Source organism: Stegastes partitus, unplaced genomic scaffold (assembly GCF_000690725.1).
Source record: "Stegastes partitus isolate 25-593 unplaced genomic scaffold, Stegastes_partitus-1.0.2 Scaffold46, whole genome shotgun sequence".
Classification (NCBI taxonomy): domain Eukaryota; kingdom Metazoa; phylum Chordata; class Actinopteri; family Pomacentridae; genus Stegastes; species Stegastes partitus.
This window is the reverse complement of record NW_007577777.1, coordinates 1,087,266-1,149,676: the sequence shown is the minus strand read 5'-3', so window position 1 is coordinate 1,149,676 and position 62,411 is coordinate 1,087,266. Positions and strand designations below refer to the sequence as shown.

Below are 62,411 nucleotides of genomic sequence, written 5' to 3'. Positions count from 1 at the left end.
TTTTTCATGGGTTCCATTTTCCTAAAAACCTGTCGGATAGCAAGGTTTCCAGATTGTTAAGGGTCGGATTATCAAGTCACGACTGCATCTTCAACCTCACGCTGGAATGTGGTCAAAATCCCTTAATACTGTCTATATGTAGTGTCACTGTTCTGCCACTAGACTATGTGCGTACGCATGGTCAGAGTTGTGCTTAGATTCATGCACATTTCTAAGTATAAGTGCAAGTTGATAAATTCCATACTTAGTGTGGGAATGTTCGTACGCACTCATTATGCATATATCTGTGATGATGGTAAATAAGACTGGGACCTGGTTTACATGAGAAGGGATTCGAAATTGAAACTGACCTGAACGTGAGGATTTTAAAGAGAAGGTGAGCGAGTGTGGCTGTATCGCTTATTTCACATATTCAAGCTGTGTGAGTTATTTAATTTGAGTCATGTAGCTTCCGAACTAAAGTACTCTCAAAAACAATACTGTCATAGCTTCAGCTGCAGAAAAGGAGAACAAACAGTACGATGAAATTCTGATCGTCTCCCAAAAATCTGTGCTTCTCCTTAACGCTAACTCGTGGGTGTTTTTCCATACACCTGCAGCCATCCGCCTCAGAAACAGCTAGAAAGACGTTGACTCACTCCGCGCTCCACGTGTGTGCTGCCAACACGCCCATCCTTGTTTACTATCAGGCACACACGGCCTGCATGTTCCTGGAAGAGGAAATGCTCCGGAGAGATGGATATATGGACGTATCCACTCCTCCATGGGGTCAGCAGAGCAGACCTCCACCCTGACACAGTGCAGCTGGGATTCCCGAGCCTCGCTGCGCAGCATCATGGGAGGATTGTGATGCAACACTGAGGAAAAAGAGAGGGATTGTTCCTCAGGATGAGTATGTGTGCATGTGTTTGTGGCTGGCCCACGCCATGCGCCTGTCAGCTCCAGTGTCAGTTTCTTTTTCCGGAAGATTTCCTATTTTGAACATTTAAAGAGCATTTAAATAAATCCGCACACATCTGTAGGTGCACACACTTCTATTCTTGTTTGAATGTGTGTGTTGCTTTCCCCCAGAGTGCACCCTCTGATGCTTCTTTGTGTATGTATGGGCTCTATTGTTACCATGTGTGTCCTCAGCCTCCACAGTTTCAGTCTATTTTCAGGAAATTACCTCAGAAACAGAAGCGCTGCTGATGTGATATCTGGTTCCCTTTTTTTTCTTCTTCTGCTCTGAAGAATCGAGGGTCACGTTTAAACATCTGGAGGGCTTGTTAAGGCCTGAGTCACTGAAGTCTGGGTCAAGCCTACATATCGAATGTACACATGAGTCTTACAACATACCGCCTGCGGATCTTGTGAAATGTATTTCTAACAACTGTTCAAGATGACTCACTGCCCTTGTCTTTACTGATGAATTAGGGGTGAATCACACACACTCCCTCATCTGCTGACTTCTGTCCTCTGATTCAGGGGTCTGCCTTCTCCTGCAGATGGCTACAATCAAGTTCTTGTGCATTTACGGTCAATAAAGCGTCACAGCTATACGGCCTGATAAGTGACTCATGTTCTGCCAGTAGTGGTGTGAACCAGCATTCTTTACGTGTTACCACAACTGAATCAATCATCGCTGAAAGGTAAACAAGGTGTACAGTAAAAGGTATAATAATGATTGAGGAGGTGGTGACTATAAAACACAGTAAACACAGCTTAGAGCGCCTTTCTTCAGGGGGAATGAGGTTGTGTAAGAGGGTTAAAGCCATAATTGCAGTGCTGGGTGAAAAGCGAACCTGTTACCCAGGACTGTCTCATCCTCGCTCACATTACTGAGTGAAACCGTCTGCGAGCTTTTCATACCTGTTGGGTAATTTAGAGACGCGGTTTCAAATCTTGCAGATGATTGATGGAGGCTGGACGAAGGACTGGTGGCGGTGCGTTCACGGTGAGAGATGCAAATCGCTGAAGTAAAATGTTTTTCACAAAAAGCACAAGCACTGGTATTTAACCTTTTTTCAACCAGGTCGGTCCGGTGGAGATACTTATTCAAGGGAAGCCTGGCCAAGACAGCAGCCTGAGAGACATTAAACTTACAGCAAATAAAAACAAATAACAACATGAGTAAAATACATGCTAGATATTAGCAACAAGGTTAAGAATTTACATTGAAACAACAACAACAAGTGTGATATGTAGTTGCTACAAAATCTCTGAAATGGTTTTTTAAAGATCGGAGGCTGATGAATTCCTTTAGATTCACCGTGTAATGAACCTTTGGCACATTTAATAAGCACAAATCATTGGAACATAGACAGAAATTGCTGTGAGCTTTAGAAATTAAATCACATACATAGTGGGGGAGTAGACCTAGGATGGCTTTAGAAATAAAAGTATACCAGTGCGTTGCCAAAGAGGGCCGCTCAACTCCAGCATGTAAAGTGCAGCGGTGAGTTAGGGCTCCACAACCCGTGACAAACCTTAAAGCACCATGATACACAGAATCGTAGAGGCATTCACGTATAAAAGGTCGCCGAAGTCAAGCACAGGTAGGAAGGTGGCAGTAACCAACTTTTCCTGACAAATTTGACTCACATGTGAGTGTACTCCATGTTACAGGCTGGAGTTCCTTTTTCAAGATGCAGCACATAATAACAAACATGTATTCCTTTATTTTAGTGATCACCTCTTCTTGTATTTTACATGATGTTACATTCCTCCAACAGAATTACCTACCTACTAGGGCCGCTGTGGCTCAGGTGGTAGAGCGTTTGTCTACCATGCGGTTCGATTCCCCGTCCCTCCACAGTCAAAGTGTCCTTGGGCAAGACCCTGAACCCGAAATTGTTCCTATTGCACCTTGCATGGCAGCTCTGTCACCATTGGTGTGAATGTGTGAATGAGAAACACATTGTCAAGGGCTTTGGATAAAAGTGCAGACCATTGTGACCTTTACAGCTGTAAACAAGCCAGTTTGCCTCCTTCGACAGCTTTAAATAGTCTCAATATTAACATTTAATATGATGAATTGGCATTAAAACATCCCCTGACTTTTTCTGTCCCTTTGTGTGTGCCTACAATTGAAGATCATCATCAGTTCATATATCACTTATTTTTAGCTCGTTTTTAACTTACTTTGCTTTTTGTTTGGTCCATAACATGTTAGACAATTGTTAAAAAAGTATCTCTCCAACAAGAATCCATATGACTGTCCAACCAAAACCTAACGATAATACTAAAAAACCTAGAAAATCAGCAAACATTCACATTAGAAGGGACATATACACATATTTTTGATTAAAACAATTAAAAAGTAATCAGACTTGATGCTGTTTTAATCAACTATTTAGTTAACTAATATTTGCAGTTCAAGAGTTAACTTTTTTTTTTTTTTAAATTTGGGAAACAAAAACTACTTTTATAATTATGAAGGATTGTTTTCTTTGGTTAATCCAAAGTTTTGGATGCGACCATAAGACGCCAACATACTAGAATCTAAATTTAAATCAGTGTTTCATCCATTTTTTGTTGTTGCAGAGTTAAACAAGACTTAGGATCCAACAAGTCGTCTTAAGCCTAATGTTTGGTAAAGCTTAGATAGACTGAAAAATGTCTGACATTTATTTATTTGGCTTACCTGTTTTATAATTGCTTGTTTTTTTGTTTTTTTTAAATCTGGAAAATTGGAAAGCACTGATCAGCTACTGAGTATATGCCAAAACCGATCAATAATAAATGAGCCTGGCAGATCTGTTGCCTGTTTTGTTGTTGTTGTAAATATTGTACACAAATTCAAATTCAGCACACTGTGAGTTTTAAGTACCTTTGTGTGGTCACTGTTCCTTTCTTTGTCGCTACCCTTCTGTCTGACACCCTGCTGTGTCGCAGTTATTGATTCAGCCTTTAGCTTATTGATCAACTCAGAGGGGGGTCGATGGCACAGCTGTGTCTTTCTGGACCACCATGTAACTCTCCTAAATACCTATTAAGCTTTATTGTCCAAAATAAACACAAGATGGCTGAGGCTAATTTGTAATTTGTGGATTATTGGGATTTTTGTGCAGCCATCTGGTTCACGTATAGAGTTAATTCATGTGTGGAGTCGCTTAAAAAAAAAAAGCTTTAGGTGTGTGAACGACTGTGTGTATCTTGTTCCTACTTGTTTGCCCTTATTGTGTATATGTTGTAATTGCCAACAGATACAAAAAAATAAAATCTCTTGACGGAAAAATGCCCACTTACAATCAGAATAAATAAATCTCTGATAGATATCAATTTCACTGTTTTAGTAAATCAAACTCCTGGACAGAATTTATTGAGGTTGGAAAGGAGGAGATGTTACAAAACTGAGACTGACAGTGTAAACAGATAACTGATATGTGAATCATGCCAAAAGAAAACAGTATTTCGCACAAACTCTCGCCAGAACGTCACCTCTAGAGGCTGGCTTGTCAGTTTCTAGAAGCTGGGAGGGTTTCCACATGCTATCCCATAATTCCCTGGCTGATCGAGGTGAAGTTATGCAACCTGTTACCACTAGATGGTAGGCAGGAGGTCAGCAGTCCTCACCACTGTGTCCAACCTCAAGTAGATTTGACCCTGCATGGGAAAAGAAACAGATAGTGGTGGAAAAGGAAAAGAAAAAAAAAAAAGAAAAGCAGTGAAAGTGACAGTGGAAAGTTAGAGCCGAGCGAATATAGATGTGTCTGAGTGCATTTCACTCTGCAGGTTCCAGTCCGATAAGAAGAGGAAAAGCATGAAGAGATAGCCGACCTGTGGGAGTCACATTGAGAGAAGCGAGCGAGAGGAAGGCAGTGAAGCAGGGGACAGAGAGTGAAGGGGGGTCGGGGGAGTGGTTAGCCTGCTGGCTGCCTCTATATAGAGAAGACAGAGTCTGACAGAGCAGATCCTGTGAGAGAGTGAGGAGCAGAAGGAAAAAGGGACAGACTGACCTTTTACCCAAACTCCCTCTACCTGTGAATGACGTCCTGCGCTACAAAGCTTGACAGTTTTCTATTGGATTACAAACCCAGGATTTCTCTCTCAAACCAAGGTAACAACCATTTTCTTCCCTCTTTAGCAGTAGCCTCTTTTTTTTTTATTTTTTTTATAGCAGATTCCAGGCAGGTGCAGCCTGAGCGTCACAGCCTGACTTACACTATTCTCAAGTTACTTTTCTGAATTACAGTAAACTTTCAAGGTCTCCTTTGTGTCTGTTGATCATCACTTTTTTTTCTTTCTGCTGTTCTCTGTCTCGGCTCAACTTTAATGCAGATCACATGTTAGGTTTTTTTGCTGCTATTTACCTTGTGGGTGTGGGATTGTAGCGCACAATATTCTAGATGTAGATTCAAGAATATGAGTGGGAGATTTTTTTTATTTTTCTCAAAAAGGTTGTTGGGTCCAGTGAGTGTGTGCCTGCTCCTCTTGTGTAATTCACAATGAGACTGATAATACACCCAGACCAGTAATCCCTTCACTCACCTGTTGTGCTCATTCGACACCTGTGTGCTATTATAAATGCTCTGCACTGCCTTGACCCGATGGCTGTTTTACAAATAGATCCAAACAGAGAAAAGTCAAGGACTGTGTGACACAGAGGCAAATGGAGCTGAAAGGGCTTTTATACAGATATCCTGAGCCAAGAATGAATTATCTGGTGGGTGGTGCAGCAGTATCTCAAACTTCAGCTGCGAGAAGGAAAGTGAAAGAGAGATATGTGTGAGCAAGGAAGTTAAAGTTTCTTTGTTGTCAAGGTTTTGAAATATCTGGAATACTGCTTTCACTGTAATTGGGGAAATATTTTAATTTCTAGTCTCCAAGGCACTAAAAAATTAAATCAATATGCTGTTAAAGGCTTTGATATGGGCACTTTTTTCACCATTGAGGGCTGTTTGCTAAAAAAGTTTGCTGCCAGAATAAAAATAAATACTGGAAACTAAATATCTGAGTAGTTACATTTTGCTCAGTTTATTAAGATCATGCAACATAATGTGGCGGTTGTGGTCCTGAAGCTGTGAAAACCAAAAAGTCCAGATGTGACACTGACTGAGCAGATCTGAGCTGTGTGTGTGTGATGTGTGTGTGTCTGATACTGAGTGGGTGCTGAGGGTTCATCTGCCCTGTGGCCTGCAGTGTGGGATCAGTAGCTTGGTTACAGCTGTCAGGAGCACCAATGGGCCATATGGCAGCTTCTGTGACACTCAAGACTAAAAGGAGCTGCAGCACCAGCGTACTATGTTGTGAAAGCTCTATTGCTCAGCATCATCGGCTCGCTGCTATTGACCCTTTTTGTTCTTATCTTAGAATTATTGACTTTCACAGTGTGTTTTGGCTCCGAATATGCACTTTAATAATCAATACTGTCTGAGCCGAACACAATCAGACGTTTTACAATATGTTAAAGTCAACATCAGAACTGTGGTGTAAATGTCTTCACAAGAGCAAAGTGGCTCCGTTTATGATAAAGATGAAGGTGCCCTCAGCGGGCCTCATTATGATCATCGCTGCTGGTGTTTTGTCACTGGCAGCTTGACCCGAAGGTCTCGGCAGCTCATTGAGCAGACTGGTGGGTGTTTTATTGCGCTGCTGCTGCTCACAGTCTGCCACAACAAAGCACTTGTGTTAAGGAGGAGACCTGCCCATCCCAGTGCTGCCATATGCTTGTGTGCGTCCCTGTGTGTGTGCGTTCCAACTAAAGGCGCAGTCATGCAGAAAACAACGCAGCAAAGATGGGTTCCGGAGCTTTGCTTTATGTGCAGAGTGACCATTGTGTCCGGAGATCTGATTGGATAATTAATGATGCTATTTATGTAAGCGGCAGGCCGACCCCTCCTCTTCTGTCAGGAGTCAATGACCTGAGACCGACACCACAAACAAACAGTGCATATGGTTGATTATCTGACCTTTGCTAAGGTCAAACATAAACATAAATATACATAACTGAAATAAAAATACCAGCATAGACAGTAGAGAGAAGTAGTTTAGGCTAGCTAGAGGTCTGAACCTGAGGCCTCACATTTATAATGACCCTATCATACCCCATTCAGCCCCCTGTCAGTTAAAATTCAGTTTCCATATGGCGTTTTTTATATGCTAGAAGACATATCATGAGCTAAATAAGTGCTCATGGCTTAGAATTTCACCTCGAAACTGCAACGGCTGTCTCAAAAACACAGATTCAGACTCAGAACCAATCCTGTCAACTTGCAGGGAGGAACTTCCTGCATAAATATTCATCTTCAGATTAAATATTTCCAGATTGAACGTGTACCACATTCTGTGCGTCTAGTAGCTGATTAGTTTTCCAGCGTTTGAGCAGGTGAGCTGGTGTGCTTGAGCTGCAGTAAGTGGCAAATTCATAGATCTGTGCATACGCCTACTCGATGTTAAGGCAGGACATTTTCATGGAAACTAATCTTAAATCAAAGACGGGAGTTAGGCTTTAAAGCAGTGTGTGTTTCTGTCATTGCGTGGTTGTTTTCCATCACCATCTCGCTGAGTGTATTTTCATATTTAGCTGCTGTTTGTGTTGGCTGCTCGAAAGGAAAATTGGAAAAATAAGTAGAAGATCTCCAAGGATCACATGGGCTTCTATTTGGACCATTTGCTGCCGGCTCTGTTTAAACTTATCTTCCGAGTGTGCGTGTGTTTTACCGAGTGTGTCTCTCAGTGTGTATGTGCAGCACGCAGCAGGAGGCGGATGGTGTGTTGGCAGCAGTCATACCCCAATTACGCCGCTCACCCTGTAACCTCTTCCCCTCTCGTCCTGTGAACCATTTAAAGTGTGTCTTCTTGAGGGAAGCAGGCCAAAAGCATGACTCATATAATATTATCTTTGTCTTGACCTCTGATATTGTATTTTCTGCCCCCTGCTTTCACAGACTCACCATGAGGCTCGTCCTGTTGACTGTGCTGGTGCTGGTCCTGGTGGTGGCAGAAGGCACTGCGGACAGAATCCTGTCCAGGAGGACCAAGAGGGAGCTCGCCAGCCCGCTCCACGTTGGAGGAATCAGGGACCCTTTTGGTTCGTACTGCCAGAGGAGAGGAGGCTGCTGCCCCGGCAGAGACGACCTGTGCACGGTGCCGTACCTGGACACAATCTGCTACTGCGACCTGTTCTGCAACCGCACCGTGTCCGACTGCTGCCCTGACTTCTGGGGCCACTGTCTCGGCGTGGAGCCACCTTTCATTGGTATGTAAGGGTGCAAATGTGTGTGCATCGTTTGCAGGAGTTTGCATGTGTGTGTGTGGGCCTGTCGTAGTTAGTTAAGCTCAGTCAGGAATCCTGCTGACAAGCTCCGTGCTGGACCACAATGCAAAGCAGCGTGACACCTGAACACGAATTACAATTACATGCCTCTCTCTTTTAAAGCTTCAGATATAATCCAGGTCTGTTACATAGTTCATATCAGTTTTTTTCGCATTTCGAAAGCTGAGATTGATAAATATTTCTTCATCTTTTATTATACTTGTGTCCTTTTGGATACAGACTGTGTAGAAATAATTTAGGATCCAATGAAATTCTTTTAATTTAACTCATCCCTCAGTGTCCTAAAATCATATCTCAGTGAAATAGTGAAAGTACAACCACTCTCAGACCAGCTGTGTTGCTGTTTGTACTAATTTAATGCAGAAAAAGGAGTACAATCTAGTGAGGCACTCAGTGGTTGGGAAAAAAAATCACTTATTAAGCAGCTCCACATGGATTGTGTTTCTCTAAATTTACACATACTGGCTTCTTGTTTCATGAGATATAAAAGAAGAAAAGTAAAGCAGTGATACAGCGTCCCATTTATGACCAATGGTGCATATGCATACCATCTTTTTTTAGATCTCTTTTGTGGGATAACTCTCAGAAGGGAAGACAAAAAAGTAGTAATATATGGTAAAATATGAATAAAGGACACTCTGGAGCTCTGAGTGTCAGTGTAAATGTAATTCTCCTATCCCCTGCCCCTTTAATAATGTCCATGCATTCATTAAATACACAAGATTTAACACAATTTCCCCCCATTCTATGCAACAGTTCAGTTGACTATATTTGGATTCCCCGTGCAGTTATAGCACCATTCTCTCAGTGCAGAGGTGTAAAATGTGCCAGCGAGAGCAAAGGCCTACAGTACCTGAGAACAGTGCAGGGAACAGTAGGCTTCTTATTAACCCAGACGGAGAGAGGAGGGGCGGGCGGAGGGATGAATGGAGGTTAGGAGAAAGAATGTGGGCTATGTGGAGGGTGGGAGAGGCAGACAATGGGTACAGGACGGGGGGCAGAGGGGTCGCTGCAGGTATGTGGTCCCTGGTGGACAAGGTGGGGGACTCGAGAGGTGTGAACCACAAGCGCACTCATCTGACCACACATTCAGCCTGGAGGGGAGCTGTGTCACTGCTCCTGTCACGACACACATTGTTATTGTCTTATCTGGGAAGTCTCACCAATAATCATTTCAGCAGATTACATACATTCCTCCCGTAGTAATGTGTAACTTGTCACACGCTGGAGCTCTGCACTAACAGGGGAGAGTCACAATACGCAGGGTGAGACAGCTGCGAGAGGGGAAGATAGTTTTTAAGGCTCTCGGTCATAAATCACGCTATCAGCTCAGGGCCTCGCACCAGAGGGCCAAGAAACATGCTCACACTGTAAATTCTCAGCCAGCTCATGCCTGAAATTCCACATGAAATTCACACTGACGGCACCTTCCACTGTAAATCAGGATGTAGATAAACCTCACTCTAAGTCTGTCACCATGTCAGTATACTTTTCACCATGTGTAAGCAGGCAGGGCTTAAACTTCAAGTGTGCTGGATCAAATTAATTCTAAAGGGAGTGCTGTGTCACTGCTGGATCATTTTTTGCACTTTGTCACGATGCTGAGCACCTCACCGGTGCAGCTCGCAAGCTATTATTGATTATTTATGTGATGGGGGTGAGGTGGGGCTTTCCCCGCATTTCACTCGAGGTGGCGAAGTGGAGTGTAAGCTGGTTAAAGCATGACGAGAGCCCAGGAAGCCTGGGAAGGCAGGAAAGAAGCTAACGCCACATTCCTACACTGGATTACTGGAGCTCAGGGCTCCTTAGACCTCACATATTCACTGTGTGTATATTCTGCATGTGCACACACACACACTAGTTGTTAACATTTTTTTTTTTATTGTGGTTGCAAGTGCAGGAATATGGCCAGTGTGTTTGTGTTACATTAAGTGTGAGTTTGGTGGCTCTGGATTGGAGGCTGTGCGTAGCTTTCTTTGAGATTAGTGGTGGGATCTTTGCTGTTTAGCCACATCAAACCCATGTATATTAAATTGCACCTCTTTGTCTCTTCTCAGGCATCTGTGAAAGAAATGGAAACAGGTTCTTTACAGGGCAAACATACAAAGAGAACTGCAATTTATGGTATGTAAACCCCTGTCTTCGTCTATTTCTCTTTCAACCTCTTAAATCCTGGGCTTCCCCCTTAAAACGCCCCTTAAGTAGCTTAAAGTTCGGAGCTTTTTTCCTTCACCTTCCGATTGTTTGGTCTGCATGCGCTCTATATCTACCTGTGCAAACACTTCACAAGATAAGAAATATATTTTTCTGCTCATGGAGAAAAAGATGCATTTTTAGGGTTATGCCACAACAATAACAAAACTGTGCATGTCTTGAGCATCACATTTCTCTGAATTCCTCGCTGATGTGCACAACTTGGTATTCTTAAAACCTGTGGGATTTGCACAGTTTAGCGTTAAGTTGTGTGGGTTGCAAAATGTGTGTTTACAGCATGTGTTTCTAATAATAAAATCACTGGCAGCTTTATGGAGTAATATTCACTCGTCTATCCACGTATTGAGTGAAAATCTTTCGCTGATCACATGATCCTTAGACACACACACGACGTTCATACGCTTACAACCAGTCACTCTTTCTACCTGTGCAACCCTTTATCCGTAATTTGTTGCCTGAACTCCTTTCGTTTCACGGCTCTGCTGGCTCAGTCACAGTTGTTGCATAATGACATAGAAAGGAGACAATAAAATAATAAATCACTTAAACTTTATGACACACTTGGGCTTCAGATGAATGACAATTATATAGAATAAATAACACACAAAACACAGGAAAAACACATGCTTCAAAAGGAATGTGACAACCAGTGTCTCCACAGCTGGGATGGGAGTGTGTAGTGTTTAGCGTTCTGCTTGTTAAGCCCCATATGATTCTGTTTTCTGAGCCAATAAGTCAGCAATTTAAACATGAGGTGATGACTTCTGGAGCCTCAAACATTCATTAACACTGAACCATCTGCCACAGTTCTTCTTATATTCCCATGACGTTGAAATAATCTACTTGAAGCCTCTGAAAGCTTTCAGCGTTGACGTGGAAAACAAACAAAAAAAATAGTCTGACAATGTTTTTAGCACTTTAAAAATGTCCGCTGACCCACATGACCTCCACTGAAACCTGGAGGACAGTGATCTAATGGAGTCTCTTGGCATTTTTGAGGTTTGATAAAGAAAAATATTGACGTTGATAGAGAGCATCATGGAGAAGATTCTTTTTAACCATGTTGGTGACATAGCTCAGTCAGTCAGTTGGTTTGTTGGTCCTCCACTTTGGTCCAGACTGAAATATCTCAACATCTGCTGGATGACTTTTTATGGCAGTTTGCACAGACCTTCACGTCCCCCTCAGGATTCCTTTTAATAACTGTGGTGATCCTCCAACTGTCAGTCAGGTCATTAATTTAATTTATGACCATATACCTGTAAAATCTGTGGCATCCCCATCAGCCTCAGTCTTGTTCAACACTAAGGGCACATGTTGACATGCTCACACACTTAAACCAAGATACTGAATTTATCTGCTAAATACTTAGGTGGATCTAACTACTGAGCAGTGCTCAGGTTTTCCCCGCTTGCTCGATCATCAGGCTCTGGCTGGATTTCACTCAAACACACTTTTGGAATTCTTTCAGTTTGTTTATTTCCATGTGCTCAAATTGAGGTGAAAAACCTTTAACAAAACAAACCATATTCAATGCACATAATCAAACTGCAGCAATTAAACTAAAGTATACATGTACAAGCTACAATACTAAACAAATTACATAATCAATACGTGTATATCTTAGCGGTGCATCTGTGAGGGGAAGAAATACTGAGATTTCAAAAAGTAGTGGAAGTTTTCTCCCAGAGCAGAGTGTCGAGCTGATTTCTGCTGGAGTGTCTGCATGTAAAGGCCCAGATGTAGCTGGTCTGTTAACTAGCTGATCACTCTAACCTGCTGCACTGGCTGAAGTCTCTGGCAGGAAGGGGAGAACATGCAGTTTGCTGCATCAATGACTGCAGACCAGTAATGCTCCCTAGTTAACAGTGAAAAAACAAGACTCACACTGGTAATTATTTTTTTGTTTTTCTAAATACTAAATGTTCTATAATTTTCCTCAGCTGATAGTTACTTCAAAAATACAAAGAAGGAAGAGTTATGGCCATTTTGCAGATCATGTTGAGTCTCCTTGCTGGAGTCTGCTGCAGACAAAATATTTTATCGTCTATTCTGAAGCGTTTTCTGTTTCGATCAAACACAGCTTAGCGTAGCAGCAGAAATAGTAAAATGAGAATAAATCAAAACAAGCTCCATGCTAAATTCTCCCTGATCTCGTTTCAGAGTTTTGTGCGCCAACAGTTGTCTCCCATGTCTCCTCCTGAGTGATATCGTAAATTTAATCACAGTTGAAGCAGTTTTTCTGTTGAGCTTCTGAGCCGCCCCAGTTCCACTTTGATGCAGATAAAGATCCACTCTCCTTCAACGCACTAAAACGAGCCTGGATCTTTTAATATCAAGCTGCTGTCTTCTTGTTTTGACTCCTTAAGTAAATCCTCTTGCATTACATTTTCAGCTGAGCTCAGATTTCCAAACAGTTCTTCACTTTCTGACCCTTGACGAAAGTGACGAGTTTCTAAAGAAAACAATATTTTTGCTTTAGTTCAAGGTGTCTTTTATCTCAACGGCCTTCTACTGAGGACGTCAGTGCAGCTATTGTCATTTTTCTGAATGATACGGAGGCCAGTCAAGGAGACATTTGTCCAGAGACGGGAGGGAGGAGAGGTTAAGTGAGCCAAGGCAGGAAGAGCAGCGACCGAATTCCTCACCTGTCCTCCACTGTGGTTTCTCACATCTGTGCCATTTGATGTTCCTCAAAGTCTCTCTGTTTGTGTGCGTATAGTACATGTGAGGACACGTTCGCTTGCAGACAAATGTTGATTTAACATCCACTTGTGTGTCTGTATCTTATTTTAATACACCAAGAATAGACTGCGGCAGTTTGTCACGACGTGTCTGACACAAACCTCGCTGACCCCTCTGATCTGCACATCACCGGCTGTGCTCCGTCAGTCTAAAAGGCCCGAAGTCTTATCAAGGCCGCTCAATTAGGGATGACCTGCAGGGTCTTATGGGAGCACAGACAGCCAAAGATGGAAGTTGTTAACTGGCAGGACTAACCTTTCTCCTTGAGGAAACACTTGTGGAGGTTGAGCAAACACACTAGCTGCATGGTGAAAATAGCCTCTCGCGTTCCAGGTCACCAGAAAACAGTGTTTACATGCTCACCCCCCCCTTCCTCCTTCTTTCACCGTCAAACAAAAGAGTCTTATGCACATACGCTCTCACACGTGCTTGTTAAGGCAACACACATGGGCGCTCGAAAAATTGCGCCACAACTTTGGCACAGAGGGACACACACACACACTTACACTCCCTTTTCCTACTCCCACTCTCTGCACTTATTAATTTCCCAAGTGTGCGTCCTCCCGGCTCTTTGAGAAGCAGGAGTGCAGGGTGGAGAGCAGGGCTTCCGCTTTCCCCCCTCCAAATTCTCTCATTAGCGGCTCTTATCTGGGCGCCTTGTGAGATTTAACCAAATATAGCAATTACTCTTAATAAACCTATGTGCTTTGACATCAGTGTTAGAATCAGTAATCGCTGGTTTGAGCCTCAGTGGACACTAGACACAGCCCAATCTGACCGAGGCGCTGAAGCAGTGCTGATGTTTACTGTTGTGAAGATATGCCGCGATACTTGTCGCAGCCTTTTGTTGTGTTAATGGGATTTCCAGCCGCGGCCTTCTCCTCCCTGATCTGCTGGCATACCGATAACTCTTTGTCTGCCCCAAGTGATCTTAAACGTGGCGCCTCGACAGCCCCAAGGAGCAGCTATCTCTGCTTTGATTTGGCAGCAGCTCTTCTCTTTCGTCTGATTGGACAGCAGCCAGTAGTGCCTGCTTGGACTTTCTAAGCTGTTGTGTTGTTTTTCTCAGATGCGTCTTATCACAGCACAAACATGGCTCTGCTCCCACAAGATCGGTGCTCAGATATAGCCACACCTCACGTCACCCAGTTCTGTGTATACGGTCTCTCAGGTGGAGGAGGTGTCTGTCTTTAATAGAGAATGTGACGGGAATTGAAAAATACGGTCCTCACAGCCCTCATATTTTGCTTTTCGGACGCGTTCTGTCTCCATAAATCTGCTGCTATGCCGATCCCTGTAAGGACACAACTATTAATATGTAAAGACTCCCTTTTTAAACTTACTGCTACTGTGCTGCGCGCCTGCTGAAGGGAGGAACATGCAAAAGGTCACTGTCACCTTCCTCAAATCAAAAACCCTCCGATGGGTCCTGTAAGATGCTGAGCAGCCACTCACAGGTATCGGTTTTGTTTTTGTGAGTTTGTAGGTGCAGTTTGAGAAATGATACTGTCTGTAGGTTCCTGTGTGACTAAAGGGCGATTCATCATTGAGTGTGTTTAATGATTGTCTGGGGCAGGTCCCCTCTCTGTAAATATGACGTGTGGTGTGCATTCAGCTCTATAGCTAGATGTCCTTACATGCCTGTGTGGGAAACACCCCTCCCACTAATGCACAGCCTTTATAACATTCCCCAAACGGCAGCTGGCCGTAACACACAGAACTTTATAGTCAATTTATAGTCTGAGTAACTTAATTTAACTGGGAAGTTTTCAGGAGATCAAGAGAGACATGAGAACAAAAACATTCACTGTCAGACAGCCAAGAAACGTGAGCAGGTTTATGGAGATTTTCTAGTAATAGGGAATAATAGAAAGTTAAAGCCAGACAGAAATCAGGTTCAGGGAAAGTAGTAAAAAATTAATCAGCAAAATTAAAAGATTTTAATAACACAGTTTCTGTTTAAGCACACAATAAACAAGCTGATGTGTGTGTCAGTGTGTGCAGTCTACAATTCCTATCAAGTGCAATTTTCAAATGCCCTTGTCTTGCTTTACTGAAGCATTTCCATTTTACTGTTTCCATTTAATGTTTTCCCAGGATCTATCTAACAACGTTGGTCACTTACAAATTATAATACATTATTACTGATTATAGAATATCCTATAGACGATACTGATGCACTACGGTGGCACTGAAAGGAGCACTGTGCATAAAGAGTATAAAGAATATTTGCTGATTTAATTTATTTTAAAAAGTAAGAACTTTTACTTTTATGTGTTCACTTTCCATTCTATATTGCTGCATGGTGACCAATTAAGCATAGTATTTTTTTTTTGCTAAGGTAGAAAAGCGCTATATAAGTGCAGACCGTGTACCATTACTTTTTCCACACACACACCCTTCACACTCCCTCACAGTGAGTCATCGCAAAGTAAATTCTCTATTTTTGAGCATCCCCAAAGCAAACATCTGTGCGTCATCATTAATGTCCTGCTCTCTTATCTTTCTATCTTCTGTCTAAAAATGGATCCATGTCTGCGTCCTTAAAAGGCTGAATGTTCCCTTTAACCGTTCTTTGTTTTTTTTCCTCACTCCCTCGTTCGTTCTTTTTCACGTCTGTACCAGTTCGCAATGTTCTTCTCTCAACTCGTTTCTTATTTGGGAATTCCACCAAGCCTCCGCATGCTGATCTATGTCTGATGTGTTCTTTCTATTTAAGCTGTTGACGTCGCATAAATATGGAAATTGAAGCTATTTTCGAGCAATTCCAGCTGCTGATGCCTTCTAATGGCCCTCGCTCTCTGTTTCATGTCTCTTGCAGCACATGTGGGACTTCAGGACGCTGGGAGTGCGAGCAGAACGCCTGTCTGATGGAGCCTGACATTATCCATGCTGTCAACAGAGGAAACTATGGGTAAAAATCTAACACACACACACACACACACACACATTTGTGATGTCATTTGAAGGTCTACAAGAAGATATTCATGCTTACAAACACGACTTTGTTCTCTCTTTTTCTCCTGATTCTCTCTGTTTTCAGCTGGCAGGCAGCTAACTACAGTCAGCTCTACGGCATGACTTTGGATGAAGGCATCCGCTACCGTCTGGGCACACAGAGACCCTCGAGAACTATTATGAACATGAACGAGATCCAGGTACGCAAATCTTTTTTTAGGAGAAGAAAGACCAGCTCACTAAAAATATCAGTCACAAAAGAAATATGTGGGTGGTCGAGTTCCTCGATGGTTTTATTCTTTGCTGAGGTGCCCTTGAGCAGGTCCCGAAACAATTGCCATCCCCAGTGCTACTGTTCAGCCGACCTCTGACTTTTAACCCTCTTGAGGAAAATTATCCACACAGGAACTACAAGAATATCACATTACTTGTTGCTGCTGGGTGTAGCCTCTTCAGCTCCGGGTTTCCCCTTAAAATATAACTTAAATTAGAAAAAGCAAACAGAAAACACAACATATAGTAACATATAAGGTGTACAGTTGCAAAAACAGATAACTCAATTTTTGTAGATTTTCAGAAAACTTATTTTTCTGTTGTCTGCTTGAGAAAATATCAATCAAACTGAAGTTGAGTAGATCTGACTCAGTAGAAATGACACGACAAAAATAGAGATAACTTAAGTTTGATTGATGTTGTCTCAGGTACATGATGGAAAAGTGGGTTTTCTGAAGGTTTATGAAGATGGAGTTATCTGTTTTTGTAAATGAACAAAAAAATCATGTTTCAAAATCAACAATAGCTGAACCGCTACAGCAAGAGTAAAGATATAAATGAGGTTTTCCAAATTTATGTTAATTCATAGGATGTCTTGAGAAATTTTTGTATGTTTTCCAGTTTTAGAGTAAAGGTTAGTGTTATTCTAATTTATGTAAAAGTGTATTTGCAATGTTTGACCCATCAGTTGGTCAGTTAAGCTGATTTGATAGCAGAATATTTTTACATTTTTACTTTCACGTCTTTTTGTATTTATATATGAAGAGTTCATTTGCAAAAACAGATATCTCCATTTTTGTAGATTTTCAGAAAACATTTTTTTTTTTTTGTTTACTTGAGATAATATCAATCAAACTGAAGTTGAGTGGATTTGACTCACTGATATTGTCTCAGGTAGACGATGGAAAAGTGGGTTTTCTGAAGGTTTGTGAAGATGGATCCGTTGTTGCAAATGAACACTTCATATATTGAAAACAACATATTTTTGGTAAGGTCCATTCTAAGACAATATATTACAAAGAAAAAATCATTTTCAAAATGGAATGTGTAAAGTTTGATCAACCATTTATCAATATATTGAGTTTATCAGTTAAAAACCATCAGTTTCCATCACAGAGTGTGTTACACATGTAGGTGAGGTGTGTGTGTGTGTGTCTTAAGGGGAACGTGGGGGGTTTCATGGATGAGGGAAGCAGGAAGTTTTCCCGACAGGTGAGAATGTAGAGGAGGAAAAAAAAAAAAGTGACTTGTTACAGTTGTGTTGTAACTTTTCATTTCAAGACAAGCTCCCACATATTCCCCCTGTATTTATGGCTTATTAAATGCATGTTTAAAAACCTTTTACAACAACTGAGCGCCGATCACAAAACATCGTTTCACTTAATTACGGTGGCCGGCTGCTGCGTGGTGGCGTCTCCGTCTGGAACCTGGGCAGACTCCGGTACGCTGGAGCTTTGTTTACATTTCATCCAGACAGATTACATAAGACGGAACCAAAACATCAGAGGGAGAAGATGGAGGGGATGGTGGTGGCCCGGAGAATAATGAGCAACCTCCTCCTCAGTCTGCACCTCCCCACCTCCATCCGTCCATCCATCCACCTCCCACCCTAAAAACCTCCCCCTTCTCCTCCTCCTCCTTCCGCTATCAGCTTGTCTCTACCTGTGTTATGAACCAGCTCACAGCCCATTCATAAATCTCCTCTCTCTTGAATCCTCTGTACAAGGTGGGAAAACTGTGAATTTATGAATGAACTTATCCCACATGACGCCATGTTCCTGCTGCAGTTTGACTCTTTCATTCCACCTTGAGGTCAGGTGCTTCACATGTCTGAGCTGTTGGACTTTGACCGTTCGCAGCTACAAATCTCTGCATTCCTTAGTTATGCATCAGGTGCTCTGAATACCTCCCCATTAATCAGAGGAATGCAGTGCAGCCTTTGTGTGAGAAAAAGAGAGAGAGAGTCGGTTGTACAGAAGTGTGAGCTCTGTTATCACACATCACTGGGAGATTATGAGAGCATCCAACCTCGAGAGGAGATTAATAGACGGAGCGTGTTTGGCATCTGAGAATCACCTGCGAGTGCGCAATGAGGAAAATATTTGCTCTTTATCGCAGACTCGTCATCACCATAATTAGGATTTATCACCATGGCGATATTGATGTTTAAAATAGAGATGAATGCCTCCCTGAATGCTGTGAGCTCACACTGATGTAACCAACGGAGAGATCTGGGATCAAAGGTTGTTGTCTGCTTCGACAGCATCAGACATTTGACTCCGGGCCAAAAGGTCCTTAATCGCCCGTGAAGACGTCCCTTCTAATGCAGGGTTGATTAGCAGACTTATGTAATCAAGCCTGTGACCAAAACATATCATACAAAGCTGTGCACAAGTATTTTAATTGCAGCCTTTGGTTTGTGCTCTGTCGTGGACAAACAGTTACATCACATTGAGGCGAGCTGCACTGCTCGGCGGTTCTAACTACTGTTTTCACAGTTTCCCTAGAAATCCCCTTTTACTGGTTGGAGTTCCAGCTGTTTTCACTGGCAAATATATATGTTTCGATAATGATGGGTGCTGTACTGTGAGAGCATACAAGTTGTTGAGCTTTATACAAATAAGTGAAGTGAATTAACTGTCTTTTTCTGTCCTTTTGTCAGATGAACATGGATCCTCAGAGCGACCGCCTGCCGCTTTACTTCAATTCAGCAGAGAAATGGCCGGGAAAGATTCACGAGCCGCTGGATCAGGGCAACTGTGCTGCATCCTGGGCCTTTTCAACTGCAGGTGGGTCGCAGAGGGAATTCACTATGTGGGGAAAATGCAGGGAAATGTCCTGTAAATAATAAAAGTAATAGTAAACTTTCTTTTTACAGCTCCTTTCAAAACTGCTGTTACAAGGTGCTTTAAAAGCATTACAATATCCAAAATAAGACAATAAAACATCAGTAAAGATAGTGAAACATAGAAAAGGGCAATAATAAAACATTAGAAAAGACAATTGTGACGTTACTATGACGTTAGACATTATACAATATAGACGCTTGTTGGGAGATAAAACAATAAAAGCATCGTCGCCCTTTTGTTTTAAGCCTGAAACAAGCGTTTAACAGCAGCGGATTCTCTAACCTGAGGGGTTATGTGTGGAATAAGAGGGTCTGAGATGTATAGCGAAGTGAAATCATGCAGAGATTTCAAAGTAATGAGGAGAATATTAAATCTAACAAATGAAGAGTCTGTGTAATTCAGCCGGGACTGCAGGATTAGTGAGCGTTCTTGCTGCCGATTATTAAATCGACAGCTGGGAAAACACATCATAATGACACATACAGAGGTGGAAAAACCTTGTTGTCTTGTTCTTAAGTCTTCTTTTGTTCAACCTCAAAGGTTCATCTTCAGGCTTATTTTATGATTTAGAGGGGATTTTACATGTTTCGCTGTTTCGGTGAAGTCTTCTGATGAGTCATTGATTTCGGTCATCCCGTTGTTGAGTTTGCAGAAGAGCTTTGGAAACAAAAATGGATTTAATCAGTTAAAGAACAGCTTCTGATGAAAATCAAGTTTATTTTTTAACCTTGTTAAAGTGCCCTTGTGGTGTTTTTGTTATGACTGAACATTTCTGCCTTGAGACTGCAGTGTACAGATTTAGACTGACAGTTTTCATATGTAACTAACAAGCCAACTTGTGAACTTGCAGGCTTTCTGTGTTCTTTACAGAATCGGTTTATAGTTAGATGGCTGCATTACTCCAGTGTTATAACTTGCAATTGTATAGTGTAGCGAAAGGCAGAATCGAAGGGGAGCTGGTGTGCTCTAGTGGCAGCAACAGAAAGCAGTTATGTAGAGTTGCTTCTAAGGCATTTTAAGGCAGAAAGTGGTCCAAAAAAAGCTAAATATATTATTTCGCTACACAGAGATGAGTTTTTAGGGGTTCAGTCGACAACCTGATAGGGACTTTGAAGGATAAAAATAAACTCATTTTTAAGGTTTCATATCTCAAGGTTTCTATCAGTGGTGCCATTTCATCTATTGTCAATATTAATATTGTTTATCTTGTTCATCAGCTGTGGCGTCAGACAGAATCTCCATCCAGTCAATGGGTCACATGACCCCTCAGCTGTCCCCCCAAAACCTCATCTCCTGTGACACCCGCAACCAGGGAGGCTGCGCCGGAGGACGCGTGGACGGAGCCTGGTGGTATCTCCGGCGTAGAGGGTAAGCAAACACCAAACGAGCATTACTGTATGAAAATAAGCTGCAGTGATCACTTGTGTAGTGATTTGCATCTTCCCCGTCCCCCTGACAGAGTGGTGACCGAGGACTGCTACCCGTACCGACCCCCACAGCAAACACCAGCCGAGGTGGGTCGCTGCATGATGCAGAGCCGCTCCATCGGCCGGGGGAAGAGGCAGGCGACGCAGCACTGCCCCAACGCACACAACTACCACAACGACATCTACCAGTCCACGCCGCCCTACAGGCTCTCAACCAACGTAAGCCGTGCAGAGAAACACACGCAAAGCCAGATACCTGAAGATGCAAACATCTGCTCGCAGCCGTGAAAACACACCTCTCCTACATCCGCTTCACATTAGAGCAGCGCAACGTGTAATTTAACTGGCAGCAAACACTCAGCCAACATAATCTCCCTGTACGTTTATGCTGCAGTAGACATACACTGTCTCACGGGTTTTGTGTGTTTGTGCACTCTTTCTTCATGCATACTTGACTCGCCTGTGAAAGAACTCGTACAGGATTAAGTCCTGAGCAGCACTCTTCACAGGGATCTATTTTTACCTGTGTGTCAGGAGATTCACGATTCACAAGTTTGCTCTCAGTGTAGCACAGGATGATTAAGTAATCTCTCATGAACAGTTTGTCTTGACGTATGCTGGATAAATAATGCGAAGAGTGAATTATACTAATTTACAGGCTGCACTTTGGATGTCATCATCTGTAATCATTATCTGCTATTATTTCAAGTCCCAAAAGGGCAGCTGGAATTAGATTTGTTAATCAGATGACTCTACATGTCATCTATTCTAACTTTCGTAATCCAGCATCAAGCAGCCGATATGAGGGTTTATCATGTTGTGAAAGAAGAGCAGCTATTTCTGATAAATGAGAAGCACATAATAAAAAGACTTCAGTGTCCCTATTTGATAACCTTCTGAACCCCAAGCAGCTTATTGACATTTTTATTTTTTTGCTCCTGTCACATTTTTATTCAATTTAAAGTCCTGTACCTCTATGGAAACGATACGGCCAGGGCAAGGAATACAGAGAGCGCAAGAAGTGCCTTGTGGCTATAAAGTTATACCATAAATAATAATTTTAAAAATGCAAAATGTCTTTGATTATTAATTTTGCAAAAGATGAAGAAATCGGTAATGGAAATGTACGACATTTTTCCAAGTGTATAGTGATGTTATCATGACATCACTGTTGTGCCCTGGAGAGATTTTTTATTTTTGCAGGATCTAGTTAAAGTAAATGTTTTATTTTTGGCATTTTTTTTAAAACAATAACACATGTAGAAGAAAATTAATTTGATCAAATATCACGATTTTAAGCTTAGATTTGGAAAATTTTCCTGACCAAACTTCACATCCATTCAAAAACCATCAGAAAGATGAATATCTGATGGTTTTCTTGTATGAAAGGGAGGTTTAGGGGTTCAGAGGGTGAAAGGCACAAATTAATTTTTTAAAAAAAATTTTATTGAGTGTGTAAAGTTTAATTTATTGATGATTTGGTTGGCTTTTTTGAAAGACAAGATGCTTTTTAAAACCAATCATGTCGGTTTAAAAGGTGGCTTTTGGGGTTCAGAGGGTCGAAAACATGTTCAAAGCATGTGTAAAGCTTATTGCAAAGTTAAAACGATGGGTTTTGGATGATTTATAAACTGCCTCCTTGTTATGTACCTCATGGAGACAGCACCTCCTTCATACCAGAAAGGATGGTGTAACTAGCGCTGCTTCCCGAAGCCGTCTCTGCGTGCAGCTATACGCATCTTGTCCAGTGCAAAGTTAGCCACTGAGCTGCATCCATCAGCGCTAAATGACGGCCGATGCCTCTCAAACTCATTACAGCCTGTTGTTTCTGTCTCTTGATAGCCTGTGAAGTCAATAAGCCAGGCATTAAGAGCAGGAGGCCCTGCTGAACTCAATCTTGTTATCTGACTTCTAACATCCAGGGGGATTGTTTTCATCCTCTCCATTTCACTGACATGTAATGATCTTTGTCTGTCTGTCTCTCCTTTGCCTATAAATCGTTGCCTCTATCTTCTCTCTCAGGAAAAGGAGATTATGAAGGAGATTATGGATAATGGCCCCGTGCAAGGTAAGGTGATGCCTTTTTGTGTGTGTGTGTGTGTTTCCCCTTAAACGCTCTTGTAAATAATATTTCAGCGTCTGCTCCCAAGTGAGTGCAACTTTTATTTTTGAAAAACGCTGCGCTCCCGAGGGACGCACAAATTCAAACACAAGCACCTTGAAGCTGCGTGTTGGGTGTCTGACCCCGGGTGAAGTCATGTTCGACCTTGTCATCCTGACGGTTCTGTCCCGGGCTTCAACTCTGACCTCGGTCACCTGGTCAGAAGTGATGGGCCTTTATGTCAGCGGGGTTGAACTGACTTTCCTTTAGTCGACCGCCTCGCTGTCTGGTGCCCATCTGGACCATTGTCAAGTCCGCTTGAATAGAGGAGTCACGTGTAGGTGTGTGTGTGTGTGTGTTTTCTGTGAGGCTGTGCCAGCTTCTTGTTGTATTGTTCAGCAGCCCAGGCAGGAAGACTTCGAATCAAGCTTCCTTTTTTTTTTTTCTCTCTCTCGCTCTCTCTCTCTCTCTCTTTGACACAAAAGCGTAGAGGTGTGTGGGTCTGTGTGTGTGTGTGTGTACCTGTGAACTGTGTGTCATTGCGAGTTGCTGATAAGAGTGAAGGTCCACGCAGTGTTCTCAGCCGGGGAACAGCGGATTTGGTGGAGGTAGATCTTCAAACGAGAGTCATTCTCGGCACTTCCTGAGAAAGTTCTTGGAATATTAAAGTCACACACAGTTCAGGAGTACAGTCTGCACACAAACACACACACAGACCTATTGTGATGTGTGTGTGACTCAGAGCGAAAGTTGGAATTTATTTAGCGTAATTGCTTAATTGTTTTTAGATGAATCAAAGTTTGAATATGATTTTTATCCCCCCCTTCCATAATAGATTTATTAAAGGATAACCAAATCATATGTGTGTGTTTGTGTGTGTGTGTGAAGCTTATATCCGCTTCCTAATTCTCCCTGCTTGTTTGTTCTCACAGCTATTATGGAGGTCCATGAGGACTTCTTTGTCTATAAGAGTGGGATCTACAAACACACTGACGTCAGCTTCACCAAACCGCCACAATACCGCAAACATGGCACTCACTCAGTCAGGATCACTGGGTAAGTGAAGCAACAAAACATTACATTTCAAGCCTTTTTTGCAGCAGTTTTGGCTCTAAGTAGAGGGTTTTTTTTTACCAACTTGATCAACTAAGTTTTGAGGTTTTGGATTTTCCGCCTTTGTGTGTATTGATTGCTCAGTTGGAGTTAATGACAGGAAGACTGACAGGTGTCTGGACATTCGTCTTCTTTGGGTTTCTCTGCTGCTACATGCTGAGCAGCTGCCGTATCCGCAGCATGTCAGTGTTTATTGAGGATGAATCAGGTTTTAATTGAGTATTCGATTCAAAGCTTCACGTGTGTTTGCACATGTGAATCAGATTCCCTCCCAGACTATTGCTTTCGGAGGCACACCTTGGCTCTGCTCCTCCATCAGACAACCCCCTTCCCCCATCTAGTAACTTTGGCGACCACAAATATGCAGGCGTGCAGACGTCTGACACACCTGGATTGGCTGCCCCCACCCTCCGTCTCTCGTTGTTCCCCGTCTTTCTTTCTTTGCTCCGGCGCTACGGTGTCTCCATCATCACTCTTCATCTGGCCGGCTGCCCTGCTTCCTCCTTTTTTTTTTTTTTCCTCCCTCCTCTCCACATCCAAGTCAAAATACGCCTGTTATCATCCAGACTATCCCGGTTCAGACATGGAGCTGTTTGATGCTGGTGTTTTGTGTTGCCTGGAACACAGTAAGAGGCCAGGAGAGGTTTTTGTCCTATAAAATGTCATAAATTACTTGTTGGTTACCAGCTGGTTTTGGCGCGTGTTTGCAGTGACAATGATATGTTGCTGCTCGCAAGTCTCACTTTACAAATTAGATAAATGAGCAGCTAGCTGCCAGTGGGTCTATTATGGAGACTGAGGAATGTGTGTTTGTGAACATTCGACTGTCCTTCAGCAGACTGACCTTTTCTAAAAAATAAAAAAACTCCAGACACTTTAATTGAAGCAGTCACTCCACTTTTATCTGATTGGCCACCGATGAAGACAAAACAACCGATTCACTAGCTGCTTTTTCTGTCTCCTAGTGTGTGTCTGCTTTATTTTATTTTATGGCTTGACTCCATGTATAGACATGATAAACACTCCAGCCCTCACCCCCCAACCTGTACTTACCTCATCTAAATCACACACTTCGTAAAAATGCACCGTTCTGAAACGTCTTCTAAAAAACTGTGTTCGCCAGACTACACCCTCTGGAGTGTGATTACAGCTCTGCAGCCTAAATATGCCAATAAGCTGCGCAGGGTGTGAAATGATGCTGAGGAGGAGGATTCCCAGCTTTCCTGAACGCCTCCTTCCACTGACGCAGTGATCCCTCGCATCGCTCTGGATGAGTGGATGTGGATGTAGCAGCGCCGTCACAGGTTTAGGGCTGGATGGAGCGTAGAGAGGAGGCGGCGGCGGTGGTGGTGGTGGTGGTGGCGGCGGGCTGGGAAGGGCATCGTGTTTTGAGCTCCGACCTGCCAGCCACAAGCATCGGTGTGTTTACATAGGCCAAATCCCATAGCTGTGCGTTCCTTTAAGCCCAGGGCCTGGGAAAGTTTGTGGAAAGAGCATTGAGGTCCACTGTGGTGGAAAGGGCATTGTCTGGCCTGTTGATCCCGACTGCACCGGACAGAGAGAGGGGGATCAGTCCCCCGGAGAGGAGGTCAGGGGTGGGATGAGGGGTGTTGGGCAAAGGGCGGGGTACGTGGGCACAGCGGTATGCCCATCATTGTCCCCAAGTGAGCAAGTGAGCTGATTGGCGGCCCGATAAGAGATCAGCGGTGGTCTGATTCTGTCTGGCTCTGTCTATACCAATAAATATGCAGGCAGGCATGCATATGGGCTCACACACACAGATACAGGTGTGTATGTGTCCTGACAAACCCAAATCCTGTTTCTCTGGTGCTATTTCAGACCCTGATTGTTGTGTGTTGTTTATACAGCTGTTTATGATGCGTCTGCTTCTGGTCAATGTGACGTTTGACTCCACTTGGAGCTAATAAAGTCACAGAAGGCTGCCACTGTTGTGGTGGCAGGCGACTGAGCTGGCAGGGCCTGAGACCTTCTACTCTATTTCCCAGCATTCCTTTCCCCTATAAAAGATAACAAGCGATTGGGCGGCGGGAGTCTCTCGGGAAGCGAAAGGCCCGGAGTGCAAAAACAGGATGGGAATTGGCTTTGGGAGAATGTTTTGATCGTGACGAGCAGAAACGGCAGGCGTTGGCAGCAGCTAAGCTAAGGCCAAAGTGCAAGGCATGATGGGAATTTAGGGCCATTGCCAAGGTTTCCTGAGAACAAAGCTGCTGGCGAGGGAGAGCAGTAAAGATAAGGCTCGAAGTTCAGAGTCACGTGTGTTTGTTTGTGTGTTTAGAAATGCTTTGTCCTGTGTTGGTGTCTGCTGTTCGTGTACCGACGGGCCTGAAGTGGAGCTCACTTCCTTATGACCCATCCTCTCCTTCCCGCTTCACGTCTGAAGGACGGAAATGGCAGAGGAAAAGGGGAATTCCGTGTTCTTTGGATCGGAATGATTTAGGAGTAAGAGCAGGCGTCGGCGAGCCATAAATACTCTGTTTTCAGGATGTAGCTAACAAGATCAAAGTTTTTTTAACCACCTCGACACCACTTATAGCACATTTTTCTCTGTGGATGACACAAAGCATGTCTGAGGTGAACACACTCATGATGAGTTTCACAGATGCTTGTTGGGATGCCTCCTTATTTTAAAAACAGTTGATTTCTAATGCATTTTGACTGACCATCATCTTCTGCTCTGTGCACTAGGTGGGGCGAGGAGAGGAACTTTGATGGAACATCCAAAAAATATTGGGTACGTTCTTTATTCACTATACAAATCAAACTTTTCTTTTCCAGCTACTGACTAAAAAATGCTGCGACATTTTGATATAAGTACAATATCTGGAGCCCAAATTGGCTCCCTACTCACTACATTTGCACCTTTTATATTATAATAAAACTACATTTTACTTTAGATTATTTTTAGTTTTATTTCTGTGTCTCATCTGTGGTGACTGTGACGGTCATTTACAATCTGTTTAACATGTTTTATTTCCAGACTGCTGCCAACTCCTGGGGAAAGAACTGGGGAGAGAACGGCTACTTCCGTATCGCTCGCGGGGACAATGAGTGTGAGATTGAAGCTTTTGTGATCGGCGTCTGGGGCAGAATCACAATGGAGGACATGCACAACCACCATCACCACCATCGTCGCCGACACATTTAAAGACGTTGCAGATGTTAAAAATCCACCAAGACTCAACTGTAGTTGGGTTTTGTTTTTTTTTAATACAGAAGAGAACCAGACCAAGACTCTCAGTACTTCATCACATCTCCTTTACCAACCAAGCTGGCTGGGATGGCCACAAAACAACCCCAGAACTCTTACTTTCTACACTTTCCTCTGGGGATCAATACAACCCCTCTTCTCCACCCTCTCTACCCTTGTAACAGAAAAACCTCTCCCCGTTTCCCCTGTAACTCCAGGTTTATGGCACCAAAAACAAACAAAAGCTAAGCTACAGTTACTTCGACACCTCAGGTACCTACTGTTCCAAAGACCACACATCCCAGAATCCTCAGAATAATATCTGGTGAAACATGTTCATGTCAACGATGGGTGGACGACAGAAGGAGAAGCTCAATCTGATCCTTTTTTTTTTACTCTTTCATGCGTCAGGCTGGATCTTTAGTCCTTTCAAGCTCTAATTCTATAATCCAGACAGACCCAATATCTGAGGGACAGCTTGGAAAAGAGGAAATCTGAGAGTCAGATTATCAGAAATGAGACCCTTTTAGAAAGACACACCCTGCTGAACGGTGTAACCCGATAATATGTCATCGATGACCTTACTGACATTTACCTGTCAGCTATACTGAAGCAGAGTTCGACTCATTCTTTCGCTTTTAGAGAGGGCACTTGTGAAGAATTAGTAGCTGCAGGCAGTAGATTTTCTCACACATTCCATTAAAAACATAGAATCTGACACTGGAAACACAAGATTTGGTTGATGGTGTAGGATTACATCAGTTAAAATGGCTCCTAATGCTATTAGATCTTTTAAGAAACTATAATTCAATAATGAAAAAAACCAAAATGGTAGCCCTCCTTCCACATGTTTGTACTGAACAAACTCAGATATTATTAATTTATCATTTATTCTTGGCTGCAGGTACAAAAAAAAAAAGTTATGCTACATATAGACCAATGATATGAATAAAAGCCTCGCAGCTCCCCACAAACAGTGACGTGTGACGAAGTTTTAAAGATTGTAATGCCTTAAAGGAACAGAGTTGCTCTGACCACTGCAAAAGAAAAGTAGAACGTATGTATAGTAGTCTTAACTTACTCTGTTCTGTGTACACTGTTACAATTTGAGCTAAAGATGTTATTTTTTTTGTTGCAGTTATATATTAAAGTTTTATTTTACTACTTGTTCTAAGACGTACTGTATGTAGTAACTTTCATAACACACTCATCACTCTGTTGCTTTTCTGCTTTTACGTTAGCTGTAAGTGTGTGACCACAGCGAGGAGGACGAGGGGGGGGCAAACTGCTGCTAAAATCCAGTCTGTGCTACACTATTTGTCTTTAGTCGCATGCATCTGATGTGTAATAAACATGTAAAGTCACTTCTAACACTGAAACACAGATTCGTGTCACACAGGACGCAGATGAGCTTTGTTTTTTTATTGCTGGAAATTTAACATGTTCCTCCAACCCTGATTCTATCTGCTTTGAAATAGCTTTAATTTCATTTTTTTGAGCATAGCTTCACTTGAAAAGGAAAGCCCAGTGTGTTATTACCGCATACCTTACATTACATTTAACTTCAAAAGGCTTTTCCGTTTCTATATCATCATGTCTTGTGATCTTTAAGGTTTTTCCATCGCTTCCCTCAGGCATGGATGGGCAGATAGGTATAAAAGCAAAGAGGAATGTCTGGACAGACGAGCAATGTGCACCGTTGTGGAGCGGCTCCAGCGGTTTCTCATGCAATGTACTGAATCTTTTATTGTGAAGTAAGCGAAGGCAGGGAAGGATCACGAGTAGTCCATCGACATGAGATGCACAAAAGGTTTACAGTAAATAACAACACACCAGGAACAATGTGAAACTGAGCTCCTTGTCCTGAAGAGACAGTGGTTATGTCAGTCATCTGGATCAGAACGATTTTTCTATTTTCATCTGTGAACAAGTTGCTACAGCTCCTTTACCCAGAGAGGAAAAGATCAATGGACAAAACTTGTATTTGGTTTGCATAGCTGTGTTGCAGTTCTCACTCAAGGCAAAGCAGAAAGAAGCAGAAGGATTTGACCAAAGCGGATTTTTTTTTCTCCCCTGTTTATCAGAGACCTCTTATTTTGAAAGCACATGTTTTCCTGCCATATGGTCACTTGGATTCATGGTTAGCTTTGACTAAAATGCAATAGATAACATTAAGTATATAGAAAATGTAAAAATCCTCTTTAAGTTTCTCAAGGAGACGTCCAAGAACAACACATGTGCCACATTCGTTTAAATAGAGGTTCACATGGGACGAGTCTGTTGCTAAAGATTCTCAGCGAAAACTTAAAATCTGTTCCATAGAAAATGAGCTTTAACCAAAAAAGTTTTCTCCACCTCCACAATCTCTCCTCCAGAAGCCTCCCAGGAGCTGCAGCACACACCCACTCAGAAGTTGTGTATTTAGTGTAAAATGAACCACTTCATATTCATTGATGTGTAGACTTTATTTATGACAAGATGTGTAAATTATATACTTTTATTCTCCTTTCGTTTTCCTGTGCAATGTTTCATTATCTCTCTGTCTCTTGTACTGTGCGCACTAAATGCAATACCACATTAGTGTCCACTTACACAATAAAGTCTTTCCAAAACCACACTCATGTCACCTGAAATCTTACAGACTGTGTCGTTAAAATAGATGCATTTCAACACTGGGGAGGGGAGATCAAGAAGAGAAATTCCTGCATTTTTTTCCCTTTTGTGCATGTGAGCTGGCAGTGAAAGTAATCAGTGAGCAGCAATGGGAGGTAGTGGAGGGGGGTTGTTCAGGATGGAGCTCCACAGGACGTGGCCGGGTGGGATGAGGACAGTTTTTATAAGGTCCTGCTGTGTCAGCGTGCTCTTCCATCAATGAGAGCAATAACTCTGGCCATCAGTCAGTGGAAGACCAGGGCAACGAGTCTGCATAATGTGAATACACGCAAATCGGGACGAAAGTTTGACCCTGAATCATGTTGTGTCTAACTTACCTCAAGATAAAGAAACTCTTCACACGTCTAATTCTTTGGAGGAGTTTCTAACAGATTCCCACACACTGTCTAAGTTGAAAAAATACATTTATTTGCATTGCTTTGGGGCGAGACCGTCATCAAGCTAGTCAAGATCTTCAGCCCTCTTGCAGTTAAGGTTGACAGCTTTAAAAACATCGAGGCACTGAATTATAAGTGACTTCTGGGATGCAGAAGAAGTGGAAAATAATTACAGTTTTCATTACAAACTGATCAAAGAATGTCATTTTTCTTACTAAATGTTTTTATTGAGTGTGTGCTATTTCATCAGTGTTCACTCTAATTTGTCCGTATGTAAGTCAGTGATTTATTACTTTTAACATGTTTTGATATGTAAAATAAAATAAACAAAACAATTAACTCACAAATTCACAGACAAATACGTGTGGCAGCTGCACCTCAAGTGGCTCTTGTTTGTTCCAGAGAAATTCCTCCCGTATCTGTGTTTCCCTTTCGGCTAATCCTCTCTTAAAATATGATAAAATTAAGACTCCAGAGATGACACGAGGTAGACTTTGTGGTCAGTAAGTCATAAACAAAAAAGAAAAACACCAAGGCACTCCCTTGCCCTAATCAAGACTGTGGGTTGGAACTTGTAGCTGCTGAGCCCATTTATGGTTAGTTTTTAATTTTTGCAAAGCGGTCTGTGTCGGTATTTTGAGGCTATGACTTATTAACGGTGATGAAGGTAGAAGTCTGTCTCTTCTTGAAGCCTTCACCTGCTTTTGATACCTGCATCTGTGAAGCAGCACCCCTCAGTCAACTCATTAAATTGAATATTTACTTTATTTAAAAAAAAGGATATGTCTCACTTTTAGGACAACACTTTGACACATGCACTTTCCTCCAGTTCCTTCTCCTTCGTTCTGCTGTGTGTATGTTTGTGTTTTGCATGCCTGCACCTCCATGTCCCACATAAACACCTGGAAGAAAATCTGTGACGGTGTTCCAGCCCGGAGAGGAGACAGGCTTTGGTTTGAAGTGAGAGAAACAGCAGGCCTGAAAAATTGGTGGGAATTGTCACATATATCAGACGCTTCTGTCAGCGAGAACTACCAGGTGTTCTCAGTTGGGGCAACAAATGAGCAGAGCCGGGGTAGTCGACACAAACAAGGGGCGACTTTGCATTCCTGCATCCAATCGCTGACCTGTGAAACTATTTATTGAGCGAGTTCCTGCACTTTAAATATGCAACAGCTTTGCATTGATTGGCTTCTGTTAAGATACAGGAGCAGTTTTAAAAGAAAATGTATCTCTTGTTGAAGCTCACAGGTTTAAAAAAGTCTTATTTTCGCCCTGTTTCACAGAATGCACCCTGCTTACTGTGTTGAAAATGACTGGATGTGTTAAATGCTGACTGTTTTATGTGCAGATAAATGAATAATAATGCCATCATCATCCTTTGCTCTCTCAGTTTTACAACCGTGCTGCTACAAAACATCCCTTAGTTCTGTTGTGAAAAGATATTTCTGATGATTTAGTGAAAATAAGTTGAATTAAAATGCGAGTCACACTACAGACGATGTCGACTTGACCTCAGTGAAAGCTTTCGAGCGGGTTACGGAGGAATCTGGAGAAAAGCACACAATATTAGAGAGCTTATCTCTTTACAGCAGCCACAGGGACCAAGTATGGAAACTTGGATCAAGGGATCCGTCCGCCGACTGTTTACATTTCTCTCATTGTTTCTGCGTCACCGAGTAGCCAAAGCATTCATTACCTCAGCAGCTACTGCTCCTTTTCCTCCCAGCTGATGGCGAGGGATGGACAAGTATCAAGCTAAAAAAAGGAGGAAGCAGTCATTAAAGACAGCGGCAGTGAAACAATCGGTGGCTGGAGACCCCACCCGGGTTCCCCCTCCGGTCCAGGAACATGATGGAACATGATCTTCTTCTCTGGTTCTGCTTCACACTCACGCAAACACAAACAGCCACTTTTCCATGTGGAGTCTCTCCTTGAGCACACTCAGGAGACGTCAACAAAAATGTTATGGAGGATCAGGCTGGTTGCTAGAGGCACAGCTCTTTCCCATAAACAGCAAGCCAATAAAGAACATACATTTTACTGGTAGTCTGGGGGGAGATCCTTGTCAGAAACACTGAGGCAGAGCAGAATCAGAGGGCTTCAGGGGGAAACCTGAGACTAACAGTAGTAGTATTTTGCTTTGATGTATTAATCTCTGCTGAGTGGACTAATATCTCCACATTACATACCTTTCTGCTATATATCTGGCCTGTTAATATAAAGTATTTCCTGAGGGGACGCTTGGTTTCAGTTGTCTATGATGCTGAATTTGCTCCAGTGATGGAAAGTAACTGAATAGATATTTACACCTGTACTGTAATTAAGTACAAATTCAAAGTACTTGTACTTTACTGATGCTACATTATGCTTCCACTACAATACAGGACATTTCAAAGGAAAATGTTGTATTTTCTGCTCCACTACATTTACGTGAGAGGATTTTACACAACGGATAATACAATTGTACATATTATTCAAAATGAAACCAGGGATTTACAACCATTTTGGCCTCTAACATGGAACAAAACGCAATGTGTAGTCAGAGTCACATCTGTGATCTGTAAATAGCTTCATCAAATAGTGATATCTTCCCCTCTAAACTTCTCACATGGTTTAATCTCAATGAACATTAAGTGATCCAATATCTCACCCAAAAAAATTGAAAATCATAAAAAGTTGACGAATTGATAACAGATTTGTGTATCAGAACTTTTTCTTCTTTCCTCTGCTGTTAATCATCAGATTTATTTGATGTTCCTGTGTTTAAAACTTTATATAAAGTCGCTCAAAGCAGTTCAAACCGGCAGCAGCTGCAACAGTAACGTGCTGCTGACACACTGATGCTTTTATATTAGTAATCTAATGATGATATCAGTCAGAAGGACTAAACCTGCACTTTAATGTTGCAGTTCACTGCTTATTTCACACTTATTGCTTTCAACGTTTGTAAGTTTCATGGAGAACTTTGACTTGCAGTGGAGTATTATTACGTTGTTGTGTTGGTACTTTAACTCAAGGATGTTAATACTTCTTTCACCACTGATTTGGAAAGTTAAAGGATCATCGCTACAGATAAATGCTGAACAACCTGACATTTAATGTGTAATACATCGTCCACATCCCACCTGACATCTCCTCAAATGCTCTCCTTCAGTGTTGTGTTTCAGTGCTGCCATCTTCTGGAGGACTTTTAGTGCAAAAGGCCCAAAAATGTCACGAGCACCGAGGACCAGTTTTATTGAATGCTCCAAATTAAAAATCTTGAAGAATCTCATTTAAAAAAAGTGAAATGATACTAATGTTGCCATACAATGATTAGACACAGACCGGTTTTATTAATTCAATTTTCATCTGTGCCATTATCACGACTTTTCTTAAAATAAAAATCCCTGACGCAGTGACTAAAAATCACGTTCAGCAGACCGTCAGGGAGCTCCAGTGTCGGCACCAGACGTCATCTCTTCAGTAGATCAGTCAAGACTGCCTTCATGTGTTCTGCTTTTCTTCTAAGTGGCAGAGTCGTCCTTTCCTCTTTAACCAGCCGTCTGTCTCCCTCTAGCGTGGACCAGTTCCTCTCCTGCATTCACACATTCTGTAGGCGCATATGTAGAAAATACCTGCAGACAGAAAGCACGGTTTGGTCGTATATAATATTAGAGATAAGAAAAATACATAAACTACTTTAACAATCTAGATTTAGAGACTGCTGTGTTTGGATGTAGCACTGTAAAAAAATAAAATAAAAAAAATCCTGTAAAAAAATAACAAAATTAAATCTGGCAGCAAGAGTCCCAGAAAATATATGTTAAAAAAAATGGTGAAATGCTGTAACATTCGAAAACTGGACAATGGTTAAACAAACAAAAAAACAAACAAACATCAAATATTTGTAAAATAATCATGTTTTAGTGAACTTATATACATTCAAACAGTATAATTTTATAGCCACACACTGTAAAGAACCAATTGCTATGAGCTAAATTAAAGAACAACACAGCCTTTTGACATTATTATCAGTTTTTGCCTTTTTTATGAACAGTTAAACATTTATATTTATACTTTTTTTCCCCCTGTGATTTTACTAGATATCATCTGTAGTTTTACAAAATTGGAAAAATGTGCAAAATAATTTTAAACAACTATTTACTTTATTTTATGTTCTGGGTTTTTTTTTTTGTTAAAACAATTTTCCAGTTCTTAATATATGTATTTCTGTCCTTCAAATAAAAGCAAATATATATTGCTAATTTAAAAACATTAGAAAGTCTGTAAGTTTATGATCAGATGTTGCAAAAGAATAAATGACCATTTGTTAAAATAATCATTTTTGACATAGATAATATTTAAAGTTTTGCCTTTTTCAGTCGGTTTTGTTTGTTTGTTTGTTTGTTTTTGTTTTTACATGTGAATTGCTACTTTTTTTCTGTGATTTTGCTGATTAGAATTTGTAATTTTTTTTTTTTTAAAGGGAAAAGGTGTAAATTGTTCAAAAATTACAATTACAAACTTGTGTTTGTTTTACAACGATGCTGTATTGTTGTAGAATCAAATTTTTACACAAATTTGGTTTCATCGTAATCATACAGTGTGAGAAGAGTTTGAGATCAGCTAATCCGTCAAAAAAGGTCATTGTCTAGAATATTTAATGGTCATTTTATTTCGTTGCATCCTCTGTAATGTTTGCATAATAATGACGTTTGCATTTAAAAGCCGATCCTGTGTTCTTTCTTACCTGCGAAGAAGGTCATGAGCATGGCCACCCAGCCCAGTATGTAGGACCAGGAGAAGCGCCAGTCACCGAATCGTCTTCCCAGGAAGTTGACAGTCACTCCGGTGTAGATGGCCATACCCAGCAGAACAAAGAAAGCTGAGGGGCAGACGGAGCGGTATGCGTCAGAAACAGTGGTGTAGGTGGATGTGTGTCTGTTGTCAAGTCAAACAGAAGACAACTCACTGGAGACAAAGAACATGATTCCTGCTGCAAAGGAGCGGTTGAACCTTTCAAAGGAGGAGAAGTGTGAAAAGGACATGATGCCGGCTATGATGCCGGCGAAGCAGGACATCCCTGAGAGGATCATGAAGGCCCTGGTGGCATTCCAGTAGGCTGGAAGAAAACAGGGAGAAACAGAAAAAAACACGTAGTTAACTTTAAGTAACACTGACAAGAGTACCGGAATGATTTCTGCTTTTCAGGTTGTTCATTTATCCTTTTTGCGGATGTGATTTTACTGGTTTACATGAACAGTTTAGCCCTTTAAATATACTGAGAATAAGTGAAATCACAAGCAGGGTGTAAAGGTCTTCCTCACAGCCACATCATTCCCAATCCAGTGCAAAAAAAAAAAAAAAAAACAGAAACACACATCTGCTCCTTTCATACAGCTACCTACAGCCAGTATCTCACCTATGCTGTCGGTCTGCATGTAGCACTTGTTGGACATGCAGTACCTCCAGAGACCCTGGTGGGCATAGTTTCCAGAGAGACGATACTGCATCCAGTAGTCGGTGGCGGTGGAGACCACCAACAGGATGTTACCCACGACGGCACAGAACAGGCCCCCTCCCATGAAGCTGTACATCTTGAGCTGATATAAGGGGGCAGCTGCAGAGTAACTGTGAAGAAACACTGGAAGTTAGACGTACAAGTCAAAGTGAACAAATTTCGTATATATTGTGTGCAGGTTGGTAATGAAGAAGTCAAACAGCTGAAACAAATACTGCACATTTTTGCCAAACGTGTTAATAATCATTCATGTAAATCCAGCCAGTGCTACACAAAGGAACTGGAACACTTGTGAGTTAAATATGACAGCATGGACGGAGCTTAGAACCTCCAGTCAGTCACAGAGCTGCGAGAATAAAACCAGAGAGAACATATAAAAATGATACTCTATAATTTAGAGCTGCTCCAACATGTAAAATCCAGATTTCCTCATTAATTCACAAACTCTACATTTAATAATCAAGCTACATGGATATCTTTCCCATCAAGCAGATTTACCTCTTTGATACTGGAAACATCACAATGAGTTGAAGTGTTTATCAAACCCGGAGTAAAAGCTATTCTTTACGATGCTGTCCAAGTTCTCTCTTTCCAAATCCTCATGTCACACCGGTGCTTTTTCAGCAGCAGTGATGAGGGTTTATCTGATTCTACCAGCTTCTATCCACTCACATAAATGTAAATGCATCGCTGTAAAAAAGAAAAAATACACACTCAAAAAGCCACAGTGAAATGTGATCCCTTACCTCGTTTCTGGAAATGCACCTTCTCGACTGCCCACCTTCCAGAGGTAAAGACAGAAACGGGCGGAGGGGAAAAGAGAGAGAGGGCTGTGGCTCACTTAGAGGGAAAGAGAGAGAGAGAGAGAGAGTCACGCACAATACTCACCCCAAAGGTTGTCCCCCTCGGGTTTTTTTTTTTTTTTTTTTGTCGATGAAAGCAAAATCCTGTGTGTCTCCCTGTGTGAGGTGCTCTTGAATGAGACCCTGCAGGGGCCGCGGTGCATGTGACCCTGCATGTCTGTGTGGGGCCTTAGAGAAGGGGTGCTGGTCCATGTTTCCTTTTTTTTGAGGGTTTTTTTTTTTTTGTTTGTTTGTAAATGGCGTGCTGCTCTAGAACTGGGGATATGCATAGGTATGCAGGACTGTCTTTGTCAATGCAACATGCTGAAACAGACACTTTTCTTTCAGCGCCGTCCCACTGTGGCAGCATGGAGGGACACATATAGAGGGACGCTCTATAGCAGCTCTTTATGTCTGCTATGACTGTCTTAACTAGACTCTAATAGGTGCTGTATTTTATCATGAGTTCTATCTAATAGAGTAAATATTTAGAAATTGAACATTGTTTGCCGCTAATATGAGAAAAAAAAAACTTTAATTCTTGATATGAAGCATCCATGAGTGCCGTACCCTAGCTTTAACCATCACAACTAAATTCCTAATTATCCTAAACTGAACCTTCAAATGAAATCTTAACCCAGAAGCTCTTTGAAGTTTTCCACCGAAAGTTCCCCACATTGCAGAAATGTCCTCACTGCGCTGTTGCCTGACTAACATGTGTCTTCATAAATACAGAAAGACAAATACATACACCCTCTTAAACACACATAATGATTTTTTAATTAATCACATCACTTGCATAAGATAAAGTCGTCCTCAAATGTATTCCTACCCCTGCTGTCACTGAAATAAGTTGAAATTGACAAAAGTAATAAAAAATACAAATTTAATGAAAATCATGATGTTGCTTTTGAATTGTGGTTCAACAGAAATATATTAAAAAACAAACGAAAAAAACAAGCAAACAAGCACGATGGGACCCGTAAACTAATATTTTGTTGAACAACCCTTTGAGCCAATCACTGCAATCAAGTGTTTTCTGTAATTCTCAATCACAGCTATTTAGATTTCACTGCTCATCTGCAAAGTGCTGTAATTTGTCTGGAACTGTTTTTTTAAATTATTTTTTTATTTTTATTTTCAACCACAATTCAAAAGGAACATCTTATTCCACTAAATTATAATTTAGCAAATTTTTATTTATTATTACTTTTTTCAGTTTCTAGATATTTGAGTGACTATTGTGACTTTTGCCTTTTCTTTAATGGAAGGGAAGGAATACATTTGAGGACAGCTGTATATCCCTCATATGGTGTCTGCATTTTGTGTTTAAAAAAATTCAAGGCAGTTACCAGAGTTTAAATACTATATAATGATTGGAGTATGAGTTGCTTCACTTTGTAAGTTTGTGTGTGCGGGTGGAGGATGTCGTCTGAGTCACGGTGTGAACAGAAAAAGGCAGATACAGCCAGTTGTGGTCTAAAGGTTAGAGAAGTGAAGCACATATGAGAAAGACACTTAAGGTCCAACTATTCAAGTGACGCAAAAAGCCATTATCGGCAGTCGCCACGCTCGTTTACTGATTAAAACTAGTAATTACGGCTGACATTTCAAGCGAATGTGAGAGTCACTATTAGCATGCAATTAATAGACGCAGACAAAGAGTGACGTCACGCTTCCCACGGCGCCACTGATGATGTTGTGATGTGACGATGACCTTTGTCTCCTCACATTTAGCAACGAGCACGAGTGTGGAAGTAACATTTGAAGTGAAATATGTGATTTATGAGATAAACTTTCATCACACAAATTGATTCTTTCACGCTTTTGCTTGGTGTGGCAGATCAAATTCATTTATGGTGCTGTTTTTTTCTGTCATAACTTTTTTTTGCTATATGATTATCAACATGTAATCTTCAATAAAAGCCTGGTATTAATTTTGTGTTTATTGGTGTATGTGCAGGTTTTAGGAAAGTTTCAGTGTAGCAGTGGCAGGCGAATGAAACCGATTGGTACGGTGGATGGAAAGGATGGGAGTCACTTGAGTTAAAAAACAGACAAACTGAATGATGATGGTTGTTGCAGGGAGCAGTAGATAGCTGAGAGAGATGGGAAGAATAGTCTATTCCTAACTACCCAGTACAGTGAGAAGACAAACTGGTGTAATATCTGGAATTTACAGTAGAAAATGTAGCACTTGATAAATCATATGCACTAAAATATATGACAGTCATCAGCGATGGCTAATTAAATATGACAACAGGGTTGCTGAAACTTTAAATTTGTAAAGTTCTTAACTGGGGTGTACAATAGATTTTAATTAGTTTAATTAGCTTTTTTTTTTTAACAACATAAACATATGGTAAAGACGCTAAACTTCACTTTGACTTTTCACTTTTGAGCAGCTAAAGATGATTTTTCATTATCAGTTATTCTCTCTGAAGCTTTTTTAATTGTTCATTTGGCAGATTAAATCTAAAAGAAAAACAAGCATCATAATATCCAAAGTGCTGTCTTACTGTCTCCACAACCAAAAGATGATCAAATTATACTGATTTAGGAAAAGGCAGCTATCAAAACAAAACATTTGGCAGTTTATGTTTGTGAAACAGCTTGAATGATTCCAACTGAGGAACCTTTTACTCATTAGTTTTCTGAGAATTCCTGTTCAGCTTTAATGTGAACAAATGTTGGAGAACTTTGCTGCCAGAGGCCATCTGTTCAGTCAGATTAGTTGCTGTTTTCATTCAAGGTGAGACACGACAGGAAAAGGACATTTTTAAAATTCATTTACTAGTTATTATTAGTTTTGAAATTTTGGGTTACTTTTCTTCCAAACTTCAAACAAAGCACATTTAGCTACAAATCAAGGGAGCTGGAGCACATTGATTCATTTACAGCCTTTTATTGTGCAAACAGCCTCATGTTTCAACACTGTTGTGTCTCTATCGGGGTCAAAGTGAACAAAGACATGAAGCAAACAGACGCTGTCAAGCTAAACCACGTGGACATTTGTCGCTGGGTAATTGGTTGAAAAGGGATTTTTAACCTATTGGGTGACGGATACAAAGGTGGGAGTTGCCATAGTCACACCTCTAACACAGAAACACAGAAAAATAGACCTTTTTATAAAACTACAGATTAAAATGTGCAAGAAAATTAAAAAATAAAAAGATATCATCGGAAAGATCTGCCAAAGATGATAAACCAGAGTAAACATGAAAAGTCATTCCTCGATGTCAGAGGGCAAACATCATATCAGAGATCAAAACAAACCTCTCTCAGAAGTTATTAGGACAAAGGTACAAAAGCAGAGCAGTAAACATCTGTCCAACTTGATAACTTCGAGCAAAGCATTTGCAAGCACCAGTTTCAGCAGCATATTGCTTGAAGATGCACTGAGAACCCTGTTTTTACTGTTTGTGTTATTATATTTTGTCTATTTGCATCTGCCGATTCAAATCATGATACATATAATTAAAAGCTAGCTAGTAGTATTTATTTTTTTCCAGATTTTCAATGTATTATTTTTTTTTGTCTTTCTTTACTTGGCAAAACAAACAAACAAAAAAACAACAGTAAGATTGTAAATTGAACATGCAAATCTTTGCATTGTATTCTTTTTTCCTGCTTGCTTTTTTACTTCTTATTATATAAATTTTTATTTTATTTTGCGCTACTATGATAAAACAGTTTCCCTTGTGGATCAATAAAGTTTATCTAAGTCTAAGTCTATTTTATCTTTTTTTTTCATACTCTGAGCCAGAAACTCTCCCCTTCAGTAGCCTTTACATTGACAAAACTTTAATGATTTATTCCTCTCTGTTTTTCGAAGATCTTCAGGGTTTATTTATAACCCTATTTATTTACAATATTTATTTGTAAAACATTTCCTTCCTTAAAACATCACAAAATAAAAGCTGTTGGGTTTTTTTTTTTTTTTTTTTTTACTCCAATATGTCAACAAAAGCTAGTTTAAAGCTAGTTTTGTCAAATTTCTGCTCTGGAAAAAAAAAGCAAATTATAGTATTATTTTTTTTAGATATATAATACCACATTCTCCTATTTAAAATTGCAGAAAACGTGTGGTACTAAAAAAAAAAAAAGAAAACTACTGATGTTTTTGTAGGTAATTCATTTACAAGTTCCATGTGATAGTAAATAGTTGCCCTCTTCACCCTTCTGCTGTTTCTCCTGCAACAATAAAACCACCTTCAGAGACACCAGCTTCTTCATCAATCCTAACACAAGTCTGTCTTTGCAGCTAAGTCTGAGCCGGCAGCTAAGAACTTTCGTCTATTTCCAGTGTGTGCTGCAGATAAGACGAGCACAGACTCGGTGCTGTTCTATATGAGACGGGAGCAGCAGCAGCAGCAGACTCTGGACCTCCCGAGCTTCGTTCTGGAAACAGGGTTTGACCTCTTATGACCCGGAAGCTGACGCCAGAGCCGAGCTGTTCCATCGGCGGAGTAAAGATGGCTGACCAAGGCGCCGCAGATCCTGGTAATAACAACAATAATAAACCTGAAGCCTCGGAGGGAACTATTATTAAGGTCACAGTGAAAACCCCTAAAGACAAAGAAGAAATCGCCATCGCAGAAGATGCCTCTGTCACTCAGGTTGGTTGGGTTCGCAGGGGGGGAGCTGGCTGGTGCGGCTCCTCGCCGTGTTCTAACGTCATGCCCCTGCCCACAACTTCAGCTAGGAAGCTAACTAGTTAGCTTTGTTAGCATTTGTCGTCACTCTTACCGGCTAACTGATAGTGCGTGAAATCAAAGGGCTTGTGTGTAATGGGAGTATTACTGCTTAGGTTAACGTTTCTTCGTCGATATTAACGTTGGTGACACTCGATGGAGCGATAAGACCACGCTAATATTTGAAATTGCTAACCGGCTAGCCAGCTAACGGTAGCAGTTAGCTAGTTAGCTATCTCAGCTTGAGCTTACGTTAGCTAACTATGTAGCCAAACAAGTGTCAGCTGACGGCTACGCTCCTGCTATGTCTATTACAAAAAGAAAGAAGGGCTCGATAGAACCGTGATAGTGGATTAGGATTGATGTAAATGCCGAGTCGCTTTCAATTTCCACCTTAGCCCAAGAGCTTTTTTTTAAAGAGCTAAAGCTTGCTTTCACTCTAGAACATTCTCACTGCTGCCACTGAGTCATTCAGCTTTCTTGGGAATATGTAGTATTCTCAGAGCTACTGTTGGCTTGGCGACCTGATACACTCAAAGCACAACGCAATCTCTGTACCTGGAATGAAAGTCAGTGTGTTTAGCTTCGTGTGCCGAGGCTCGTTTTACTCCTGTGTTTTCTTAAGTAGCCGTTCGTGAATGGTCGTGTGTGTGTTCCATCAGTCACTATTCACATGTTTAATGTTCAAACACCGGACTCGTATCTCGGACTTTTAAACGTGTTATGTCATCCTTAAGCACACGTGGCTTTATATTTGATATATGCGAAGTAAATATTTAGCATGTATTGCTGTGAACGTTGTCTATCCAGAGATGTGAAGGCGTTTCAGCTGAGAACTAAGGCGGATAACGGCATTCTCTGTTCTTTGTTCTTCATTTTGATTCTCAGTGGCTTTCACAAAATGAAGTCCAGTCTTCTGTGTTATACACAAAAATAGTAACCTACTATTCGAAATCAAATTATATCATTGGAACGACAAAGGCAGAACACACCAAACATCAGAAACTAAGTCAAATGATACAGCATTAAGGTAAGAAATAGAGGAACTGAAATCAAAACTGTCAAAGTTGACGATTTAAAGGAATAATTCAAGGCCGTGCCAGGCAGCAAGTTCGTTACAATGGTAATGTTTATATGAGATGAGTTTTGGTTAAAGCAGCTGAAAGCAAATCTACTTCTGATCTGCTTTATGTTGGCGAGCTTCAGTCGTCAGTAAACAAGCTCCAGCCAGGTGACCTGTAAATACCTGGAATAAGTTTTCATGATGGGCATTATTCTTGGTGCACTGTCTTATCTGTAATCGGTTATCAAATTAATATGTTAAAAAGGGATTTTTTTTTAAACATATAGGAAATACTAATTGTAATTTTCTTTGGGAAAAGGGAACAAAATAGTCGAGGAGTAATTTGGTAGATTTAGAGTGTGAAACCACTGCTAATAGGATATAAGTAAGAATACTTTCTTGGAATTGGGTTCTTTAAGGCTTGAAGGCTGCAACAAAACAGAACAGATTAGAGCTACTGAAGTGTAACCATCTCATTCTTGATATGTGCTTTTCTTCTTCTATGTTTCCCTTCCTTTTTTTTTTTTTTTTCCCCCATTTTCTTTGCCATTGCTCATTTATTTTCTCTTTTTTTTTTGGCTTTCTTTTAGTTTAAAGAAGAGATCTCGAGGCGATTCAAAGCCAAACAGGACCAGTTGGTTCTGATTTTTGCAGGGAAGATCTTGAAGGACGGCGACAGCCTCAGCCAACATGGCATCAAAGATGGCCTGACAGTTCACCTAGTCATAAAGACAGCGCACAAGTAAGGCTATGTTATTAAATGCTTGGTCAGCAGAGCGTTTTGTAGCTTTAAGAAGGATTGATTAGATCTGCACAGTAATCTTGGTTTGCAGATCAGTGAGTTTTATTTGTTGTTGCATTTACGTTCACCTTAACGCAGAGTTCAGACCCACGTTGAGCTGGCAGCGTTACTGAATTTCTCACATGTGCACAAATCATCTCTGTAGGGCAGGAGATGGCGGTAGCACCTCAGCCTCTAGCTCAGCCTCCACTCAAGCAGGCAGTACCTCCACTTCTAGTCCAGCCACCAACCCCTCCTCCACAACAGGCTCTACTGGCTCTGCCCCACCACCCACACAGACGCCCAACATACTGAGTGAGTCCACCTGTGTGTAATTGTTTACACTCAAACACCTTTTACTGGTTGAGAAATACGACCCATTTAACCATCACTTTAACCACTTATCCTCCCTCAGCTGGCTTTGGTGACCTGGCAGGTCTGGCAGGCCTCGGTATGGGCTCGGCTAACTTCATGGAACTGCAGCAGCAGATGCAGAGGCAGCTCATGTCCAACCCAGAGATGCTTTCTCAGATTATGGAGAACCCGCTGGTGCAGAACATGATGTCAAACCCAGACCTGATGAGACAGATGATCATGGCTAATCCTCAGATGCAGCAGCTGATGGAACGCAACCCTGAGATCTCTCACATGCTCAACAACCCTGAGCTCATGAGACAGGTAAAGGAAACTGACAGGGACTGAATGGCACCTGTCTAGCTAGTAAAGGCATGATTACAGTGTGTTATCACAGTATTTTTGAGCAGTTTATTCAGGGTTTTGACAAGTTGTATTTAAAATATACCTTTAGTGACCTCTCCTCTGCTGTTTTTATCACACCTTCCAGACCATGGAGCTAGCCAGGAACCCAGCCATGATGCAGGAAATGATGCGAAACCAGGATCGGGCTCTAAGCAACTTGGAGAGCATCCCAGGAGGTTACAATGCCTTGCGGAGGATGTACACAGACATCCAAGAACCTATGTTCAGCGCTGCCAGGGAACAGGTAACTATGAGGAATGTTTACCAATCAAATCTTTGTTTGTGAGCTCTTTTGTAGTCTGTATTGTGATTATGTTAATTCATTCTGTAGCATTTGTTGTGCCTTTATTTGCGACTGTTCCATAGCTATACCTATATTTTGACTGTTTGTGTTTCCAAATGTGTCTAAACTCTTTCCCCTGTAGTTTGGTAGCAACCCGTTCTCAGCTCTAGGTGGAACCTCTGACTCTGGTGCCCAGCCGTCACGGACAGAGAACCGGGAGCCCCTGCCCAATCCATGGGGGCCACCAAACTCTTCTAACCCCTCAGAAAGCGGAGGGGCCAGCACAGGAAGCACTAGCACCACTGGAGGAACCAATCCCAGTGTGTCCAACCCTCTGGGCATCAATCCTGGAAGTCTAGGAAATGGTAAGACAGAGTAGGCTGTGATTCCTAATGCAGCGTATTCATCCATTCATTCTGCATTTCTATGTTATTCAGTTACTGTAATGATTTGTTTACTCATTCTTTCCTTTGTGATGCAGGCATGTTCAACAGCCCGGGCATGCAGAGTCTACTGCAGCAGATCTCAGAAAACCCTCAGCTGATGCAGAACATGCTGTCTGCTCCCTACATGCGCAGCATGATGCAGTCACTGGCTCAAAACCCAGAGTTGGCCTCCCAGGTAAGGAGCGGGAAGACGTATACGTACGCACACATTCATATACAGCACCATACAGAATACGTATTTCAATTTAAATCTTCTAAGTTAGAATGAACAGTAGAGTGCTGCTTAGTGACACAAAAGACATGGATTTTTTTTAAGGTTGATTATTTAAACCATTTATTTGTGTTATTCAACATTTGTTTGAAATCTTTGCTAAGGTACTGAAGTATAATTTAAACATCAACTCTAGTGAATAAGCAGCATGGTCTGGTGTGGAATGACAAATTACCTTGACTGTGTTCTTTTCTGTCTTCTAGGTTTTGATGAATAATCCCTTGTTTGCTGGAAACCCACAGCTGCAAGAACAGTTCAGAGCTCAGCTGCCTATCTTTCTACAGCAGGTACCACACACTTTTCAGTCCAGTAACTCAGTTCTAGATTTATATGTTTTCTCTAAAAAGGCACAGGCTGTAACAAAGAATAGCACAGATTGACTTGTATATAAGGGCCGGTAAATTTTAGCAAGATTCAATCCAGGTTTAACTTAGCACTGGTATGTATCTGCTCGATCAAATAATTCAGTTAATGCGGGTTTTGTGTTATGTGAAAAATGCAGAAAGATGTGTGTGACTTTGCTATGTGTGATTCAGATAGTAGCTTCTGTCCTAAATCCAACCACAGCTAAAAGTGCCCTGTTTGTGTTGTTGTGTATGTATTGTTTTTTGATCATTATTGCTAAGCTGCTTCTAGTGTTGTTCTTTAGAAATATATGTCAACAGATGTCAACTGCTTTTTCTAGTAGTACTTTTATTCTTTTTTTGGTGTTACACACACTGTACAGCCATCAGGTATTTGGGGGATAGAATCTAGTTTTACTAAAAGAAAACAGTTTTTAATTCACATTTAGTTTTGAGTTTAATTACAGAGGAAAAAAATTATAGAAGTCTAGTTTTGTCTGAAATTGAGATGTTAGTTTATGGCCACATCGCCCAGCCCGAATGTCTACACATGTGGAATGGTTTTGCCTCCCAAATTGCAGATATAGGCAAAACATTTCTGGTTTCTAGTTTCTGTATTTAAATAAATTAATAGAGGTTATGTTGCTTTAGTTTTACATTTGCTTTAAATGTAATGTGTATTAAATGCACTGCTAGTTGTTTAATTGTTTATTCCGTGTTACCATTTCTGTTGGGTTGCAGATGCAGAACCCAGAAGCGCTGTCAGTGATGACCAATCCCAGGGCCATGCAAGCTCTAATGCAGATCCAACAGGGCCTACAGACGCTGCAGACAGAAGCACCGGGTCTCATGCCCAGGTATGCCTACACAAACATACATATACATGTGTATATACACATTTTGCATTTTTATGAGATGTCATTCAAACTTGTTTTTTTTTTCTTTTGGACTAGTTTGATGACAGGTGGAATCCCTGGCATTCCCACAGGAGGGGGCATGCCTGCAGAGAACCCTGCTTCCTCACCCAGCACTGCTGGAACAAACCCCGCCCAGCAACAGCTGATGCAACAGATGCTCCAGATGTTTGCTGGAGGAGGTGGAGGAGGAGGAAGTGCACCGGTACACACCTACACATGTGCACAAGAATTACATCCTTCATACCTGTATGACTTTTTTTTTTTTTTTAAAGTTCCATTAATTCTCTTCCTGTAGACCCAGACCCCAGAGGTTCGGTTCCAGTCACAGCTGGACCAGCTGAACGCCATGGGCTTCATCAACCGCGAGGCCAACCTGCAGGCCCTCATCGCTACTGGAGGAGACATCAATGCCGCTATCGAGAGACTGCTGGGCTCACAGCCCTCGTAAAGACATACAGTACATACTGACACACAGACACACGCCTACATACATGCCTAACTCATAAACACCCCCAGCATCTACAGAGAACCAAGAGAAATTTAAGTGTATTGTCCCAAACTTTACAGAATATACTTGGGCAGGATCTGTAAGACCCTCATTCTACATCTGTTACCAGACCATTCCCTAGTCCCGATACTTTCATTTTTACACATCGTCAGACCGGATCTCTGTCTCAGAGTGCTGCTGTAGAGTCGGACTGAACCACTCTCAACTCGAAGGGTGTTCTGGTGCAGAGAAAAAGGAGCGAAAACCTCTCCTGAAAAGGGATTCCCATCCATTTTCTTCATTCATTGATTTCTTCACAAAAACTGGAGTCAAGTATTGCAGGCAAACCTTAACATGACACAGATTAAACCCATGTGATGTGATTGGCAGTTGGCTCTGTTTCATACATGACCACTGTGAGGCAGTTTGTTGGTATTTAACCAGCAAGTTGTTACATGAAGATGTTCTGGTATACAGGCAGTAATCCTGACCGTGATCAGGGCGATATCTTGTCCATACAGAAGTTCAACCTCATTCCTCCTTCTTTCCCCGATCATGAGATTCTACATCAATGGCTGTTTTTGCCCAACAGCTTTCACTATTTATTGCAAGCGCTTAAGAGAACGATGCCCTCCACACTTCCCTAAAGTTGTAATTTGTCATTCCAGAAAGAAGTGCCCACTCATGGGGACACGGTGTTTTTTTTTTTTCTTCTGAGGCACCACCTGCTGTCCTCCACTGCCCTATAGGAGCATTGTCAGCAAGTTCTAGCCTCACTCAGTGGGTTAATTAGAACCACCCTCCCACTCCACCCAGAAAAGTCCGCACAACATCATTCAGAACTTTAACCATAATCAAATATCACATTGCAGCATCTCTGAAGCAGAGGGCGCTGTTAGAATGAATATGAATGAAACAAAACAAGCTTTCCTTTCATTTTAATCTGATTCTTCTTTTTTTTTTTCCTGTTTTCTTTTTTTTTTTTTTTTTTGAGGTGCAGTTAGTACCTAGAGATAATAATGATTTGTCTCACATGAAATAAACGTGGAAATCAAATGAGTTAAAAAAAACGAAAAAATAATTAAATAATGGAAAGGCTTTACAAACAATTTTTGGTATGGTGGCACCATACGTTTCTCAAATCAAGATCTAGGTTGTCTTATATATATTATTATTTTTTTTCTTTTTGAAAATCTCAGCATTGTAGTTGTGGTAACCTTGGCAACTGCTTCTATAGCTTTGCTTTGTCTGTTGACCTCAGCTGAAAAAAAAATCCATCTCCCAATTGAACATGTTGGAACTAACTTTTAACAGTACTGTACTAAAAAAAAAAATAAAACATGGTCAAAAACATATCAGACCGGCGTCAGTTGATTACAGCTTTGTAATGGTGGAGATCAGTCAAGGTGACTTACTTTGTGGTGTTTCAAAACGCAATTAAACTTGTTGTTCGATGTGAAGCGTTGCATATGGAGATGTAAAATTAAATCTGCTTTTGGGAGTGTTTGGATAACAAAAGAGCAAACTTGAAGGACAGTTAAGCCGGTACAATTGCAGGTAACATTTTTTCTACAGATTTCAATTAACCAAATTGTACAACAGACATTAAATGGTGTTAATATATTACGGAATATACTGTTTCAGCATCAGCATCAGCAGAAGTAAGGCAAATTGCTCAAACACATAATGTGCCAACCCTTTTTTTGCTGCTTCATTCAAAAAGAAAAGTCACACGGACCTTATTTTCCTTTGCTGATGTTCAAAAAACGACTTTATGATTCTAACCTGATTCAGATTTAAGGGTTCTTGGACACACTGACTTTTCCCCCCTGGCTTTATTTAAGGACACAGTTTGTTAACATGCAGCTTCAGAAACACTGAAATGGAAGATTTGTTTGCAAAAATATAATGGAGGAAATATTTCAGCTACAAAAATGAGGGACTCAGAAACAGGGACTCCGTCTTCAGCATCTTGCAGTTGTCGCCACATACAATTCAAAACAACTAATTTGTTTAAACATTTAAATGAGCACCACTCGGAGCTGTACGAGTGCAAAGCCAGATCTGAATACCAGCCAAAGCAGAAAACCTCATTTGGATGCCTTTGTCAGTGTTACACCACACGAGAAAGGTTCCAAATAGCATTTTTTAGAAATTTAGTTATTTTATTTATTTTGTATGCAGATACACTCCCCTACAAAATCACCCCAATCATTCTAGCGTGATTAATTCTTTACAAATGCAGTTATTTCAGTCATCTAGTAAAAAGTCCCAGATTTTTTCACGTTGCAGTATTTTCATATTGCACAGGAAAACAAAATATGTCAGTTTGTTTTTTTTTCCAATATAGTGAGGCCCCCACATTAATTACACGTGATAGTTCCAGTTTAGTTCAGGGAGTGTTTTGGTCAGTGTGCAACAAATCCGTTGAACCCATGAGCCACAACATTAAAACCAGACCGTGAATAGTGTTCATCTTGTTACAACACAATGTTCTGCTGGGACACATGAAGTCTTGGCATTCGTGGGGATGTTACTCTGACACGCACCACCTACCTAACATCGCCCCACAAGCTGCTCAGGAGCACCCTGAGGAGCACGACAAAGAACTCAAGATGCTGACTGGGTCAACAAAGTCTCCAAATTCCAACCCGGTTGAGCATCCGCAGGACGCACTGGAACAATCCAGGGAGGCACCACCTTGCAGCCCACAGCACCCCAAGGATCTGCTGCTGACACACTAGACAACAAGGACGCCTCCACGGACCGATGTGTCAGAGCTGCTTCGGTGGCACAAGGTGGGCCGACACAGTGTGAGGCAGGTGGCTCATTGTTGTGTTGAAAATGTAAAGTTTATTCACACAGAAAACTATGAAGTTTCCAAATCGAGATAAATTTAAGTTTACTTTGGATTTAATGGAGATTTCGTTACAGCAAGCAGCTAAACTCAATAGACTGCCTCATCTTCCCAGTACGAAACCGTTTATATTTAGGAAAGTGATCAGCAATGATCAATTCTAGATCTATAAAATAAATCATTGTGTATACAGCAAGGCTAATCAGAGGATCAGTCACTGTAGCCACAACGATATCTTCTGACTGAATAAATGTGAGCCTGCTGGTTGCATCTGTATTTATATTGTACATCAAAGTCATGAGCTGTGTCCCGCAAAGATTTGGAATTCAGTACAATTAAATCAAAAAAAAATCTAACAAAATGAATAAAAAAATAAAATCTATCAATACAATGAGAACATCAGGTCAAACCAAACTCTCTACCTACAGTCCTGTGAGCATCGGATGAGTGGGTGAAATGGCGTCACGTTGTTCCACACAGATCCACCTGTTAGGTGAGGTCTATTGTCATACTAATGATCAGAATCGGGGAGTGAAAAGAGCAAAGCAGAGGGTGGAGTCTGTTCCCGGTGACTACCTGCGAGTTGTTTTACCTGTTCCACCTGCTCTCGGCCCTCCTTTGGGTGTCAGCTGATGAGCGATCAGGACTCCAGCCTGCCTGCCTGCTCGTCCTTAATCAGGAGCTGCCCTTATCCACAGATAAAGAAGGAAGCAGCCCAACCTGTTCTTGTTTTCTCCTCCATTATCACCTTTGCTTTCTTCCTCTCCGCACTGGAGAGGGAGAGACGGAGGAGTGAGGCTGTGTTTGCCTTCAGTCTGGCTCTTAACTCTCCTCTACTTCAGGAAATCATTTTAAAAGTGGCTTCAGGATATTTACCGAGTCGAACGGGAAGCTTCCTCCTCCGAAGGCAGCAATGGGGTCTGATGATTCGTACAATTTCGTCTTTAAAGGTGAGTCTTGTTTACTGAACCAGTGATTGTGTGGGACGAGATAAAGCTTTTAGTGTATGTTACTTTGTGTCTGTAGCCGCTGAGGGTGTCAGGTGCAGCTGTGTGGTGTTCAAAGGAAGAGAGGGGGAGCGCTGAAAGGAGGAAGTGATCGCTTTGTGTCCATTTGACTGTTAAACATTTGACCTTTGACCCGTCAGGGAAACACTATCTTACATTTCCTGCTTTGCTAAGTTGTGTGGTGCGAATGCTTATTTCTTTATTAAAATAAGCCACCTCGGATTTTCCATTCCATTCATTCCGATGCAGAGTCAGCCACAGGGTAGATCTGCCACGTTTATGTGACGTAGCACTGTCTGGAGTCTCGTGAGGGTGACAGAAAGTCTGCACATGTAGGAGGAAATAAAGGATTCCTGAGTCATTACAGAAAGCCGCAGCAACACTTTCATTTACAGTTGTCTTTAATGTGTGCTAATAGTGACTTCAGTCTAATTTTGTAATCGCACAATGATTTAGTAACTATTCTTGGCTCCCTTGTGTCTGTCAGTGGTTTTGATAGGGGAGTCTGGTGTAGGAAAGAGCAACCTTCTGTCTCGCTTCACCAAGAACGAATTCAGTCATGACAGCCGCACCACCATCGGTGTCGAGTTCAGCACGCGGACTGTTCAGCTGGACAGCTTCACCATCAAAGCTCAGATCTGGGACACAGCGGGGCTGGAGCGCTACAGGGCCATCACCTCAGCGTGGGTGCACACACTCACACTCACACACACGCTATATATACATACTGAGAATTATCACCTTTGTGGCGGCTCACACGTGCGTGCCACTATAAGTAACACTGATCTCGGTGCTTGTCGCTACCAGTCGCACCTCTCCCATGCACGCTTTAGTAACTGCTTCCAGTCTGAGCGTGAGATCCAACCCGTGTTTGTTTTGTCAGTTATTACAGGGGAGCAGTCGGAGCATTGTTGGTCTACGACATTAGCAAGCACCTGACCTACGAGAGCGCAGAGCGGTGGCTGAAGGAGCTCTACGACCACGCGGATCCTCACATTGTGGTGATGCTGGTGGGAAACAAGAGCGACCTAGAGAGCCTCAGGACCGTGCCCGCTGACGAGGCCAGAGACTTCGCAGGTTGGTGAAGTGCTGTTGTCTTAGTTTAGTCTAGTTCTTGTGACAATGAGGTGTATGGAGTACATCAGTGTTTGCTCATCTTTCCTTTTCCTTTAACTTCCCCAGAAAAGAGAGGTCTTATGTTCATGGAGACGTCAGCTTTGGACTCCACCAATGTTGAAGCTGCTTTCAACGAAGTTCTCACAGGTACAGGCGTCCAGACGTAACATCTGCACACACACACGTCTTCAGCTAGACTCCTGACCTTGCTCGTCTCCCTTTATCTCCAGCCATCCATAAGAAGGTGGCCAGCAGAGAGGTGACCCGCGGCTCCATCAGCGCCGTGACCCTGTCCAGCCCCCTCGGACCGAGCAGCGAGGCCCAGGAGGAGCGCAGGGGCTGCTGCAAGAGCTCCTAACAGACTGCAGCTGCCCCCCAATGAATGATTTGCTCTGTCCAATGTTTGAACCGACGTCACGCTCGACTGTCGCTCAGGCGTGACGCTCACACACAGTTTGACGAGTGAGGTGCCTGCCTGGAGAGTCAGTGTTCACACTTCTTGATATAAGAAAGCTGTACAGCGTATAACTCAGAAACTGTTGACGAAGTGTCGCAAATGTTGAGTAAATCTTTGTTTTGTTCATGATAGGTCTTGTGGCTGATGGGCACTTTCTGTAAAAGACAGCTGTGCAGTTGTTTTTCTCTTTATTGTAAAGTTGTATTTGCTTTTATAAAAGAATGCATAGGGATTGACTTGGAATAAATTATTTATGCGATTCTGCTGGCATGTAATTACCACACAAAGACATGAATTTGTAATGCACGAGGCCCATAAAGGAAACTAGATTAAGGAACAGGAGAGACGAGGGAAGTAAAAGTCCTAGCACAAGTGATTATTATAGTTTAGATTAGTTAAACTTATTATATGTTTTGCATTATTAGGATATCATTATAGATAAATTAATATTACCCAGCTGGACAAGATGGTTCAAATTTTACTAATCTATGTGATGTCTGTGTAGATTCTCAATCCTCCAGGTCATGTTAATCCTAAATCCTTATCTAGGTTCTAATTTAAGTTTATTCTCTCGTCCAAGAGGCTCTTTCAGTTCTGAACTGAATGCCTCCAAGGACCTAAAAGAGAAGTCCAGCTGCTTTTAACTGAAGCTCAGGGGATAATTCTGTGCTTTTAGATAGTTGAATCTTAAAAAATGAGCAATGTTTGATATTTATATGACATGAGATGCACTCTGCTTCCTGTTAACCTGATTTAATGAGTTGAAGGTGTCCTGCCTCCTTTCCACCTGTAGATGGCAGCGCCGATGCTCTAAGCACGAATCACGAAGCCGCTGTAGTGAAACGCATTTGTTCCCTCTCTCATTTCCTTATTAACTCCACTAGGTCTCACACTACCATCTCGTCTCTTACTGTTCAGGGCATTAATGATCATGATATTAAGCGGCGTTGTCGTCATGGCAGCAACCTGCGATGCCCTCTCGACAAGCTATTCGGCTCGCCTGTGAAGGAGGGAATTAATTTACACTTTTCCCATAAATAGTAAATTCATGCACAGACTTGATAGTTCGGTGTCACTGTGTGTATATATATATATATATATGTGTGTGTGTGTGTGTGTAGTCAGGAGATCTTCATACTACGGGTGTAATCGGACAGGCTCATATGGCCCAACAGTGAGAATATAAATCTGCAGCAGTGGTAGTTAATGACATTCTGGACAGATAGTGCTCTATCTCTGGCTCACAGATGTGCATAAGGAGTCTTTACTGTGGCGTGAGCGTGTGTGTGCGCGCGTGCAGTGTCCCTCGAGCAAGATTTCCCTGCTCAAGATGATTTTTTTGCTACAGCGAAAATGACCACAAATGCTTTTATTAAGTTTCTCTTATGAAAATATGATAGGAAGGGTCTGCGCCGGGCAGTAAATGTTTAATTATATCCAGTGAATGAGGATATTTTTATGGGTTGAGGAAAGACATCTGGTGTAATAATCCATGCAGACTGAGCAGGCGGCGCAGGTTGAAAGCCCGGCCGTGAAATCTGTAAATCTTGTCCTCCTGAGCCTAGAGGTAAGGGTTACGTTTGCGAAAATTGTGAAATTTAAAAAAAAAAGATCAGATCTCTGTTCTTTTTTGTCTGTCTGAACAATGATGCAATATTTCCTTCTACCACTTTGCAGTCAAATTCCTGCTGGTCTGCCGATTCATTTCTGACCCCACCCTAAAGGTAAAGCCCTCACAGCGGTTGGAAAGAATTGGATTTAGCGCACACATGTGGTGGCTATTACCCACATGCTACTAGACATGTGTAGCTCGTAAAGAGGCGAGTCCAGAACCAGCGCTCATACATGCTAAAGTGATGAGTGGTATGGCACCTCTGACCTCGACATGGCTCTGTTTATCTGCTGTTTATGATTCCTCCCCCTCCAGTGCTTTCAGTCTGTGAGGAATCTTATCTTACAAGAATGTAAAGTTGCAGCATCAAATCTGCACGGGTTTAATTGTGACCCTTGTTCGCCGATGACCTCTGACCCCTCAGAGGAGGGATCTTTTTTTAGAGCCAGCACTTATGAAATCCATCATTTCTGTTGCCTCGCGGTTTCTCTTCTCCCTAATTCCTGTTTTCACAAGAGTTTTGTTCCACAAACTTTTTTTGACCTGTTGTCCAGAGCTTTTTCTTTTTATATAAGTGTGATTAGCATAAATATTAATATTAGAATCAAAACAAACTTCAATTCACGCTTAAATATCATCTAAAAAAACAAATGCACTTGTTTGGTATAGAGTTATCTATTTCTCAGTCCCCAAAGTATTTTCTCCACACAAAGACAGAGTGTCTGTGTTGTTTTTGTAAATCATCATCGATCAACTTGAAAAGCATGCATCTCCAAAATGTCAACTTTTGATGAGTTAAGACAATCAGCCCTGTCTGCAGCATTTTTTTTTCAGCTAGTCCTCTGGTTTTAAGTTTAGAAAGTAGTCACATGACAACAAAAGTCACTAAATTTGGAGATTTGTTTTGCAGCTCAAGGAGCAGGCACTAATCACAGCACTGGCACTTTAATCCATTTGTCCTTTAGCAAAACTGAACCCTAAATCTCCGCTGATGGTCAGACTGGCACCTTTGAACTTAACTCGCTGCCATGCATCTATGAGTGTAAGTGAATGACAGGAAGTAAAGCAAAATATATGAAGAGTTCATTGGCAAAAACAGATAACTCCACTTTTGTAGATTTTCAGAAAACTTATTTTAGTTGTTTGCTTGAGATGGTATCAATCAAACTGAATCTGAGTGGATCTGACTCAGCAGAAATTATATGTAAAAAAAAACAGAGAGAACTTAAGTTTGATATTGTCTCAGGTAGACGATGGAAAAGTTTTCTGAAGGCTTCATACGTGTGCACACAAACAGCACAAAGTTAAAATGCAGAGATCTTGAATTTGCACCTGGCATTGGCGGTCCAACTTGTGCTTTATTACCGCGTCTAATTGCTGCATCTGTGCTGCTTGCAAGCACACGAGGGAAGCCAAAAGTCTCGCTGCGCGCGTTGGTGTGACATCCTGCATTCCTCCGTCACCCTGCATCTGTCAGCGAATGTCAGCGGAGAAACGCAAATTTGATATTTCCGCATCGGCTGACATCATCACATAAATAGAATCAAAGTCAATGCACGCTGATTGCCATGGTGATGTTGTTATGGCGACCAATCAAAGGGAGAGGTGAGCCGATGGGTGGTTGTGTGTGTGTTCAGGCTCCCCAAAATACACAACGGAGGGAGAGAGAGAGAGCTGAGAGGTGGATTATTACCTGGAGGTGATTGCAGAGAAAATGTCAAGAGTGTGTTTGAAGAGCTGTTTAGTCTCAGCTCAGCTTGTTGTGGAATTAAAAATCAGTTTCCGTAACAGGGTGTTTGTACATTTGTCTGCCACCTTGTGTTTGGCTCCACGGACTTCCTGTGTACTCAAGTCAATTAACACCTTTAAAAAAAAAAGCTTCTAATTTCATAAGAGAGCCCGTTGTGCTCTGCTGTCCACATTCAAGGCCCAGCTGGGGTCACAGGATTCCACTCCTGCACGTAATTGAACAGGTTGCCGGCGACAAACACAGCTGAGAGCCTCAGCGTCGGCCCACTTAACATAATATTACATACCTCTGTTGCCATGACAGCCGCAGTGTTTGTCTATGATGCTAAAGGGCTGCAGGTGTAAAGCATTTAACTATCGCTTGAGCGCTGAAACCCGAGACGAGAAACAGCGTAAAATAAGATTGTCATTAACACATTAGCTCCGGTGCGACATGTTGGACTCGCTGCTGAGTTTGTGTTCGAGCGATGACATCTGGAGAGCAGGAGACCAGGATCAGGTTTTAGACGGCAACTTCTTCAGCCACATTAGCACAATAAACTTTCATCCACAGCCATAACACTTGACTTCTGCCTGGTTTTCGTGTTGCTGTTGCACTAACCCAGAAATTCCAGACAGACCTGCTCCAACATTTTTGCCCACGAAAAGTTTCACAGCAGAAATCCAAAGGTGATTTCTTGGTCTGGCTCTGCTCCCGCACATGAGGAAAGAAGACACCTGGTCAGAGCTAGAACGACGACGCTTCCAATTGTGTTTTTGCTTTGTTCCGAGGCAAGAAGAAACTTTTCAACTGCTCCTTTTTAAAGGAAGGAGGGGGAAAAAAAATAATACCACACAGGCCCTGAAAGTGTTCTGCTCTTTCTCAGATGAACACAAAACGCCTGGCAATACAGTAAGTGACAAAAGGGGCGTGAAATTGAGTTTATGAGTAGATATTTCCATGTCTGTATTTTTTCTCCTCTACGTTTTTTTTTTTTGTTCCATGTGGCTCATGAATGAAGGTGCAGTCCAGATGAAAAGGCTCAAGATATGCCTCGAACGTGGGGATAGCACATATATTTTTTATAGATACACACTCTCGTATTCTGATTTGACTGAATGACCCTGAGTGAGGGAGGCCCAGTCGCACGCCACACGTCTGTCTTATTTCCGTTCAGTTTGTAGTCTGATTGTGTGAGTTCTTGTTATTGTGCTTTCTCATCACAAATATGTTCCAGCGTTATCAAGGATTTTAAAAAATTGTTTGTTAGTGAGCACAAAGGCAGTGTTTGTGCATGTTTCGGGGGGGGACACACCAGCTGTTGAATTGACAGCCTTCCTGACGTGAATCCCCCTGGAGTTTAGGGATTGTGGGAAAACACATGTTGTTGTCCGCTTTATAGACGCAGGGAGGAAACATGTTTGGGCTCGCGGACAAGAAAGTTGAAGTGGGGTCAGTCTGCCAAAAAGATACACTCCATCTAAAAGTGTGTGCAAGTGAGAAGAGAGAAGAAAAAAAAAGGCGGACATTGCATTCCTGAAATCACTCAGGCTGAAGAAGAATGCAACGAGCTCCTGTCCGTCTTCCTGCATGTAAGCGTGGCGAGCTCGTGATGTTTTTGAAGCTGGACCGTGTGTTACTGTATGTGTTGTGTGCAGTTTCCTCTCAGTGAAAGCGCCAGGATGCATCTAAAAATACCAAGGGCCCGAGAGGAAAAAGGAGCGAGGATGGGAAAGCATTTACAGAAGCAGAAGAAGAACACAGGAGTGCTTTCCTAAAAACAGCAGCCTCCTCCTTTTTTTTTTTTCTTTTTTTGTCTTGCAGTTTGATGTCTAAGGTGCAGCTTTAAGTTACTAAAAAAATAAATAAATACAAGCCATCTACTCTGTGAAATATTGAGTTGCTCTGTGTATCAAATCCAAATGTGGCTTTTTGCTGCTCTGACAGTGAGCTTTCACACTAATCCAGGGTTGGTGCTTTATACCCATTAAGGTAATTTAAGCTCTATTTACTGAATTAAAACCAGATTTCTGTGAGATGTAGATACAGAGGTAGATTTGTACAACGACTCGTGAAGAGATGAGGAGGAGGAGGAGGAGGAGGAGGAAGAGGGGCGGGTAGTTTAAGGAGGAGGAGGAGGGAATCCAGATGGGAAGGAACAGCATCGGAGCCGCAGGAGAGAGATAGAAAGAGGGAGACCGGAGGAGGAGGAAGAAGAAGAAGAAGCCTCATCTCAGCCCGGAGATGAAACACTCTTCCATCAAACACTGAACAAGCGGGATTTCACTTGGTGCCGCCATGTATTTTGGTACGTAAACGACGCGCAAATGCTTTAATTCTCAGAAGAGTTTTTTTTTTTGTGTTGCTGGTAATTACGCAGCGCAGTCACTTGTTGCTATGTTGGAATGGAGCTGTGGGAAGTCAGTCAGTCACCTGCAACAGACTGAGGCAGGTTACTGAAGCCTGGATCATGTTTTAGTTTATAGCCTTTTCTTTATTACGCACGAGAAATAACAGCAGCATGTAAATATTAGCAGAAGATAGAAATTAAAAATACTTTGTGAGGGCTTATGCATGCTTACTGTTGGATATTTGACACTGTAAGTTCAAAATATAGTAGAAATGCTACAAATGGACCAACCAGGATATATTATTGTTGATTGTGATGGATGCATGTTGTGTTATAAATGTGTAATAGTTCTATGTTTTAAATGTGACAGGCCATTTAAGGTCGTGTGTGTGTGTGTGTGTGTGTGTGTGTGTTGAGTCTGTCAGCTTCTTGTATGTCACGAGTTCTTTAAAAAGTCATTTCTCCACACCCAGCTCCAACACACACACACGCCCACACACACACACAAATACACACACAAATCTTTGAAGGCAATCAGACTAATGGCAGAGCGGATGGGTGTGTTGTGATTTTTGATTATGATGATTACACATGCGAGCTGAATCAAACTGTAATCAACGTGCAACCTGCAAAACAAGGCTGCACAATCAGGAATGAGCAACACAAACAAGACGCTTATCACACGGAGCAGTCTTGGCCACAGTGAGCCACTAATGTGCGTGCGTGTGTGTGTGTGTGTGTGTGTGTGTGTGTCAGCTTACAAGTGCATTCATGTTAGTTTGGATGCGGTTTAACAGGCTTTGCATGAGTGAGTGTGATGTTGATATAATGTGTTTTGTGATTTGTTTGGACGTGTGTGTGGAAAATCATTTAGAAGTGACTTATTTAAGTTTTTTTTTTTTAATATACAAAATGTTAAAAATGCACTTAAAAGATTGTGAAAGAAGTAATACATTACAACCCAGAATAATTATAGCCTGCACACAAAGTGCAATTATGTGACCCAAGCACGCCAGCTTTTACTTAAGCTCTTCAGTTCTAGTACAAAAGTTTCCAAAGTATAGTTTTGCACAAATCCTGCAGACGGATGAATGATGGCTTCATGTGTAAAAAGTCTTTAATTATGTAATAATACTGTGAATTATATTTTTATAAAAGAATTGTATGTAAAAAATCTAAATGAACCAAAGACAGAGTGCAGTGGAGATGAAGCTTAGAACAGTTAAAGTATGCTGTGTTTACCTTCCACCTTTGCTTGACATACAAGTTTCTGACTTGACGTTGCTGCCAGCGTGGATTAGTAGGCGTCACAAACCAACATAACATAAAATGATGTTTGATCTGGCAGCACTTTTGCGTTATGAGTAAAAGAAAACCCTCAGATCAAGCATTTTTTCCAGTTAGGACTTGTCCATGAGCTGCAGAATATGTTTTGTTAAAGTGTTTATTGTAGGGGTCAGTGCACGTAGAAGAGAGGCTGCTTAACAACACTGATGGTGTCTGGGTTCGCTCTGCAGCTAATTGGCACCCATAAAGCTAAAAAGTGACCAACAGTTCAAAGCGTCACACACAGTAAAGCAGCAATAGCAGTAAGAGAGTAAAATAAAGCGTACACTGTAAAAAATAAAATAAAAATGGGGAAAATCTGGCAGTAAGGAATACAAAAGAATACTGTAACATTAAAAACAACAACAACAACAACAAAGGGAAAATCAGATCAGCCAGATTGCCTGAAAGAATACGTTAAAAATACCAGAATACTGTAATGTTGAAAAAAACCAAACTGTGAAAACACTGCTCATTTTTTTTTACAGTGTATCAAGAAAATATAACCAGACAAGTTTTTGTGCAAATAGTGTCTTCATCTCGCTCTCTTCATCTTATTAGCTGTCATCACCCTGATGATCAGCTAAAAGGAATCGTCTCACCTGCACTGAGTCATTGCTCCATATGTTTATCTACCTGCCCGTCTCCTCCCTGCTCTGCTCTTTCTCAGGTAATGTGTGTCACAGCGCTCTGCCGCCGCTGACTCGTCCCACGCTGGGCAGGACCCAGCCCTCCCCCGACCCCAAAGCCCTCCTCCCCTTCCACCTGTTGCCTGGATTCACTGACGTGAGTACTGCCAGTCATCGCAGCCGTCATGGCAACCGCTCTTTCTCGCCAACTGTACTCCCATGCCTTTTTTTTTTTTTTTTAATTCTTATCAAAACCTAAATTGTGCACTTTATCACACCAGCAGTATTTGCTGCTGCATGCGGAGGAGTTAATTTCATGGAATAGTGTCCCTGCTTGGAGTTAAATGTTTGATACACAGATGCATGAGCGCGCTGCCCACACCTTTCCAAATATATCACCTCTGATGCAGAGAGCTGTGACATTTCCACACAACCTGGGGGGTGGAGCTGATTCCTTGGTATTCCTCACGCAGAGCTTTTCTTAGAGCTGTCTGCCCCAGTGTTTGTGAGGGGTGAAGGTGGAGGGAAGTGCAAGTCCAAGAGCTGATGTGTGAGACCGAGCCCAGGGCTGACGTATGGTTTACACAGGAACCATGTTATATGTCTTAAAATAATCCTGGCTGGGTAATGTATTAAATCACTTCTCCATCCTGAGTCAGTGTAGTAGGTGTAATGTAGCTGGAGCCTGAGTGTGTGCGTTTCGGGCCAAAAAGCGTTTTTTTTTCCCTTTGTCTTCACACATACAGAAGCTGAACTTGAAATGATGTAATAGGCTAAAAGCCACTCATAAGCCACCGCTGATTCTGTCTAAATAACCACTCTGAGGCAAAACTGACAATTTTCCTTTTGTTCCTCCGCTCTCTTTACTTTTCGTCGCATTTCTAAAACCGCCATGTGCTGTTAGAAGACAGAGACAAATTGAGGGTTTAGAGGGAGGAGTGCGTTCGCTTGGTGGCCTGTCAGTGTGCGGTGTAGTGCATTTATTTTGCATAGGTGTGGGCTGTATGTGTGCCTTAGCTCCCTTCTCATTGTCAAAAAGCCCATCTGCCACCTGAGGGAGGAATCGGTCCAGGTCTCGGCTCCCTCCTCTTTCATTTCACCTCTTCTCTCCGTCCACCTCTTCCACTTTCTGTGTTGCTCCACTGCCCTCTTCACTTCAGCTCCTCTCTTCTCATGTATTTTCCACTTTGTCCCCTGCTGTCATCTTTCCCATCCTTCATCCTCTCGTGCACTTTCTCTCGCTCGCACTGGTTTCTACCTCTCTTTCCTTTTCCCCTTCCTCTTTTCCTACCAACACCAAAAATCTTCCCACTTTTTAATCAAACTGTTGGCATGTCTCACCTTTTCCCTTCTCTTGGTGGATGACTTGTCTGAAGAATTTCTCTAAATTTCTCACATCACCCTCTCCCTGCTGAGTCATATCCCTTCCCACCTATGTATAAGTGCAGTCTTTCTCCTTTCTTTCATTCTGTTCCACCTCCAACACTTGTCCCATTCTGCAGCCACAGGAATATTGTCAGAACTGTAAAAAGCTTCTGAACTTTACAGTGTTTGACATCGGTGGGGTGTAATTTTGGAGCTTTTTTTTTTTTGTACAACGAAGCTTGAAAATATCGACCAAATGCATGAAATACGTCTCATTATGCGCACTGAAAGCTCCTTCTGCCACCTCTAAAGACTTAGAGGCAGCAATTAACAGCTGAATATTATCTCAATTAATGTCTCATCACTTTTGTCTTTAAACTCTCAGAAAACAGTCCAACCCCCCCCCCCCCCCCCCCCCCCCTTCAAATATTCAATTCACCATGATAAATGATGAGGGAAAGCTGCTGGGGTAAATAGAACATTTTTGGCATTTTGCTTTTTAAAAAAATGACTAATTTAAACACTTTTCTGTGAAGTGACTCATCGATTAGGCACCAATTGTTTCAGCTTTACTGTGTTTGTTAAATAAATGTCACCTCTGAGATCAGGATGAAGTGTTCCTTGGGTATGTTTTTGGATTTCAATGCTAAAGAAAATGAAATATTGTCTCAAGTCTATTTTGTGAGGGAATCTTCTGCCTCCTCTGAATTGAACCTGTGGGTGTGAAGTAAGTGGGCACACAGCTGAACTCTGGCTCCCTGCATCTTCTCCTGGAATGTGTGTTTTTGTGTGTGGGTTTCTTTTTTGGCGCGCGCACGTACAAGCCTGCATTCTGTCGTGAATGTGGATGCAGTGCGCGTCGGCCTCCGACGGAGTTTGTTTGGTGCCCACATGTGCGTTGCCATGGCGACAGGGTCTGCGCGAGCTCGTGTGGATGCTTGTCGTGAGCCACGCGAAGGGCTCCTTGCTCTTCAAACTCGGACTTCGCCAGCTACTTTGGCTCGGAGTTTGGCAGAACGCTGGCGTTGTTTTTCCAAGAAAATGATCATTTAAATGACAAAGAACCAAAAGCGGCAGCTCATTCATCACTCCTTCTAGGGAGCTTGACGTCATGCGTTCACACGTAGCTGTCACGCCGGTACACAATGTAAATGCAGGAACATTCATCAGTATAAAATCTCAGGCTCTTGACTGTGATCCAGGTAGAAGTCTGCTTTGCTTCACTCGGCCATATGTTTCAGCCATAACTCAGTCCAGGGAGCTGCGCATGTCTGACATGCCACCTCCCCTGTGTGCAGAGGTTTCTAGAGAGAATGAATTATAATTGATGCTGTGAGGCGCATGTCATGTCTTTATTTACTGAATGTATTAT

The 62,411-nt window shown here is 41.8% G+C and overlaps 5 protein-coding genes across 5 annotated transcripts in view; 4 read left to right on the top strand and 1 right to left on the bottom strand.

Annotated features, from left to right (window-relative positions):
- Nucleotides 1-4,833: 4,833 nt before the first annotated feature.
- Nucleotides 4,834-29,765, top strand: tinagl1 (tubulointerstitial nephritis antigen-like 1). The gene is made up of 12 exons (XM_008306790.1): nt 4,834-5,041; nt 7,872-8,182; nt 10,318-10,384; nt 16,041-16,133; nt 16,263-16,377; nt 19,113-19,239; nt 20,517-20,667; nt 20,759-20,945; nt 22,749-22,794; nt 23,760-23,883; nt 26,647-26,692; nt 26,939-29,765. Exons 2-12 carry the CDS (start codon nt 7,879-7,881, stop codon nt 27,104-27,106), a joined length of 1,428 nt encoding a protein of 475 aa, XP_008305012.1. The 5' UTR covers nt 4,834-5,041; nt 7,872-7,878; the 3' UTR covers nt 27,107-29,765.
- Nucleotides 29,766-33,756: 3,991 nt separating this feature from the next.
- Nucleotides 33,757-35,780, bottom strand: LOC103376434 (lens fiber membrane intrinsic protein-like). Its single transcript, XM_008306789.1, has 4 exons — nt 35,606-35,780; nt 35,156-35,305; nt 34,934-35,068; nt 33,757-33,818 (listed from the first exon to the last, which is right to left on the bottom strand). Exons 1-4 carry the CDS (start codon nt 35,778-35,780, stop codon nt 33,757-33,759), a joined length of 522 nt encoding a protein of 173 aa, XP_008305011.1.
- Nucleotides 35,781-40,975: 5,195 nt separating this feature from the next.
- ubqln4 (ubiquilin 4) lies at nt 40,976-47,946 on the top strand. The gene is made up of 11 exons (XM_008306787.1): nt 40,976-41,165; nt 42,894-43,045; nt 43,251-43,399; nt 43,500-43,762; nt 43,929-44,087; nt 44,269-44,491; nt 44,608-44,747; nt 45,047-45,130; nt 45,929-46,044; nt 46,141-46,306; nt 46,400-47,946. Exons 1-11 carry the CDS (start codon nt 41,022-41,024, stop codon nt 46,550-46,552), a joined length of 1,749 nt encoding a protein of 582 aa, XP_008305009.1. The 5' UTR covers nt 40,976-41,021; the 3' UTR covers nt 46,553-47,946.
- Nucleotides 47,947-50,157: 2,211 nt separating this feature from the next.
- LOC103376433 (ras-related protein Rab-25-like) lies at nt 50,158-52,287 on the top strand. The gene is made up of 5 exons (XM_008306788.1): nt 50,158-50,398; nt 50,943-51,138; nt 51,339-51,532; nt 51,638-51,718; nt 51,802-52,287. The coding sequence occupies exons 1-5, from the start codon at nt 50,362-50,364 to the stop codon at nt 51,927-51,929; spliced, it is 636 nt and encodes a 211-aa protein (XP_008305010.1). The 5' UTR covers nt 50,158-50,361; the 3' UTR covers nt 51,930-52,287.
- Nucleotides 52,288-57,547: 5,260 nt separating this feature from the next.
- Nucleotides 57,548-62,411, top strand: part of LOC103376431 (zinc finger protein 385D-like) — a 12,620-nt gene continuing 7,756 nt past the window's right edge. The window contains exons 1-2 of the mRNA XM_008306786.1: nt 57,548-57,677; nt 59,716-59,831. Of these exons, the coding sequence (XP_008305008.1) occupies nt 57,668-57,677; nt 59,716-59,831 (126 nt within the window). The 5' untranslated portion in view covers nt 57,548-57,667. The remainder of the gene's footprint in view (nt 57,678-59,715; nt 59,832-62,411) is intronic.

Coding starts and splice junctions, on each gene's coding strand:
- tinagl1 (XM_008306790.1), top strand. CDS start 7,879: ATGAGGCTCGTCCTGTTGACTGTGCTGGTGCTGGTCCTGGTGGTGGCA. Junction 16,134..16,262: donor GTCAACAGAGGAAACTATGG/GTAAAAATCTAA, acceptor CTCTGTTTTCAG/CTGGCAGGCAGCTAACTACA. Junction 23,884..26,646: donor CACTCAGTCAGGATCACTGG/GTAAGTGAAGCA, acceptor TCTGTGCACTAG/GTGGGGCGAGGAGAGGAACT.
- LOC103376434 (XM_008306789.1), bottom strand. CDS start 35,780: ATGTACAGCTTCATGGGAGGGGGCCTGTTCTGTGCCGTCGTGGGTAAC. Junction 35,306..35,605: donor CATGCAGACCGACAGCATAG/GTGAGATACTGG, acceptor GTTTTCTTCCAG/CCTACTGGAATGCCACCAGG. Junction 33,819..34,933: donor GCTCATGACCTTCTTCGCAG/GTAAGAAAGAAC, acceptor TTCTGTCTGCAG/GTATTTTCTACATATGCGCC.
- ubqln4 (XM_008306787.1), top strand. CDS start 41,022: ATGGCTGACCAAGGCGCCGCAGATCCTGGTAATAACAACAATAATAAA. Junction 41,166..42,893: donor AAGATGCCTCTGTCACTCAG/GTTGGTTGGGTT, acceptor GCTTTCTTTTAG/TTTAAAGAAGAGATCTCGAG. Junction 43,763..43,928: donor ACCCTGAGCTCATGAGACAG/GTAAAGGAAACT, acceptor CACACCTTCCAG/ACCATGGAGCTAGCCAGGAA.
- LOC103376433 (XM_008306788.1), top strand. CDS start 50,362: ATGGGGTCTGATGATTCGTACAATTTCGTCTTTAAAG. Junction 51,139..51,338: donor TACAGGGCCATCACCTCAGC/GTGGGTGCACAC, acceptor TTGTTTTGTCAG/TTATTACAGGGGAGCAGTCG. Junction 51,719..51,801: donor TTTCAACGAAGTTCTCACAG/GTACAGGCGTCC, acceptor CTTTATCTCCAG/CCATCCATAAGAAGGTGGCC.